Source organism: Mustela erminea, chromosome 10 (assembly GCF_009829155.1).
Source record: "Mustela erminea isolate mMusErm1 chromosome 10, mMusErm1.Pri, whole genome shotgun sequence".
NCBI classification, from domain to species: Eukaryota; Metazoa; Chordata; class Mammalia; order Carnivora; family Mustelidae; genus Mustela; species Mustela erminea.
Genome location: NC_045623.1, coordinates 76497333 through 76568773, shown reverse-complemented (window position 1 = coordinate 76568773; position 71441 = coordinate 76497333). Strand labels below are relative to the sequence as shown.

At 43.2% G+C, this 71441-nt stretch overlaps 3 protein-coding genes and 1 long non-coding RNA gene across 4 annotated transcripts; 2 read left to right on the top strand and 2 right to left on the bottom strand.

The window, feature by feature from the left end:
• Positions 1–23639: 23639 nt before the first annotated feature.
• On the bottom strand, positions 23640–30688 carry LOC116567858 (L-amino-acid oxidase-like). Its single transcript, XM_032303200.1, has 7 exons — positions 30631–30688; positions 28765–28979; positions 28219–28331; positions 26927–27128; positions 26343–26411; positions 25984–26120; positions 23640–25460 (listed from the first exon to the last, which is right to left on the bottom strand). The coding sequence occupies exons 1-7, from the start codon at positions 30644–30646 to the stop codon at positions 24635–24637; spliced, it is 1578 nt and encodes a 525-aa protein (XP_032159091.1). The 5' UTR covers positions 30647–30688; the 3' UTR covers positions 23640–24634.
• A 12357-nt stretch (positions 30689–43045) lies between these two features.
• Positions 43046–61901, top strand: LOC116567862. Its single transcript, XR_004276389.1, has 3 exons — positions 43046–43389; positions 45660–45772; positions 61789–61901. It is a non-coding gene; the product is annotated as an uncharacterized LOC116567862 (long non-coding RNA).
• Positions 49698–50645, top strand: LOC116567859 (olfactory receptor 2A12-like). The gene has a single exon (XM_032303202.1). The coding sequence runs from the start codon at positions 49698–49700 to the stop codon at positions 50643–50645; it is 948 nt and encodes a 315-aa protein (XP_032159093.1).
• LOC116567860 (olfactory receptor 2A12-like) lies at positions 57269–58216 on the bottom strand. The gene has a single exon (XM_032303203.1). It carries the CDS (start codon positions 58214–58216, stop codon positions 57269–57271), a length of 948 nt encoding a protein of 315 aa, XP_032159094.1.
• Positions 61902–71441: the final 9540 nt, after the last annotated feature.

Sequence of the window (71441 nt, the reverse complement as noted above, 5' to 3'; positions counted from 1 at the left end):
TTTTACAAAGTGCAGAGAACCTCTGTTACTCTACATCCTCTGCAACACTCCTTCTTAGACTTAAAAAGGTCATTTGTCCGTTGTAGCTAGTCTAGAGAGTGTGTTTTTTTTTTTTTTTTTAAGATTTTATTTATTTATTTAACAGAGAGAGACACAGTGAGAGAGGAAACACAAGCAGGGGGAGTGGGAGAGGGAGAAGCAGGCTTCCTGCTGAGCAGGGAGTCCAGTGCAGGGCTCGATCCCAGGACCCTGGGATCATGACTTGAGCTGAAGGCAGATGCCTACCGACTTAGCCACCCAGGCACTCAGAGAGTGTGGTTTTGATTTGCATTTGTGTGATGACTGCTGGGGTTAAGGATGTTTTTATGTCTATTAGAAAATTGTGTTTCTAACTTTATGATAAATTTGTTCACGTTTTTTGCTCGTGTTCCTATTGGGTTTCCCCGCCCCCATCATTTGTATGAGTTCTTTATATATTTTATCTTTTAAAGATTTTTTATTTATTTGTCAGAAAGAGGGAGAGGAAGCATAAGCGGTAGGAGCAGCACAGGTAGAAGCAGAAGCAGGCTCCCGCTGAGCAAGGAGCCCATGTGGTACTCCATCCACATCGACGAGGATGAATGGACTAAAGGCAGATGCTTAGCCAACCGAGCCATCCAGGCATCCTCAATTATTTATATATTTTAAATGCAGATCCTTTGATGTATGTATTTCAAGTTATTGTCTCTCCTCTGACTTACATTTTACTTTTTTGAAGCTATCTTTTGATAAATAGAAGTTCTTATGTTCAAGGCTGTCGAATTTATCAACAGTTAATCCTTTTTGTTTTCTGCTTTTGAAATCTTACCTTACCCCAGTGAAATGCAGATGTTCTCTTATGCTCCCTTCTAAAAGCTTTATTTTTTGTCTGAAATTGATCCGTTGTGTAGTATGTGTAGTAGGAAGCAAGTTATTTCCCTCACACATACTTACTCATGTCAGTTGCATTTATTGCAAACACCATCCTTCCTCTACTTCTCTATGGTTATAAATCAAGCATCTTTCTAGGTTTTCTATTTTGTTCCATTTGTCTTTTTGCCTGTTTCAGTGCCAGTCCCACACAGTCTTAATTACTGTAGCTTTAGATAAAGTTATAATATCCCAATATCCCATGATATCCCAAGATGAGCAAGTTGGCTCCTCTTGTTCCTTTTCAAGGATGTGTTACTGGCTATTCCTGGCCCCTAGCAATTCCACAAACATTTTAGCATCAGCTTGTAAAATTACTTACATACACATGCATTCACATGCACACACACTTGGAATTTGGATTTGGTAGCCATTAACTACAAATTTATTGGGGAGAAATGCTATCTTCACAAAACTAAGTATTTCAGTCTATGATTATTTTCATATCCATTTCTTTGGATCTTTTAAAATTTCTCTCAAAAACAACTTACTTTTTCCTGTGTAAGGGTCTTACACAATTTTTGTAAGATTTATCCATAGGTATTTGAAATTCAATTGTAAATTATATCTTAAAAAAATTCCATCTTAAAATTTTTGCTGGTATAAAGATATAATTTGTTTTTGTATATTGACCCATTTTCAGTGACTTTGTTAATGCTAATAATTTTTAGACTTTTATTTCCTCTTGGTGTTTGTAGACAATGGTATAATGTCAACATGAACAGCGATATTATCTGTGAATGCTAACAGTTTTCTTTGCTACTTACCAATTCTTATAGCTTACATCTATTTTTCTTCTTCTTTTTTAAAAAAAGATTTTATGTATTTATCTGACACAGAGAGAGAGGTATCACTAGTAGGTAGAGAGGCAAGCAGAGAGAGAGGGGAAAGCAGGCTCCTTGCTGAGCAGAGAGCTCGATGTGGGGCTCGATTCCAGGACCCTGAGACCAAGACCTGAGCCGAAGGCAGAGGCTTAACCCATTGAGTCACTCAGGTGCCCCTATATCTATTTTTCTTATCTTAATGCACTAGCTAGGACAACTAGGAGAATGTAAAGAGAAGTGGTAATTGTGAGCATCTTTGCCTTATCCCTAATTATAGGGGGGTTATATCTAATATTTCACCATGAAGTTTGATGTTTGCTATAGGTTTTTAGGGGATGCCCTTTGGCTTGAGGAAGTTTCCTTCAAATCTTATTTGTTAAGAGATTTTTTAAAAATACATGGGAAATGGATTGCTAATATATCAGTGCTCTTTACATCTTTGTTCATAAGTGACATTGATCCATAGTTTTTCTTTCTTCAACTTTCTCTTACTGGTTTTGGTAGCAAAGTAAAATGACCGTCTAAAATGAATTTGAGAGCATTCCCTTAAAAAAAACTTTTTTTTTGAATACTTTGTATAAAGTTAGGATCATATGTCAGTTGAACATTTGGCAGAAGTTAGCTTTAAAATTTTAGGGCTTTTTTTTTTTAAAGGAAACAAGTTATTATAAACTATTCATTCTATGTATTTAAAGGTTACACATCAATGCCGGTTTTAAACATTCTCTTCATTTGGTTTTTGTGAATTATGTTCTTTTTAAAAAATATTTTATTTTTGAGTAATCTCTACACCCAATGTGGGGCTCAAACCCACAACCCTGAAATCAAGAGTTGCACGCTCTACCAATTGAGCCCCTTGGTAAAGGTGCCCCTTGGTTAAGTATATTCTCTTTCTTGCTGCCTGCCTGCCTTATTTCCTTCCTTCTTTCCTTCCTTCCTATCTACTTTCCTTCCTCTCTTTCTTTCTTAGAATATTTTATTTATTTATTTATTTATTTGAGAAAGAGAGAGAGAGAGAGAGAACATGAGCAGGGGAGAGGCAGAGGGAGACGTAGTAGACTCTCCGCTGAGCAGGGAGCCTGATGCAGGGCTGGATCCCAGGACCAGGAGATCATGACCTGACCTGAAGATAGATGCTTAGCTGACTGAGCCACCTAGGTGGCCCAGTAAATTACATCCTTATGAAATTGCCCATTTCTTCAAAATTAAAATCTTTTTTTATTGTGTTATGTTAGTCACCATACAGTACATCGTTTGTTTTTGATGTACTGTTCCATGATTCATTGTTTGTGTAAGACACCCAGTCCTCCATACAATCCATGCCTTCTTTAATACCCATCAACAAGCTCACCCATCCTCCCACCCCATCCCTTCTAAGACTCTCCATTTCTTTCCTGGAGTCCATAGTCTCCTATGGTTCGTCTCCCACTCCAATTTCTCCTCCTTCATTGTTCCCTTCTCCTAATGTCCTCCATGCTGTTCCTTATATTTCACAAATAAGTGAAACCATATAATAATTGACTTTCTCTGTTTGACTTATTTCACTTAGCATAATCTCCTCCAGTCCCATCCAAGTTGATGCAAAAGTTGGGTATTCATCCTTTCTGATGGCTGAGTAATATTCCATTGTGTATATGGACCACATCTTCTTTATCCATTCATCTGCTGAAGGGCATCTTGGCTCTTTCTACATTTTGGCTTTTGTGGACATTGATGTTATGAACATTGGGGTGCATATGGCCCTTCTTTTCACTACATCTGTATCTTTGGGGTAGATACCCAGTAGTGCAATTGCTGGGTCATAGAGTAGCTCTATTTTTAATTTTTTGAGGAACCTCTGCACTGTTTTCCAAAGTGGTCGCAGCAGTTTGCATTCCACCAACAGTGTAAGAGGTTTCCCCTTTCTCCACATCTTCTCCAACATTAGTTGTTTCTTGCCTTGTCAAATTTCAAATTTTGCCATTCTAATTGGTGTAAGGTGGTATCTTGGTGTGGTTTTGATTTGAACACATTAATGAAACTAGAAGCTGGTTCTTTGAAAGAATTAATAAGTTTGATAAACCACTGGCCAGACTTATCCAAAAGAAAAGAGAAACGACCCAAATTAATAAAATTACGAATGAAGGAGGGAGTGGAGATCAAAACTAATGCCAAGGAAAAAGAAACAATCATCAGAAATTATTATTGACAGCTAGATGCCAGTAAGTTTAGCAACCTAGAAGAAATGGATGCATTCCTGGAAACCTATAAACCTCTAAGACTGAAACAGGAAGAACTTGACAACCTGAATAAGCCAATAACTAGTAATGAGATTGAAGATTGTGATCACAAACCTCCCAAGAAACAGGAGTCCAGGGCCTGATGGATTCCCTGGGGGAATTCTACAAAAACATTTAAAGAAGAAATAATACCTATTCTCCTGAAGCTGTTTCAAAAAATAGAAACAGAAGGAAAACTTCTAGACTCTTTCTATGAAGCCAGCATTACCTTGATCCCCAAACCAGGCAAAGACCTCATCAAAAAGGAGATTTCAGACCAATATCCCTCAAGAATATGGGTGCCAAAATTCCCAACAAGATCCTAGCTAATAGGATCCAACAGTACATTAAAAGGATTATCCATCATGACCAGGTGGGATTTATCCCTGGGATGCAAGGGTGGTTCAACATTTGCAAATCAATCAATGTGATGGAACACACAAATAAGAGAAGAGACAAGAGCCACATGGTCCTCTCAATTGATGCAGAAAAAGCATTTGATAAAATATAGCATCCTTCCCTGATAAAAACTCTTCAGAGTATAGGGATAGAGGGAACATTCTTCCACTTCATAAAATCCATCCGTGAAAACCCCACAGCAAATATCATTCTCAGTGGGAAAAGCTGAGAGCCTTCCCACTGAAATCAGGAACGTGACAAGGATACCCACTCTCACCACAGTTGTTCAAAATAGTCCTAGAAGTCCTAGCAACAGCAATCAGACAGCAAAAAGAAGTAAAAGGCATTCATATTGGGAAAGAAGAAGTCAAACTCTCTCTTTTCACAGATGACATGATACTGTATGTGGAAAACCCAAAAGTCCTCTCCCCCAAATTACTATAACTCATACAGCAATTCAGTAATGTGGCGGGATACAAAATCAATGCACAGAAATCACTTGCTTTCTTTTACACTAGCAATGAAGCTATAGAAAGAGAAATTAGAGAATCAATTCCATTTACAATAGCACTGAAACCATAAGATACCTTTGAATAATCCTAACCAAAGAGGTAAAAGATCTATGCTCTAGGAACTAATAAGCACTCATGAAAGAAATTGAAGAAAACACAAAAAGTTGGAAAAACATTTTATGCTCATGGATCAGAAGAATAACCATCGTTAAAATGACTATGCTGCCCAAAGCAATTTATTCTTTAACACCATCCCAATCAAAATAACAACAGCATTTTTCAAAATGCTGAAACAAACAAACCTAAAATTTGTATGGAACCAGAAAAGACCCCAAGTCGCCAAGGAAATGTTGGAACAAACAAACAAACAAAGCTAGGGGCATCATTTTGCCTGATTTCAAGCTATATTTTCAAAACTGTGATTACCAAGACAGTATGGTATTGGGACAAAAAGAGACGCATAGGCCAATGGAACAGAATAGAGAGCCCAAATATGGGCTCTCAATTCTATGGTCAACTAATCTTCAACAAAGAAGGAAAAAATATCCAGTGGAAGAAAGACAATCTCTTCAATAAATGGTGCTGGGAAAATTGAACAGCTATATACAGAAGAATGAAACTCAACCATACTCTTACACCATACTCAAAGAAAAACTCTACGTGGATGAAAGACCTCAATGGTAAGACAGGAATCCATCAAACTTTAGAGGAGAACATAGGCGGTACCCTCTTTGACCTGGGCCACAGCAACTTTTTCCAAAACTCCTATCTAAAGGCAAGGGAAACAAAAGTGAAAACAAACTTTTGGGAGTTCATCAAGATAAAAAAAACTTCTGCACAGCAAAGGAAATAGTCAACAAAACAAAGGGGAAAACCACAGAATGGGAGAAGATATTTGCAAATGACACTACAGATAAAGGGCTGGTATCCAAGATCTATAAAGAACTTCTCAAACTCAACACCCAAAAAACAGATAATCAAGTCAAAAAAAGGGGCAGAAGACATGAGCAGACACTTCTCCAAAGAAGACATACAAATGGCTAACAGAGACATGGAAAAATGTTCATTCATCATTAGCCATCAAGAGATCAAACCAAATTTTATTTTTATTTTATTTATTTTTAAAAAAGATTTTAGTTATTTATTTGAGAAAGAGAGAGACACAGTGAGAGAGGGAACACAAGCAGGGAGTGGAAGAGGGAGAAGCAGGCTTCTCTAGGAGCAGGGAGCCTGATGCAGGGCTCGATCCCAGGACCCTGGGATCCTGATCTGAGCGGAAGGCAGACCCTTAATAACTGAGCCACCCAGGTGCCCACCAAATTATTTTTTAAATAAATGTGTCCTTTTGATCAGTTATTCATTTTAAAATTTATTGGTCTAAAGTTATTTATAGTATTCTCTTACGATTAAGAAAAACTGCTATTGTCTATAGTTATTACCCTTTTAAAAATTCTATTATTACTTTTCCTTTTCATTGTGATACAGTTTACATAGCACTGAAATTATCTGTTTCCTGAAGTTTTGGTAAAATTATGTGAAAACATCAGGGTTTGGTGCTCTTTGAGGGAGGGTTGGCCTTTTTATAGCTTTCTTTATGTTAATTACTGTGATTGTTCTATTTAAACTTTCCTATCTCTCCTGAGGCCAGTTTTGTTAATTTTCATTTTCTGAGAAAATAATCTATTCAAGTATCAAATTTACTTCCATATCACTGGGAAAAGTAGTCTAGGTATGATTCTTTTAGTTACTCCATGCTAGTGATATCCCATTTTTATTTTTTTGTGTTATGCATTTGTGCTTCCTCCTATTTTTTCTTCAATAGGTTAGCTAATAACTTACATTTGTTGTTTCAGAAAGCTCTTGCATGTATTAATATTCGTGTCTTACTTTGTAATTAGTATATTTATTAATTAGATATTCATGGCCCTGGATTTATTAAATTCTTTGTTCTGTTTTCCTTACGTTTAGTCTATTGGTTGTTTGCCCTAATGTTTTAAGTTGGAGGCTATCTATTGTTTACAGAATGGTTGCCAGAGCTCTAGCCATCTCACTGAATTGTAGACAAGAAGAAGGGAAAGAGCAAGGGACCAAAGGGGAGACCTTTCCCTCAGCGTCATCTTCCTTTAAGGAGCTTTTCTAGGTGCTTTATCCAATGACTTGGTTTATATTTCATTGGCCACGCTTATCTTCAAAAGAGGCTGGGAAATGTGGGATTTTAGCTGGGCACATTACCATTAAACAGTACAGGGATCTGGGGCGCCTGGCTGGCTTAGTCAGGGAAACGTGTGACTCTTGATACTGGGGTTGTAGTTTTGAGCCCTACAGTGGGTGTAAAGATTACTTAAAAATAAAATCTTTAAACAGTGTAGGGATCTATTATTAATGAAGGGATAATTGATATGGGTAGGTAATCTGTCACATAGTTTTATATCTTTGAAGTTCAATTAACTCTACTAAGTCTTTATCTTGGTATGGACTGTACAGTGTTACTTCTTTTATAGACACATGGTGTATTTCTTTCTCAAATCACTTTCCTCTTGACTTATAGGTTATTCTTGTCTGGGAATTTGGTTCTACCTTAAAACTTTTAACACTAAGAGGGGCGCCTGAGTGGCTTAGTCAGCTAAGCATCTGACTCTTGATTTTGGCTCAGGTCATGATCTCAGTCATGAGATTGAGCCCAGCATGGAGCCTGCTTAAGATTCTCTCTCTCCCTCTTCCTCTGGCCTCCTCTGCTACCAAAAAACAAAACAAAACAAAAACAAAACAAAAACAAACCAAAAAACCCCCCCAAAAAACAACAAAAAAATCCCCTTTGGTCATAACTATTATTGTCTTATCAATGTTGGTGTTTGTTTAGATTTACCACATGCTTACAATATTATTTGCTCACTATTCCTTTTCTCCATGCAGATGTTCACTTTGGACTCATTTTATTCTTCCTGAGGTATACCTTTCAAAAGTTCTTTCAGTGAGGTTCTGTTCATTGGAAATCCTGTCCAGTTTTTGTTGTGTAGAAATGCCTTAATTTAAAAATTTTAAAGAAGATTTTGTTTATCTATCATCTATCTATCTGTGTAGAGCATGAATTGGGGAGGAGAAGAGGGAGAGAGAGAATCTTAAGCAGACTGCACAGAGTGCAAGTCTGACATGGGGCTCGATCTCACCACTCTGAGATCATGACCTGAGCCAAAATCAAGAACTAGGCACCTAACTGACTGAGCCACCTAGGCACCCCAGAAATGTTTTTATTTCACCTTTATTATTGAAAGATAGTTTTGCTGGGTCTAGAACTCTAGGCTGACTTTTACTTTCTCTAATCACTTTGCAGGTAATACTCTCAGTGTATTGTGATCTTATTGTTGCTATTGAGAATTCAGCTATCAATTTAATTGGCAGTCCTTTGTGGGTGATCTTTCTTTTCTGGATGCTTTTTACATGTTTGGGGTTTGTGTGTGTGTGTGTGTGTTCAGCAGTTTGACCATGATGTATTGAGGAGTGCACTTCTTTTTACTTAGCCACTTAGCCAGCTTGGGAATTTGCAAGACTTCCTGTGTCTCTTGTTTTAGGTGTTTCATAGTAATTATTTCTTCGAGTATTGCCTTTTCTCATTCTGGTCTTTCCTGCTATATACCAAATTAGTTTTATACTGGATATTCTCCCTCTGTCCTATGTGGCTGTTATATTATTTTTCATAGTTTTTATCTTTTTGTCATCTTTTAGCTTTTTCCTTTAGTTTGCTGGTTATCTTTCCAGATGAATCTATTTAATCTATTCTTTGTCTGTCTTTCTCTCTCTCTCTCTTTCTTTTTTTTTAAATTAATTAATTTATTTTTTATTTTTATTCATTTATTTATTTTCAGCATAACAGTATCATTATTTTTTTCACCACACCCAGTGTTCCATGCAATCTGTGCCCTCTATAATACCCACCACCTGGTACCCCGACCTCCCACCCCCCCGCCACTTCAAACCCCTCAGATTGTTTTTCAGAGTCCATAGTCTCTCATGATTCACCTCCCCTTCCAATTTACCCCAACCTCCTTCTCTCTAACTCCCCATGCTTTTTTTTATGCTCCACAAATAAGTGAAACCATATGATAATTGACTCTCTGCTTGACTTATTTCACTCAGCATAACCTCTTCTAGTCCCGTCCATGTTGATACAAAAGTTGGGTATTTGTCCTTTCTGATGGAGGCATAATACTCCATAGTGTATATGGACCACATCTTCCTTATCCATTCATCCGTTGAAGGGCATCTTGATTCTTTCCACAGTTTGGCGACCGTGGCCATTGCTGCTATAAACATTGGGGTACAGATGGCCCTTCTTTTCACTCCATCTTTATCTTTAGGGTAAATACCCAGGATTGCAGTGGCAGGGTCATAGGGAAGTTCTATTTTTAATTTCTTGAGGAATCTCCACACTGTTCTCCAAAGAGGCTGCACCAACTTGCATTCCCACCAACAGTGTAAGAGGGTTCCCCTTTCGCCACATCTTCTCCAACACATGTTGTTTCCTGTCTTGCTAATTTTGGCCATTCTAACTGGTGTAAGGTGATATCTCTCTCTCTTTCTTTTAAGATTTATATTTATGTATTTGACAGAGAGAAAGAGAGAGAGAGACAGAGAGACCAAGAGAGGGAATACAAGCAGGAGGAGTGGGAGACAGAGAAGCAGGCTTCCCATGGAGCAGGAGACTGATGCCGGGCTCAATGCCAGGACCCTGGGATCATGACCCTAGCTGAAGGCAGACATTTGACGACTAAGCCACTCAGGCAGCCCTATTCCTTGTCTTTCTAATTGCATTTATGGTTCTTCCCTCTGAAGTTCTTAGTTATTTTAAAAATCAGACCATCTAATTTTTTAATTCATTTTTAAATTTTTTAATAAACATATAATGTATTTTTATCCCCAGAGGTACAGGTCTGTGAATCGCCAGGTTTACACTCTTCACAGCACTTATCATAGTACATACCCTCCCCAATGTCCATAACCCCCCCCCCTCCTTAACCCCCTCCCCCCAGCAACCCTCAGTTTGTTTTGTGAGATTAAGAGTCACTTATGGTTTGTCTCCTTCCCAATCCGATCTTGTTTCATTTATTCTTTTCCTACCCACCAACCCCCCCCTCACGTTGCATCTCCACTTTCTCATATCAGGGAGATCATATGATAGTTGTTTTTCTCCGATTAACTTATTTCACTAAGCATAATACCCTCTAGTTCCATCCACGTCATGGCAAATGGCAAGATTTCATTTCTTTTGATGGCTGCATAGTATTCCTTTGTATATATATACACCACATCTTCTTTATCCATTCATCTGTTGATGGACATCTAGGTTCCTTCCATAGTTTGGCTATTGTGGACATTGGTGCTATAAACATTTGGGTTCACGTGCCCCTTCGGATCACTACGTTTGTATCTTTAGGGTAAATACCCAGTAGTGCAATTGCTGGGTCATAGGGTAGCTCTATTTTCAACTTTTTGAGGAACCTCCATGCTGTTTTCCAGAGTGCATTCCCAGCTTGCATTCCCACCAACAGTGTAGGAGGGTTCCCCTTTCTCCACATTCTCGCCAGCATCTGTCATTTCCTGACTTGTTAATTTTAGCCATTCTGACTGGTGTGAAGTGGTATCTCATTGTAGTTTTGATTTGTATTTCTCTGATGCTGAGTGATGTGAAGCACTTTTTCATGTGTCTGTTGGCCGTCTGGATGTCTTCTTTGCAGAAATATCTGGTCATGTCCTCTGCCCATTTCTTGATTGGATTATTTGTTCTTTGGGTGTTGAGTTTGCTAAGCTGTTTATAGATTTTGGATACTAGCCCTTTATCTGATATGTTGTTTGCAAATATCTTCTCCCATTCTGTCAGTTGTCTTTTGGTTTTGTTAACTCTTTCCTTTGCTGTGCAAAAGCTTTTGATCTTGATGAAATCCCAATAGTTCATTTTTGCCCTTGCTTCCCTTGCCTTTGGCGATGTTCCCAGGAAGAAGTTGCTGTGGCTGAGGTGAAAGAGGTTGCTGACTGTGTTCTCCTCAAGGATTTTGATGGATTCCTTTCTCACATTGAGGTCCTTCATCCATTTTGAGTCTATTTTTGTGTGTGGTGTAAGGAAATGGTCCAATTTCATTTTCTGCATGAGGCTGTCCAATTTTTCCAACACCATTTGTTGAAGAAATTGTCTTTTTTCCATTGGACATTCTTTCCTGCTTTGTCAAAGATTAGTTGACCATAGAGTTGAGGATCTATTTCTGGGCTCTCTATTTTGTTCCATTGATCTATGTGTCTGTTTTTGTGCCAGTACCATACTGTCTTGATGATTACAGCTTTGTAATAAGGCTTGAAGTCTGGAATTGTGATACCACCAACTTTGGCTTTCTTTTTCAATATTCCTTTGGCTATTCGAGGTCTTTTCTGGTTCCATATAAATTCTAGGATTATTTGTTCCATTTCTTTGAAAAAAATGGATGGGATTTTGATAGGGATTGCATTAAATGTGTAGATTGCTTTAGGTAACATAGAAATTTTCACAATATTTATTCTTCCAATCCAGGAGCATGGAACATTTTTCCATTTCCTTGTGTCTTCCTCGGTTTCTTTCACAAGTATTTTATAGTTTTCTGAGTATAGATTCTTTGCCTCTTTGGTTAGGTTTATTCCTAGGTATCTTATGGTTTTGGGTGCAACTGTAAATTGGATTGACTCCTTAATTTCTCTTTCTTCTGTCTTGTTGTTGGTGTAGAGAAATGCAACTGATTTCTGTGCATTGATTTTATATCCTGACACTTCACTGAATTCCTGTACAAGTTCTAGCAGTTTTGGAGTGTAGCCTTTTGGGTTTTCCACATATAGTATCAAATCATCTGCAAAGAGTGATAGTTTGACTTCTTCTTTGCTTATTTGGATGCCTTTAATTTCTTTTTGTTGTCTGATTGCTGAGGCTAGGACTTCTAGTACTATGTTGAATAGCAGTGGTGATAATGGACATCCCCGCCGTGTTCCTGACCTTAGCGGAAAAGCTTTCAGTTTATCTCCATTGAGAATGGTATTTGCGGTGGGTTTTTCATAGATGGCTTGATAATATTGAGGTATGTGCCCTCTATCCCTACACTTTGAAGAGTTTTGATCAGGAAGGGATGCTGTACTTTGTCAAATGCTTTTCAGCATCTACTGAGAGTATCATATGATTCTTGTTCTTTATTTTATTAATGTATTGTATCACATTGATTGACTTGAGGATGTTGAACCAACCTTGCATCCCTGGAATAAATCCCACTTGGTCGTGGTGAATAATCCTTTTAATGTACTGTTGGATCCTATTGGCTAGTATTTTGGTGAGAATTTTCACATCTGTGTTCATCAAGGATATTGGTCTGTAATTCTCTTTTTTTGATGGGATCCTTATCTGGTTTTGGGATCAAGGTGATGCTGGCCTCATAAAATGAGTTTGGAAGTTTTCCTTCCATTTCTTTTTTTTTTTTTTTAAAGATTTTATTTATTTATTTGACAGAGAGAGATCACAAGTAGACGGAGAGGCAGGCAGAGAGATAGAGGGAAGCAGGCTCCCTGCTGAGCAGAGAGCCCGATGCGGGACTCGATCCCAGGACCCTGAGATCATGACCTGAGCCAAAGGCAGTGGCTTAACCCACTGAGCCACCCAGGCGCCCTTTCCTTCCATTTCTATTTTTTGTAACAGTTTCAGGAGAATAGGTATTAATTCTTCTTTAAATGTTTGGTAGAATTCCCCTGGGAAGCCATCTGGCCCTGGGCTTTTGTTTGTTTGGAGATTTTTAATCACTGTTTCAATCTCCTTATTGGTTATAAGTCCGTTCAGGTTTTCTATTTGTTCTTGGTTCAGTTGTGGTAGTTTATTTGTCTCTAGGAATGCATCCATTTCTTCCAGATTGTCAAATTTGTTGGCATAGTTGTTCATAATATGTTCTTGTAGTTGTTTGTATTTCTTTGGTGTTGGTTGTGATCTCTCCTCTTTCATTCATGATTTTATTTATTTGGGTTCTTTCTCTTTTCTTTTTGATAAGTCTGGCCAGGAGTTTATTAATCTTATTAATTCTTTCAGATAACCAGCTCCTAGTTTCGTTGATTTGTTCTATTGTTTTTTTGGTTTCTATTTCATTGATTTCTGCTCTGATCTTTATGATTTCTCTTCTCCTGCTGGGTTTAGGCTTTCTTTGTTGTTCTTTCTCTAGCTCCTTTAGGTGGAGGGTTAGGTTGTGTATTTGAGACCTTTCTTATTTCTTGAGAAAGGCTTGTACTGCTATATATTTTCCTCTCAGGACTGCCTTTGCTGTGGCCCACAGATTTTGAACCATTGTGTTTTCATTATCATTTGTTTCCATGAATTTTTTCAATTCTTCTTTAATATCTTGGTTGACCCATTCATTCTTTAGAAGGATGCTGTTTAGTCTCCATGTATTGGGTTCTTTACAAATTTCCTCTTGTGATTGAGTTCTAGCTTCAGAGCATTGTGGTCTGAAAATATGGAGGGAATGATCCCAATCTTTTGATACTGGTTGAGACCTGATTTATGACTCAGGATCTGATCTATTCTGGAGAATACTCCATGCGCACTAAAGAAGAATGTGTATTCTGTTGCTTTGGGTTGAAATGTTCTGAATATATCTGTGATGTCCTTATGGTCCAGTGTGTCATTTAGGACCTTTATTTCCTTGTTGATCTTTTGCTTGGATGATCTGTCCATTTCCGTGAGGGGAATAATTGTATAATTGTATAATTGTATAATTGTATAATTGTATTATTGTATTATTATTATTGTATTATTGTATTATTATTGTATTATTATATTAATGTAATAATAATAATAATTGTAATAATACAATAGTTGTATTATTGTCAATGTGTTTCTTTGGTTTTGTTATTAATTGGTTTATATAGTTGGCTGCTCCCGTGTTAGGAGCATAGATATTTAAAATTGTTAGATCTTGTTGTAGAGACCCTTTGAGTATGATAAAGTGTCCTTCCTCATCTCTTGTTATAGTCTTTAGCTTAAAGTCTAATTGATCTGATATAAGGATTGCCACCCCAGCCTTCTTCTGATGTCCATTAGCATGGTAAATTGTTCTCCACCCCCTCACTTTAAATCTGGAGGTGTCTTCGGGTCTAAAGTGAGTTTATTGTGGGCAGCATATTGATGGGTTTTGTTTTTTTATCCATTCTGATACCCTGTGTCTTTTGATTGGGGCATTTAGCCCATTAACATTCAGGGTAACTATTGAGAGTTATGAATTTAGTGCCATTGTATTTCCTGTAAGTGATTGTTACTGTATATTGTCTCTGTTCCTTTCTGATCTACTACTTTTAGGGCCTCTCTTTGCTTAGAGGACCCCTTTCAGTATTTCCTGTAGAGCTGGTTTGGTGTTTGCAAATTCTTTGTTTTGTTTGTCCTGGAAGCCTTTTAATCTCTCCTTCTATTTTCAATGATAGTCTAGCTGGGTATAGTATTCTTGGCTGCGTGTTTTTCTCGTTTAGTGCTCTGAAAATATCATGCCAGTTCTTTCTGGCCTGCCAGGTCTCTGTGGATAAGTCTGCTGCCAATCTAATATTTTTATCATTGTATGTTACAGACTTCTTTTCCGGGCTGCTTTCAGGATTTTCTCATTGTCGTTAAGACTTGTAAATTTTACTATTAGGTGATGGGGTGTGGACCTATTCTTATTGATTTTGAGGGGGGTTCCCTGCACCTCCTAGATTTTGATGCTTGTTCCCTTTGCCATATTAGGGAAATTCTCTACAATAATTCTCTCCAATATACCTTCTGCTCCCCTCTCTCTTTCTTCTTCTTCTGGAATCCCAATTATTCTAATGTTGTTCCGTCTTATGGTGTCACTTATCTCTCGAATTCTCCCTTTGTGGTCCAGGATTTGTTTGTCTCTCTTTTGCTCAGCTTCTTTATTCTCTGTCATTTGGTCTTCTATATCACTAATTCTTTCTTCTGCCTCATTTGTCCTAGCAGTAAGAGCCTCCATTTTTGATTGCACCTCATTAATAGCTTTTTTTATTTCAACTTGGTTAGATTTTAGTTCTTTTATTTCTCCAGAAAGGGCTTTTATCTCTCCAGAGAGGGTTTCTCTAATATCTTCCATGCCTTTTTTGAGCCCGGCCAGAACCTTGAGAATCGTCATTCTGAACTCTAGATCTGATATATTACCAATGTCAGTATTGATTAGGTCCCTAGCTTTCAGTACTGCCTCTTGTTCTTTATTTGGTGGTGAGTTTTTTCACCTTGTCATTTTGTCCAGATAAGAATATATTAAGGAGCAAATAAAATACTAAAAGGGTGGCAAAGACCCCAGGAAAATGTGCTTTAACCAAATCAGAAGAGACCCCAAATCATGGGGGGGGGGGAGAAAGGGGATAAAAAGAAGTTCAGAAAAAAAATTTAAAAAAGAAAACAAATTAAAAAAATATAAAAAAGAAAAAATATATATATTAGACTGGTGACTAGAACAGGGTCACCCACTTAATATGGGGAGTATTTTGGTCTCTTAGAAGAAACTACCTCCCAAAATTTTAAAGAATGAAAAATTCATATAAGGGCAAACACAGTGAAGGGATGGAATATGCCTATAAAGATGAAAAAATTTTTTTTTAATTTCTAAAAAAGGAGTTGATAAAGTAAGTTGGTTGGGAGAATAAAGAAAAAGAAAGAGGAGAGATTTTGCTCAGGCTGGAGAATAGAACAAGCCCAGAGCTAGATTTAGGGTATATTTTGACTATTAGAAGAAGTTGTACCCCAAATTTTTTAGAAGAAAAAACCCTATGTGTATACAAAAAATAAAATTAGATACAATGAAGGATAAAATATGACTATAATAATGAAGTTTCAAAAAAGATTATTATTATTATTTTTTAATGAAAGGTATTGTTAACATAACTAGTTAAAAAATGTTAAAAGAGGAAAGGGTAAAAGTTAAAAAAAATTAGACGAAGAAAAAACAATTAAAAATTTTAAATTAACTGTAAGACTAAAGAATCATGGGGAGAAAGCCATGAATTTCATGCTTTGCTTTCTCCTCCTCTGGATTCTGCTGTTCTCCTTGGTAAGTGGACTTGGTCTTGGCTGGATTTCTTGTTGATCTTCTGGGGGAGGGGGCTGTTGTAGTGATTCTCAAGTGTCTTTGCCCCAAGAATTGCACTGCCCTTACCAGGGGCCAGGCTAAGTAATCCACTTGGGTTTGCTTTCGAGAGCTTTTGTTCCCTGAACACTTTCCGTAGAGTTCCGGAGGACGGGAATGAAAATGGAGGTCTCCTAATCTCCGGCCTGGAGGAGCCGAGAGCTTGGGGCTCCACTCCTGAGTGCTCCCTCAGAGAAAAGCGCTCAATCCCTCCTGTCTCCCTGGCCTCTGGCTGCTCTGGCTGTGCGCCAAGTTCACCCAGCCTGTGACCAGTTCCAGGTAACCCCAAGTTGAGAGCTCACTCCTTGGCTCTGTCTCTGTAGCCGGCTTCCCCGCTCTAATACCTGTGAGCTCTGTGACACTCAGACACCCCTGGTCCTTCTGTGACCCCGCAGGACCTGGGGCCACACAGGCCCCGTGTGGGCTTCACCCCAGTTTAGCCTCTGGAGCGATGTCCTTCAGTGGAGCAGACTTTTAAAAGTCCTGATTTAGTGCTCCATTGCTCTGCTGCTTGCCGGGAGCCGGCCCCTCCTCCTGCGGTCTATCTTCCCGTCGCTTTGGATTCACTTCTCCGTGGTCCTACCTTTTTGAAAGTGGTCAATTTTTTGTTTCTAGAATTGTTGCTCTTCTTCTCTTCAGTCTCCTTTTAGATTTGTAGGAGTTTGCAATGGATTGATAAGCTATCTAGCTGATCTCCTGCTACCTGATGTAGTCTCAGCCTGCTACTTCTCTGCCATCTTGACTCCTCCCACCAGACCATCTAATTTTTTATATTCTCTTTCCCTTGATCATGTTTTTAATTCCTCTGGGCTTTTCAGTTTTCCTATTTTAAAAATAGGGGTTGGGCTCCATGTATTTTAAGGACACTTTCAATCCATAAACACTCCCTGTCTTCCTCTTGGGGTGGAGTGTAACATGCTGGTGGTGATCAACTTTTAGGTCAGAGCTCTTCTGTTGAAATACCCTTCTCTTTTGGGTATTTCAGGATGTCAAGTTTGGTCTAGAAGTCCTACTCTGGTGCCACCTCCCGTTAGGGACCCAGCATTTCCATTGCACTGGCTAAGCCTGAAAATCTTCAGTCCCATCTGCTTGCTAAGTGCAGAACAGCCTTGGAGGCAGTGGCTGACTCACTTCTCCACTTCCATACCCATGGGGCATCAAGATAGGGACCATTTCTTTTTTCTTTTTTCTTTAAAAAAAATTTTTTTTTAAAAGATTTTATTTATTTGACAGAGAGAGAGAAATCACAAGTAGGAAGAGAGGCAGGCACCAAAGAGAGGGGAGGAAGCAGGCTCCCTGCAGAGCAGAGAGTCCAACATGGGGCTTGATCCCAGCACCCTGGGATCATAACCTGAGCCGAAGGCAGAGGCTTTAACCCACTGAGCCACCCAGGCACCCGAATGGGGACCATTTCTAATGAAAGCAATTTTCCAATCTTTGCAGGTACACAGATGAACATACTTCCTAAAGTCAATTTGTACCTCCTTCCAGTATCACCAGAGAGCTTGTTTCCTTCTTCTCCAGTCTTGGAGAGATGGTCAAGGCCATACCCCTTGTACTGAAGAAAAACCCTTCAGACAGCTAGAGGATCAAGGGAGAAGCAGCATTCTGATTCTTTTGAGTTAAATGGTTTCAAAGACAGTACTAAGTCTGGCTCTGGTTTGTACTGGCTCACGTTTTATTACAGGGGATCTGGGCAACCTTTTGATTTAATTTACCTATCAGACTAAAACTTTAAGTTTGTGTGGACATACAGGGCACCAAAGAGAAATGTCTATTTATTCAATTTAGAACAAAATAACTTTTCTTTTTTTTAAACAGTTTTTTTTGGAGATACAATCCACATACCATACATTCACCCATTTAGGTATATAGTTCAATGGTTTCTAGTATAGTCATCTATTCAACCTCACTATCGTCAGTTTTCATTTTCATTACCTTAAGAAAACCTATACATTTTAGTTATTAATTCCCTCCCATCCTCCCTCCCAATCAAGCAACCACTGATTTGCTTTCCATCTCATAAATTTCCTTCTTTGGGCATTACATATACATGGAATCATAATATGTGGTCTTTTGTTACTGGCTTCGTTCACTTAGCATAATGCTTTAGTGGTTCATGTTCTAGTTGTCAGTATTTCATTCTTTTTGTATGACTGAATAATATTCCATTGTATAACTGCTAAACATTTATCCATTTGTCAGTTGATGGACATTTGAGAGGTTTCTATCTTTTGGTTATTTATTTATTTATTTATTTTTAAGATTTTGTTTTTATTTATTTGACAGACAGGGATCACAAGTAGACAGGCAGGCAGGCAGAGGGAGAGAGGAGGAAGCAGGCTCCCTGCTAAGCAGTGAGCCCGATGCAGGGCTCAATCCCAGGACTGTGGGATCATGACCCAAGCTGAAGGCAGAGGCTTTAACCCACTGAGCCACCCAGGCACCCCTATTTATTTATTTTTAAAAAATTTTAAATGTTTATTAGAGAGAGAGAGAGAGAGAGAGATCGATCCAGCACAAGTGGAGGTGGGGGCAGAAGGAGAAAGAGAATCCTAAGCAGGCTCCATGCTGGGCTTGGAGCCTGACATGGGGCTCGACTTGCAGCCCTGAGATCATGACCTGAGCCAAAATAAAGAGTTAGATGTCCAACCGACAGAACCACCCAGGCAATCCTACTTTTGGCTAGTATGAATATAATGCTGCTGTGAACATTCAAGTACAAGTTTTTATGTGCATGCATATTTTCATTTCTTACCCTCAGAATAGAATTTTGAGTTGTATGGAAACTATGTTTGGTCATTTGAGGAACTTCTAGAAAAATAACTTTTCTAGCTCTTAATTCCTTCATTTGTAAAATGGAGATGATAATGGTGTCTACTTCATAGAGGGTTTTTTGGTTTTGTTTTGTTTGTTTTTGAGTGGGGATTCAGTTAGAAAATGAATGTATGGTTCTAGCTCAGTACCTGCAAGTGGAGACTGAGTAGTGAAGGCTATTGTTACTATCATCTGGTCTGAACTCTTCCACTTGCATACTGGGTCCATCTCACTCTTGGGGCTTGACTTCCTTGTCTGTCAGAGGACGACTAACATTGAGTGATGAATACAAAATGGCTTGGAAAAGGAAGTTGTAGAGGGGCTGAGTTGTTGCTCCTGGCAGGGTTCAGTTCCTCTTCCTTCTCTGCCCCTCCTGCTTCACCCTTTTTCCTGGGGCTGATTAGTGGGTTCTTGGCATCCAAGGGGCCCAGCTCCAAGTTCCAGCCCTCCTTCTTCATCAGAGTTCTGAAACCTGATCCTTGATGTCCTTATAGGTTCTAAGAAGATGTCTGTGGCCAGAAAGAGAAGATGTCATTCCCAAGTGAGGTTTTGTTCAAGGTGCTCCATGCTCCCAAGTGAGCTTCAGCCTGGAATGATCAGAAGTTAGACCTCCAAATAGATTGTGTGGCTGGTGCATTTTGGGGAGGTATGGGGCGTGCTTTCACCTCTTAATAGTTATTGAGTCATTCTCAACTGCTCAAACCTTCTGTTAAGGTTTATGTTACATATACTGTTAAATGTGCTCACACTTCTATAGTGTTCTCAGATTTTGATACATGAGATAAAAAAGCAGCTTACTGCAATTTGAAGCAGAGATCTGTAGAGAGGCTGTTGATTTTATGAGCTGTAACATCATCCTTTTTTCCCTTTTCAAGAAAGCATGTAGGAAAGAAAATAAGGGAGTGTCACATTCTAGGAATAATGTATCACCCAGAGAGGTGGTCCATTCTACCCACACTCTTCTAGGCCTTCATGGAGCTCCTGCCACCTTGCCTTCTTCAGCGTCTGTTGGTTTGGATTTTGCCCTATCTCCTTCAGGCCAGTCATTCCTCTCTCTGCTAGACCAGCAACGTTGTGCTGTGGAAGGAGCTAGACTTCTGAGTCAGGCAGCCCTGGCTGCAAATCCTCTCTGAGCCAGGCACGGTCAAACCTTCAGCAAGTCCCTCAGCCCTGCTAAACCTCAGTGTCCTCATCTTTAAATTGGGAATAACTCCTCTCTCAGAGCATTAAAGTGCAAGGACTTATTGCATGTGCTCTGTACACAGACCTTCCAGGTGACTTTCAAGCACAGTCTCTAATCCCTTCACCCGTGATGTGGTGGGTGCTGTCCTTGTTGACTGGTTGAGGCTTAGAGTATGCAATGGCTAATGTAGTAGCGGTGTTCTGTGCCCCATCATCAGTTTGGGCCTTACCTTGACTTCTGTCTTATGGTTGCCAGCGTCATCACTTATTCCCTATGCCTGGGGAACCCAGCACAGTAAGGTTTGAGGGAAGGCAGTGCCTCCCCTCCCACCACAAAAGACAGAGTGGTATTGGCTGCTTGTTCTCCCTGATCCCCAGGCGGGGAGTGAGCACCGCCCTCAACTCAGCCAATTGGATGCTCCCATCTGGTACTTTCAGTCTGAGGAAAATGACACAAAGAAGCAGTGGACAGTTGAGAACTCATTCTGACAGCAACAGGTCAAGTTCCTCTTCAACTCAAGTCACTCAGACTTGGTTTCTATTGTTTGTCATCAAGAACTCTGAGTAGCAGCTGTGTGTCCCCAAAGGTAGTCCTCTGGTATTTCTGAACATTTTCGTTTTCTGCCTAATGCTCCCATCCAAATCCTGGGAGTCATGTGTCTCTGCTTTGTGCCAGTCTCAATCTGTCAGTGTTGGCTAGAAATGCCAGGAGGCACTCACCTGGCCCTGGAGAGGTTCCCGCAGACATTTCCCCTTCCCTTTCCAAACCAGTGTTGTGACTGGATTGACCCTTGTGGTTCTTATGATTATAAGGCACCTTTCAGTAACAAGCACCAGGAAACGTTGAAAAAATAAAGATTTATTTCTTATAAGACCTGGGAATTACACAGCACACCTGGGTCCACATAAGAAAGTTGCAGATAGAGGGCACACATGGGCCTGGAGTTCTGTTTTTATTGAGGTTGAGAGTGGGAAAACTAGGTTTTATAGGCATACTCTTTTTTGGTGAATTTAAAACAGAAAAGCAGGAATTTAAAGCTTAGGAAGATGAAAGACACATGGCCCAAATGGTCAGTTACCAAAGTCAATGGAGATCTCTGAAACAAAGGAGGTAGTCTGGTTCTTTATCTAGCGTGGCTATCTGCAGCATCTTTTAGCCCAACCCTGGGGTCTGGAGGAGTTGCCATTTGTAGTGTACATCTGTTGTTTTTATCTGCCCTGAATACTCTTCTTAAGAGATGGTCCTTTGGGGGCGCCTGGGTGGCTCAGTGGGTTAAGCTGCTGCCTTCGGCTCAGGTCATGATCTCAGGGTCCTGGGATCGAGTCCCGCATCGGGCTCTCTGCTCAACGGGGAGCCTGCTTCCTCCTCTCTCTCTCTGCCTGCCTCTCTGCCTACTTGTAATCTCTCTCTGTCAAATAAATAAATAAAATCTTTAAAAAAAAAAAAAAAGAGATGGTCCTTTCTCTCCCCTTCCACTGGTGGCTGGGGCTGCCAGTCACAAGACAAACTTTCTACGCCAAGGAGTGGGCTCCTGATCCAGCTGGTGGACAGGGTAATGTGAAAATACTTTTAAAAAATGCATTGGAAGGCTATCAGACACTTGAAAAAATGTTCATCATCACTAGCCATCAGGGAAATTCAAATTAAAACCACATTGAGATACCACCTTACACCAGTTAGAATGGCCAAAATTAGCAAGACAGGAAACAACATGTGATTGAGAGGATGTGGAGAAAGGGGAACCCTCTTACACTGTTGGTGGGAATGCAAGTTGGTACAGCCACTTTGGAAAACAGTGTGAAGATTCCTTAAGAAATTAAAAATAGAGCTTCCCTAGGACCCTGGAATTGCACTGCTGGGTATTTACCCCAAAGATACAGATGTAGTGAAAAGAAGGGCCATCTGTACCCCAACGTTTATAGCAGCAATGGCCACAGTCGCCAAACTGTGGAAAGAACCAAGACGCCCTTCAGCGGACAAATGGATAAGGAAGATGTGGTCCATATATACTATGGAGTATTATGCCTCAATCGGAAAGGATGAATACCCAAATTTTGTATCAACATGGACGGGACTGGAAGAGATTATGCTGAGTGAAATAAGTCAAGCAGAGAGAGTCAATTTTCATATGGTTTCACTTATTTGTGGAGCATAACAAATAACATGGAGGACATGGGGAGGTGGAGAAGAGAAGGGAGTTGAGGGTAATTGGAAGGGGAGATGAACCATGAGAGACTATGGACTCTGAAAAACAATCTGAGGGTTTTGAAGGGGCGGGGGGTGGGAGGATGGGGGAGCCAGGTGGTGGGTATTACAGAGGGCACATATTGCATGGAGCACTGGGTGTGGTGCATAAACAACGAATTCTGTTACACTGAAAATAAATAAATTAAAAAAATGCATTGGGAGAGAAGAGCCCTTTCTTTCCCCTTGGATGACCACCTATGAAGATACAACCTTGGAGTTGCTTCTGACCTCCAAATGGATTCAGAACATTTTGTTGCCAGAACAAGGAAGGAGGCTGTATTAGTTTGCTAGGGCTGCCATAACAAATTACTACACAATCTGATGGCTTAAAACAGCAAAAATTTATTTTCTCATGGTACTCAAAGAAGTTCAAAATCAAGGTGTCACCCGGGTCAGTTCCTTCTAGTAGTTCTGAGGATGAATCTCTTCCATGCCTCTCTACTGGCATTTGGAGGTAGCTGGCAATCGTTTGCATTCCTTGTCTTGTAGACGCATCACTTCCACCTGCCTCCATCCTCACATGGCAGTCTTCCTTCTGTGTGTGTCTCTGTCCAAACTTCCCTCTTCTCAGGATACCATTATTGGATTAGGGTCCACCCTACTACAGTACAGACCTCATCTTAACTTGATTAAATCTGCTAAGACCCCATTTCCAAATAAGATCACATTCACAGGTTTGGGGGGGTGGAAATGAATTTTGGGGAGAACATTATTTAACTCAATACGGAAACTAAGTTAGCTAAGGGTCAAGAAGCGGAAAGAGAGAGAACCTTAATGACAACGAATTAACTCCTAAACCCAGTCGGCCTGGATGAAGTGAGCTTTACCCTGGACTTTCCAGATAGGTGAGCTAAAACATTTCATTTCTGAGTTTGGTTTCCAGCACCTGTAACTGAAAAGGCCCTGACTAATATAGGGGTGGGTAAAAAACCGGAATAAAGCCAGCTGGGATTTTAACAATGCAGTAAAAAAAATGTGAGTCTTGTTTCTTTATTCCCTTCCTTCCACGCAATGCACCAGTCTCAAGACATAAAATTACCTGCATCATGTTGGTCTTCAGAGTCTTCCAGGGCCACCCTGGTAGAAATATTCTCCAAGGAAAGGGAGTATCCTTCTACTTACTTCTTCCTTTTGCATGATTGGGCCCAGATACCCAAGAAATTGGGATAAAAAATGAGCTGTGTTTGGGAGCTGATCATTGGAGGTATGGGGTCCCAGGTAGGGTTGGAGGTTGGATTCAACGGCATAACTTTGCTTATTCTTTGTATCTGGCATTCAGCACATTGCCCGATACATGGTAGATGCAAAATGAATATTTATTGAGAGGGTGAGGGAAAGAGCATATACGTAGTGTTTTAGGGGGAAATTTACCAAAGCATACGTGATATGATCCCAGCACTTGGGGCTCTCAGGGTAGATGGGCAGATAATATGCCCTCTCACAAAGTAATTGTGTAACAGCATAAGAAGACCCACAGTCCAAATATTTAGGACTCTAAGGAGGAAGGGTGGAGGTTTAAGAGAGAGAAAGATCCCTGGGGTTTGGGTGTGGCTGTTAAGAGAGGATTTGGGGCGGGGGAATAAGTTAGCTGGGTCTGGAAGGACAGGACTCTTCTGTTAAAGAAGAGCAGAGGGGAGTATGGAGAATGAATTTTGTCTCCTCCCAGGGAGATGTGTAGGCTGGACAGGCAGAGGTGGGGAGGGGTGTCTGGTTGGTGATGGGGAGGTAAGAGTGGAGAAGAAAAGTCTCCAGGAGGGCCAGGAGGTGTCTCTGGGAAGCCAAGATCCTGCTCTTGCAAACTCACAAAAGAACAGACAAGAGCCCTTAACTCTCCCATCCATCTAGACTCCATGTTGGGCCAAGATGTGAGGCCCACAGCTCAGGCACCCAATAATGGGGTTTACGTGCACTATGGGTTTAACATTGCTGTGGTTTGGGGTTTGTTCCTTTAGAAGCTTCTAGTTGTAAATGACAGAAATTTGGGTTTATTGGAGCGTTTCTCTTTTGCTTGTAATCCAAGCTAACAGCTGATGCTAGCGTCTACCATCCTTGATTTGTTCCTTATGCTCCATATACGCTGACTCCGTTGCTTCCCTCCTCAAGGCCGGGCATGGGAGAGAAACAGGAAAGGGTGTGACTCTTTGTGGACTTGCCAGCTGATTCTTTGGCATTTGGGGATTCTTGCTTGTGGATCAGGGGGATGAATGGTGACCTCTCTCCTGGGTCTCTGCCTCCAGCTCCTACCTCCAGCACTTTTCCTGCCAGGTTCCCTTGGGGATTTCTTTCTGGCTTAGACCTGGTTCTGGGTGTTAGGGAAGGTCTTCTGCTCTCCCATGGCCTCCTTATCTACAGCGGCCTGGATATTCCTGGCTGCCCGCAGGCCGGACTTGATGGCAGTGTCTATCCAGCCATGAGGCATGCAGGTGTGCTCGCCTGCAAAGTGGATGCGGCCCTCGGGCTTGAAGAGCTCCTGTGAATAGTCAGTAAATTGGTAGGGTGTGAACTCAGCAAAGGCGCCCAAGGTGAGGGGTTCCAGAGACCAGCGTTTGGCCGCAGAAGAGGGGCATATACGCTGCAGCTCATCCTTGGGTATCTGGTGCACAGCCGCCAGGTCCTCCAGGACCACATCCACTATCTGCTCATGTGTTAGGGAGGTGAAGAAGAGGGAGTCGTCATCCAAGGTGTAGGAGGCCAGCAGGATGCTCTTGCCATTGGGGAAGCTGTGGCTGGGATAGTAGATGTAGCGCGAGGGCCGGTCGGTGACAGAGTACCCACCTCGGATGCCATCCCTCTCCCAGAAGGGCTCCTCACAGGACAGGATCACCTTGGTGGCACTGGTGTAATGCACCAAGCGGAGTGCTTCCCTCTTATCTTGGGAGAGTGGTGGCTTAAAGGTGATGAGGCGTGTAGCCTTGGCTGAGGCCGTAAGGATGACAAAGTCCGCAGTGAGGTGGTTCAGCACTGAACCAGGCTTGCCCACCCGGTAGGAAACCCGGACCTTGGACCCATCCCTCACTACCGTCTCCACGCTGGAGCCCAGGCGGATGGTTCCAGTCTTCAGGGTAGCACCGAGGGCTTTGGGGAGCTGGTCGAAGCCACCGGTAATCTCAGAAAAGCTGCAGGGGTGAGGGGGAGGGCAGATGGTGAGTGTAGGGGCCCTGGGCCTAGAAGGAAACTAGCTTCCTGAAGCCATGTTGGATGCTTCATATATGTCTCCTTAACTAGTCTCTGGGAGAGAGGGATCATTGTTTAATTTTATACTTTGGGAAACTGATACCTGATGGAGAGGGACTTTCCCAGAATGGCATACATAGCCTAGACCCATAGCCCATGGATTCAGCTACCATGCAGTCCTGGATCCCAGGAGGAGCCCCACAAACCTGGGTGTGGATTCTGGCTCCAGCTTTCACCCATTATGTGAACTTGAGTAAATTATAGAACTCCTCTGAGCCTCAGCATCCTCGCCTGTAAAATGGGTCTGAATAATAGTACCAATCTTCCAGGTGATTCAATGGGACAGTTTTTGGAAAGTGTCATTGTGACTGGCACATAGTGTCTATTCAGGAACCGTAGTTCCATTTCTTTGCTCTGAGGGTTAGAGGAAGGGCAGATTCCAGCCCTGGTCCCAGTTGGCCTTACTTGTTATTTTGGGAGAAGATGACGCTACTCCGCAGGGACTCTAGGAGGGACTTATAGTATCCAGAATCCTCATTCATCACAGTTCCGATCATCTTTACTGCTCCTTCACTCAGTTCTCCTTCCTTCACCAAGTAAGCCTGTGGGGAGGTGGAAGGTTCAGATGGGGGGCCCAGCATGTAGGAAGGGGCTTCAGCAGGGGTCTAGGGCAGGCGAGGGGCAGCACTGGACTCCAGGAAGGTGAAGTCTTTGGTGGTGGGACGAAAAGGTTCTAGTCATCAGGAGACAACCCCAGGGGGCTAGGCTGGGCACAGACCCCGACCCCCTCCACCCCTCTCTTGGGATTTATGTGCATCATGTACCTTGGTAGAGTAAGAATCATAAAAGGACAGCAGTTGACTGCAGTTGAAATTTTCAAAATTTTCTTTGACCTGTGAAAGGGGAGAAAAGGGAAGCAGCTCAGATTGAAGCCATAGAGCCAGTGGTAGGACTCTGGCATTCTCTGGATGTCCTTTTAAAGTGGGGGGGACACAGAGATAGGGGATGGAAAGACCAGGGAAAGGATGCTTCCAAGATCTCCTAAATGTTCTTTTTTCCTACCAAGTCTCCCCTTCATTGAAGGACGTTTGGAGACTAAAATTTAAGGGGGAGACATTCACTGTAATTCAAGAAGATTGATTCATTACCAAGGATTGGGTTATCTGGTGATTCCCTTTCCTTCTATTGTCACCATCAAACAGTGAGCCATTGGACCAAGAGGGATGGGGAAAAGATGGCATGGGGCACTAGGACAGAGTGGCAGCATTCTTAGGGGACGTTAGAGGAGAAACCCATCACAAGAGGGCTAGATGGGACCAGGTCACTGGGTCTGTCCACTAACTTGCCAGGTGATCTTGGGCCAGAATTTGTTCTTTCCCAACCCTAGTAGGAGTGAGGCAGAAGGTACCTTGGCAATGGACTGGTGGAAGAGCTTTGTAGGGCTTTTGCCCTCCTCTGTTGGGCTCAAGGAATAGCCCAGGATCTCTGGATGGTCCTGGACCTCCTTGCTACGATGGCGTCGTCCGTTGATGAGGTACCAGGTGTTGCCATCATACTGTATGAACTTGTTCAGCTTCAGGCCAAGCTTCTTGATGTAGGTGCGAATCAGCCTGAAGCAGAAACAGGGATGACATAGCACCTCTACCAGTGACACCTCATTCCTGCTGTCCTCACTATAGAAGCCATTTCCAGGGAAACCAGTTCCTTCATGTGCCAGGGGAGCTCAGTCTATTTCCTCAACTCTAACCCTGCTTCCTCCTTTTGTGGTATTCATTCTCTTCCTTCTGTTTTTGCCCCAAGGAAAATTGCAAGGACAGAGTTTACCCATTCCCCAAGGAATGCCCTGTAGGTAATCCCCAAGTACGGGATTTTAAGTAGAGACCAAGGCCTTTGGTCTCAGACAGTATTTGAAATCTCATCTTCCATTTTTAAGGAAGTTGAGGCCAAATCTAGTTTGGGTTAGTTCCTTCTGTTTTTGTTTTTGGTGGCATTTGGAGGCAAGTCTTGGGTTCAGTTTACACTTAAGGCAAAAAAGTAGTCCTGTCCCATGTAGTCAGGTACATGGGACACTAGGCAAAGGACCTCTTTTGTCTTTGAAACTTCAGAACCAGGGGCTGGATTCTGTTCCAGGAGCCAGTTAGAGCGTTAGGGGTCGAGCATATGTTTTTGGGCCAGTTGCCTCCTTGATTTTGAAGAGGAGCTCTGTCACTTTCTCCTAGGAGAACCTTGGGTGAGTCATTTAATACCTCTGAGCCTAGTTTCTTGATTTGTAACTGGGGAAGATAAGAGGATCAGATGAAATAATGCACCTGTGGCATTCAGCAGGGCACTTGGCACATAGAGGTGCTCGAAAAATGCAGCTGATGGGATTATTAACTATTATTAGTTTGTAGGCTAATGGGGTATAATTGTCAATGTAAGAAGCTGTCCATATTTGAAGTACCGAATTTGATGAATTAATGGTAACTATTATTATTAGTTTGGGACCTACCACTTTCTGGGCTCTGAGACTCAGTCTTCCCTGTCAAATGGGAGACCGGTGTTTGTCCCAACTTGTATGATTGAACCACAGGAGACAGCGGATCTGAGAAGCTCTGACATGGTGGCCCAGGGTCCCTCCCCTCCCCTCCCTCACCTCCCCCCTTTCCACCACCTAATTTCTCTTTCTTACCTTTTGCCCATTCCTTCCCTGGGACTTACCTGTGGGACTCTGGGATTCGCATGGGCCCCAGTTCATGGTACCAGCCCTCCTCCTTGTTCCTGATTGTGCTAACTCGACCCCCGACGCGGTTGCTGGTTTCCAGGATGGTTACCTGGGTCCAAAGAACATGCTGTTTTCCCCAGCATCATGCTTTCCCTTCTCTCACCTTGTACACCCATTTCCTTCTCGCCATAGGCTCTAGTCCGGAATTCCCAGCAGTGGGTTCCCTGAATGTGCAGGATAACCAGAAGGAGGCTGACAAGGTCCTGAGTAATGTAAGTGGGGCAGAATGCTCTGTGGGAGTGGGGGACTGAGTGCCTCTTAAACTTTTCTTGTTAGTGTAACTCTTCTCCACTTTTGTTCCCATGAGAACATAAGTGAAGTTAGGGTCAGAGGAACGTAACTAAGGGCTAAGAGACCAAGCCAGTTAGGAGCAGCCATCTAAGAATTGGCTGTATTTTCTTTTCTTTTCTTTTTTTTTTTTTTTCCCCACCCAAGAAAGCAAACCGGAGGCAAAGGATTGAAGCCCTCCAAGATCTGCTCACCTGGTGGCCAGCATCCTGTAGGGCCTTGGCCGCCACTAGGCCTGACATGCCAGCTCCCACTACTACCACGCGCTTGGGCAATGGGGAGGCGTGGAGCCCCTTCTGTGCTGTGACGAGGATGGACTCATATTCGGGGTCCTGAAAGCACTTGAAAAGGTCCTCCAAGAAGCCAAGGCAGCTGGAAGTAGCCATCAGGAGCCCCAGGATCAGGATTCCTGTGGTAGAGAAGGGAATTGAGGGCTGCCTTTCTGGGACTCAGGCTCTGTGTCCTGCCCTACCCAGGATGAGTTTGGCTGTGTGAATGAGGGGGGTGGTGAGGTCAGGCAGTATCTATCAAATGTGTGGTTGTAAACATGTCTATTTCTGGTTGTGTCTGTGTGGTGGCAATTGTGTTGTGTGGGGTATGGATGTATGGGTGAGCCGTGCTGGTGTTAGCTGTATGACAGTAGACGTGAATGCTGTGTTCATGTATGTGCACGTGATTAGAAACTCATGAGTGTGTACAGGGTCATCTCTGACTGTGAATATGCCCGCTTCTGCTGGTGAGTGTGTGTGTGAGCCTGTCTGTGATGTAAGTTGCAGTAATTGTGAATTTGTGATTGTTGCCCTCTAAGACTGTGCATCATCTGTGATTTCGTGGAAGAAGGCATGTCTGTGGAGTGATGCGGGCCCCTGAGCAGATGTGTGGATGAATCTGTATGGGACAGTGAGGTGGGTGTGTGTGGCCTGGGTCTGAAGAGTGCGCGTGACATGTGTGCATTTGCTGGAGTTTGAGAGGGAATGTGGTTTCTGGTGTTCTTGTGTGTGATTCTGTGAGTATGTTTGAGTGTGAGGCTGGGTGGCAGAGCCAGAGGGTGTCTGTGTTCTTTGAGAATGTGTGTGTTTGTGAGAGGATGGGTGTGTGGAAGCTGGAGTATGTGAGGCAAGATTTTCTTTGGGGGGAATTGTGGCCAGTTTCTCAGTGGCATCACCAGTGCCCCATGGGATCTTGGCAGGCCCACTGCTCTTCTCCAGCCTCATGGTATTTTTTCAAATCGCTCCAGCTTTCCTACTGTGCAGCCAAGACAGGAAACCATAGTTAATATGTAACGTGCAACAAGTCCAGAGTGACGTGGTTTTTGTCTCCACAATTAACCACTCTGGTGCACAGAGAATTCATTCACCTGGGAGTCTGCAACAAGAGCCTGCGTGGTTTCCTGAGTGTCACTTGCTCTGAAGGGTAACAGCCAGGAGTTGTGATGCACTGTACCCCCTTGCACTAGTCCTAGGATTTTTGGGTGGGTGAGAACCCCCTTAGTCCAGCCTTTGTCCATGCTGGACACAGGAGGCACACAGAAGGAAAGAGATCTTCAGGGGCCTCCCCTGAAGAGGGGCAGGAGACCCAGCGGGCTCCCCGTACAGGCCCTTCCAAATCCCAGGAGAGCCTTCTGCTGGGGTGACTCCTCGGAAAAGAAGAGAGGGTGACCACACACCATGGCAGAGATTCCCCAACCCTCACCCACTCTCCCCACCTTCCAGGCTTACCTCAACCTCCCAAATCTATTCTAACCTGACAAACTCTCCCATCTCCTTGCACTACCACCATTCCTGTCTCAGGCCCCATTCTCCTTCTCCTTGAATGGGCCCAACCCCCAGACTCATCATCCAGACCTGTACCCATTCTCTTGACTCACTTTCAACGCGTGGACCTATGTGCAACCTCTGATCTAGCCCTGTCCTGTCTCAGTCCATATGGCTCCATGCCCAGACTCCTGCTCTGGCCCATCTCCACTCCCTCCCTCCATCTAGTTCCTTGCCTTGTTTCAGCATCCAACATTCAACCCTCAGGTGCCTCACTCTCAGACTTTGAGGGGGCACCACACTTACCCCTCATCTTGGTCATGGCCGTGCAGCTCCTACTGAGTCTGGGGCAGCTCTCCCTCTCCTTATGAAGAGCTAGCTCCACTCCAGGAGTGGCTGGCCACGTCCCACCAGCCTGCCCCCAGGGCTGGGCCAAGCAGAGAAGCCCTGCCCTCACGGTGAAAAGACCAGGATGACTCAGTCCCATACCTGGCCTCATCTTCCTCCTGGACTGTCTTCCTTCTGAGGGAAAACCCCTTCTCCCAGATCAGTCCCCAGCCCCTGGGTACCAGTGGGGAGGTGGGGTTGTGGGAGCCATGGGCCATCCCAAACCTGCTGGAACAATCTTCCAGGAAATGAGTGGGGATTGAGGCTAATGTGTCTGGGCTTCTTTGGAAGGCCAGTGTCCGGGATCCTCGCCCAGGTCAGAGCACCTGACTGCTCCTACCAGAGAAGTGTCTGGTCCTACTATTGTCCCACCGTGAGCCTTCTGTTCCACTGTACATCTGTCCAAGGTCGGGATTCTGGCCAGGAGCTCCCATGGAGGACGATGCCCTTCCTGCCCTTCTCAGGGTCTCCCCCAGCAGGCTGGGCAGACATCTCTGGCTGAGGAGTGTTTCGCTTTTTCCCCCTCTTCCTCTAGATTTTCTGGGGTTTCCATAGACACAGGCAGGCTTCTCTGGCACTGGAATTCCTTCTCCTGGGGAATCAGGCCAGCTGGCTGTGGCACCAAGACTAGCTCTTTGTTCTTTCTGTATACAGTGCGAGTGGAGACAGTCTGGCTGGTGAGAGAAGTGGACAGGAAACACGCACCAATCTAGCAGCATGGGGCTGGGGAGGAGGGCAGGTAGGAGCACTCAGTATCAGGGATACAGGATTCAGATCCTGGGAGCCACCGGTGGCGTAGGGGAAAGGACAGAAGCAATGACGTCCAACAGAGCTGGTTTCAAATCCTGTTTTAGTATATCAGTGCTGTGTGTCTTAAGGTATAAGGCTTATATCTGTCTGAGCCTGGGTTTCTTTATCTATAAAATGATGCTATAACATTTTCTTTATAGGGTGCCTCAGGATCAAACAAGATAATGTTTGCAAAGAGCCTGGTGTAGCACCTTACACTCTATAGGCATTTAAACTGGTTTCCTTTTTCTTTTGTGGAGGTAGGGTCTGATTTGATACCAGATCACACACAATGATAATATCTTTCTTTTTTTTTAAAGATTTTATTTATTCATTTGACACACACAGATCACAAGTAGGCAGAGAGGCAGGCAGAGAGAGAGGAAGGGAAGCAGGCTCCCTGCTGAGCACAGAGCCCGATGTGGGGCTTGATCCCAGGAACCTGAGGTCATGACCTGAGCCGAAGACAGAGGCCTTAACACACTGAGCCACCCAGGTGCCCTCATAATATCTTTCAAATGGAGGTTATTCCTTTACCACAAGGTGGCTGGAAAAACCAAAGAAAATAACACATGGAGGTTACAGTATGAAAGCTGGGTTTTAGGCACAGGTCAAGGACTCTCCCTGCTTCTGTTTATTTTTTATAATAACTTTATTGAGATATAATTCACATACCTTACATTTCTTCCATTGAAAGTGAGTAATTCAATCGTTTTTAGTGTCTTTACAGAGTTGTGCTACTATCACCGTGATCAATCTTTTTTCAAGATTTTATTTATTTATTTATTTATTAGAGAGAGAGAGAGAGAGAGAGAGCGCTCAAGTAGGCAGAATAGCAGGGAGAGGGAGAAGCAGGCTCCCCACCATGATCAATTTTAAAACATTTTCAAGATTCCAAAAAGAACGGTGGTACCTATTAACCATCACTGCCCATTCTCCTTGTCCTCCCAGACCTAGGCAACTACTATTCTGCTTTCTCTCTTGATGGATTTGCCTGTTCTGGACATTTTCTATGAATGGCATCATACAATATGAAGTCATCTGTGACTGGTTCCTTTTGTTTGTATAATGTATTCAAGATTTACCTATGTTGTAACATGCATCAGTACTTCATTCCTTTTTATGACCAAATAATATTCCATTTATGACTGAATAATATTTCATTTACACCATAAAGTCGATCCATGTTTCAGTTGATGGCCATTTGGGTTTTTCCCCCTTTTTGGCTGCTATAAACAATGCCGCTCTAAAATTCTTTTATAAGATTTTATGTGGGCATAGAGTTTCATTTCTCTTAAGTATATATATTTGGAATGGAATCGCTGGGTTACATGTTAACTCTATGTTTAACCTTTTGATGGATTGCCAGACTGGTTTACAAAGAGGCTGCACCATTTTGTTTTCCCACTAGTAGCAAATGAGAGCTCCAGTTTCTCCCCATCTTTGACAACACCTGTTACTATCTGCTTTTGATTATAGCCATCCTAGTGGGTGTGGAGTGATATCTCATTGTATTTTTGATTTGTATTCCCTTCATGATTAATGATGTTAAACATCTTTTCATGTGCATAATGAACATTTGTCTATTTTCTTTGGAGAAATGTGTATTCAGATCTTTTGCCCATTTTTATATCTGATTTTTTGTCTCTCTATTATGGGGCAGCTCTTTATATACTCCAGATACAAGTCTCTTACCAGATATGGTCACATGTATTTGTAAATGTTTTCTCCCATTCTATAGGTTTTCACTTTCTTTCTTTCTTTTTTTTGGAAAAGAGTTTTATCTATTTATTTGAGAGAGAGAGCAAGAGTGTGGACACAAGTGGGGGAAAAGGGACAAGAAGAATCCCCACTGAGTATACAGCCCAACATGGGGCTCGATCCTAGGGCCCTGAGATCATGACTGGAGCTGAAGTTGGATGCTTAATCAACTGACCCACCTAGGTGCCCCAGGTTTTCACTTTCTTGATGATGTTTTTTTGAAGCATGGAACTTTAAAATTTTGATGAGACTCACATTATCTGTTTTTCCTTTTATTGCTTGTGCTTTTAATATCATATATAAAATCCTATTGCCAAATCCAGGGTTATGAAGATTTACCCTTATATTTTCTCCTAATGGCTTTTTATTTTTCAACTTTTAAATTAAAAAAAGATTTCATTTATTTGTTTGAGAGACTGAGTGAGAGAGTACAGGAGCAGGTCAGAGGGATAGGGAGAAACAGAGTCCCCCAGCTCCAGGCTTGATCCTACGACTCTGGGCTCATGATCCAAGCTGAAGGCAGATGCTTAACCAACTGAGCCACCCAGGCACCCCTCTTAATGTTTTTGTTTTTGTTTTTTTTAAAACTCTTATATTTTGGTCATCAGTCCATTTTGAGTTGTTTTTGTATATGGGGTGAGGTAGGGGTCCAAGTTCATTCTTTTGCATGAGACTATCAGTTGTCCCAGCCCATTTGTTAGAAAGACTTGTCTTTCCCCTATTGAATGATTTTGGCATTCTTGTCGAAAAGCAGTTGAGCATGGACATGTGGTTTTATTTCTGGACTCTCCTACTGTCTTAATGAACATTCTATAGTAAGTTTTTAAATTGGGAAGTGAGTCTTCCTACCTTATTTTTCTTTTTGAAAATTGTTTTGGTTATTCCAAGTCCCTTGAATTTCCATATGGATGTTAGAATCAGCTTGTCAAATTCTATGAAGAAGTCACCTGGGATTCTGATGGGGATTGCATTGAATTTATAGATCAATTTGAGAAGTATTGCCATTTTAACAATATTATTTTTCAATCCATAAACGCAAGGTGTTTTTCCATTTATTTAGATAGTATTTACTTATTCCAACAATGTTTTACAGTTTTCAGAGTATGATTTTTGTACTTTTTTTTAAAAAGATTTTATTTATTTATTTGACAGAGAGAGATCACAAGTAGGCAGAGAGGCAGGCAGAGAGAGAGGAAGGGAAGCAGGCCCCTTGCTGAGCAGAGAGCCCAATGCGGGACACGATCCCAGGACCCCGAGATCATGACCTGAGCTGAAAGCAGCAGCTTAACCCACTGAGCCACCCAGGTGCCCTGTACTTTTGTTTTTAAAGAACTTTTTCTTATGAGGTGCGGTTCATACAACATAAAAGTAATTATTCTAAAGTGTACAATTCAGGAGCACATTAACTGTGTATTCATAACACATTCATGGTATTGTACAACTGACACTTCTATCAAAAGTTCCAGGCATTTTCATCATCCCAAAGGACGACTTTGTACCCATTAAGCAGCCACTCCCCATTCCTCCATCCCTGCATTTCCTGACCACCAGCAGTTTTCTTTCTTTGTGGATTTATCTATTTTGTATATTTCATATAAATGGAATCATACTATATGTGACTTTTTGTGTTTGTCTTCTTTTACTTAACATAATGTTTTGGAGATTCGTCCATATATAGCATGTATCTGTACGTACTTCCTTACTTTTAATAGCTGCACAATATTCTGTTGTATATGTATACCATATTGTGTTGATCCATTCTTCGTTTGATGGACATTTAGGATGTTTCCATTATTTCACTATTGTGGATAGCGCTGCTATGTACATTTGTTTAACAATTATTTGAGCACTTATTTTCAGTTATTTTGGCTATTCTAGCAGTTCCCCAGGGCTGCCATAACAGATTGGCACCTGAGAAACTTACTCTCTCACATTTATAGAAGCTTCAAGTTCTCAGTTACAGCTGTTGCTTGGGTGGTGCTCTTTGGGCACTTCCCTTAGTGCTCTAGGGAAAGATTCTTTCTTGCCTCCCCCAGTTTTTGGTGACTCTAGGTGTTCTTATTTTGGGGCTGCCTACCACCCATCTCTGCCTTCACATGGTCTTCCTCTTTCATGTCTAAGTGTCTCAAATCTCCCTCTGCCTTCTCTTATAAGGACATCACTGGATTTAGGTCCCATCCTAAACCAGGATGATTTCCTCTCAAAAATCTTTAACTTAATTGCATCTGAACAGACCATTTTCCCAAATAAGGTCACATTTACAGGTTCCAAAGGTTAAGACTTGAACATAGCTTTTGAGGGGCCACTCTTTAGCTCACTACAGTCTACGTTTTGCCTCCCCAAATTCATGTCTGCCTCACGTGCCAAACATATTTGGCCTCAAGTCCCTCAAAGTTTTGATACATGACAATATCATCTTAATCCAAGATCTCATCTAAATATTGTCAGCTCAAAGTCCCAAATGTGGTTTTCTGAATCATCTAGATCTGGTATGGGGAAGACTCTGGGTATGATCCATTGTAGGACAAAATTCCTTTCCATGGTGGACATGGCAACCTGAAAAACCAGTTATATGCTTTCAAATACAATGGTGGAAAGGCAAAGAGTAAACATCCTGTTCAAAGAAGTAGAATGTGGAAGAAATAAAGGTGTCACAGGTGTCAAGCACGTTTGAGATCCAGTACAGAAAATTCCATTACGTTTCAAGGCTGGAGAAGAATGCTTTATGGCTTGATGCTCTGCTCTCCTGCCTTACCGCTCCACCCTCTGGGCCTGTAGCTCTGCCTTCTGCTTCTGCTTTCCTCTCTACCTCTGCCCTTGGAGTTGTTCTTTCTTTTCCTGAAGAGTAGCAAATGTTTGAAGACAGCAAAGAGTTCAGCAGAGAGAGGAGAGAACAAGTTCCACAACTGAGCCAGGTGCACACCATCTTTAAGATGTAGACTCTGGGGGCTGCCTGGGTGGCTCAGTGGGTTAAGCCTTTGCCTTCAGCTTGGGTCGTGGTCTCAGGGTCCTGGGGTCGAGTCCCGCATCGGGCTTTCTGCTGGGCAGGGATCCTGCTTCCTCCTCTCTCTCTCTCTATCCCTCTGTGCCTACTTGTGATCTCTCTCTGTCAAATAAATAAAATCTTAAAAAAAAAAAAAAAAGAAGTAGACTCTGCAAAGGAGATTGAGAAGGGGGACTGGAGAGGTAGGAGGAATACAGGAAGTGAGCGGTCCATGTCCAGGAATCCACAAGAAGAAAGTGTTTCAAGGAAGGAGTGATCAGTTGTATAAGTACTGTCAATGGGAATGATGACCGAGAATTGTTTTAAAAACAGGAGAAGAGAGTTGGGGAGATCGGAGGGGGAGACGAACCATGAGAGACTGTGGACTCTGAGAAACAAACTGAGGGTTTTGGAGGGGAGGAGGATGGGGGAACATCCGCCTGGTGGTGGATGTTAAGGAGGGCACGTATTGCATGGAGCACTGGGTGTGGTGCATAAACAATGAATCTTGGAACACTGAAAAAATAAAATAACATAAAAATAAAAACAGGGGGCTGATTACAGTGGATTCAAAAGAGAAAGACAGGAGGAATTTGGGATAGTGAGTAGATCAGCTTTTTTGAGGACATTTGCTGTCAAGGACAGCAGAAAAATAGGTAGGTAGTTGCAGGATGAAGTGGAGTCAGGAGAGGTTTTTTTTGGTTTGCTTTTGTTTTTGTTTTGTTTTGAATAAACCCAATTGCAAAGATAGTATAAAGGGTTCTCATATACCCCATACCATGTTTCCCCTGTTGTCAGCATCTTATGTTATTATGGTACGTTTGTTGCAATTAATGAACCAACATCAATGTATCACTATTAACTGGTCTATATTTAGATTTCCTTATTTTTACTGTCCTCCCCAAAATGTCCTTTCTCTTTTCCAAGATCACCCAGGATGCCACCACTTTTAGTTGTCCTGTCTCTTCAGGCTCCTCCAAATCATAACTTACAGAACACAGCTGGGTGTAGGGCAGCATGCTGTAATTAAATATTTCAGCGCCAAAATGTATAAATGTTCAAACCAGCTTAGGTCAGATCAGTCTGTTCCAGGTTTTGCCTCTAAATAAGTTATGAAAGAAATTGGTTTTCAGAGTTTTGTCGTTATTTTTAGAATTGAGGAGGAGGGACTTTAGACTTCGCTCTTTGTGATTTTTGTACTAATATTCATTTTTGGGGTTAGTCAATGAGTTTCTCTTCTTGTGTTACCCTTACTTACTTTTGGTGTCAAGGGTAAATTCAATTCATAAAATGCATTGGGTAACTCTCTCTCTCTCCACGCTTTGAAACAGAGTGATAGGGATTTGGTTAAACTTCCCCACTTGATGACTGTCTTGGGGGAGCAGCATTAAGGGCATAGAATACAATCTGAAGATGGGTTAAATTGGTGATGAGATTAAGAAGCCTTTAGTTTTGAGTGAAGCCCAAGACAAGATAAGGTTCTGTAGCAAGTCCAGACTTCCATGCAAGCTGCTCTGCCAGCTGCTCTGCCATTTGAACCATATGGTCCAGCAGATCTCGTGGAGCTCAAAGTCAGCAGCAGATAGAGATGTTGTTTGGGGCCTTTGACAGGCCACTAAAGGTGAATCACAACACAGACTCTGAGGATTTTGGAGTAAAGCTTTGATACTCTCTGAGGATAACTACTCTTTTTTAGAAAACAGCTTTTGGCTTGCTATTGGGCTCTCATAGAGACTGAAGGCTTGACCATGAACCACCAAATGAGCATGTCATCTAAACTTCCACTGTGAACTTGGTCTTGTTGCCTGACTTCCCAAGTCCAATATTGTCATGCACAGTAATACCACACCATCAAATAGAAGTGAAATGTGTGAAACTGGACTCCAGCAATCCCTGAAGGTACAAGTAATTTGCACGAGAAAGTGGCCCAAATGCCTGTGGTCTTGTGGTTGTCCCCTGCGATTAACTGATGAGGAAGAGAAAACTCAGGCCCAGTTTACAGATGGGTCTGCATGATAAACAGGCACCATCTGGAAGTTGACAGCTGTACTACTTTCTGGGTACTTTCTTGCCTTTACACCCCTGAAGGCCCACGGTGTAAAGAAATCCTCCTAGGCGGTAGAATATCAAGCTGGGCACTTGGTTGTTCATTTCATCTGGAAGGAAAAATGGCCAGAGGTAAGAATCTATATTAATTAGTGGACTGTAGCCAGTGGGTTGGCTGGATGGCTGGGGACTTGGACTTGGAAGAAAACTGGAGAGACCAGGTCTGAGGGTAGTCCTCTTCCAGCTAACAAAGAATGTGATGATGTTTGTATTCCATATGAATGCTCACCAAAGGGTGTCCCCAGCAGAAGATTTTATTTATTTATTTATTTATTTTTAAAGATTTTATTTATTTATTTGTCACAGAGAGAGAGAGAGAGAGCAAGAGCGAGCACAGGCAGAGTGGCAGGCAGAGTCAGAGGGAGAAGCAGGCTCCCTGCGGAGCAAGGAGCCCGATCTGGGACTCGATCCCAGGACGCTGGGATCATGACCTGAGCCGAAGGCAGCTGCTAGACCAACTGAGCCACCCAGGCGTCCCTATTTATTTATTTATAAAGATTTTACTTATTTATTTTACACAGAGAGACACAGAGAGAACACAAGCAGGGGAGAGGCAGAGAGAGAAGCAGGTTCCCTGCTGAGCAGAGAGCCCTATGATGCAGAGATCCCAGGACCCTGGGATCATGACCTGAGCCAAAGGCAGACACTTAACTGACTGAGCCACCTAGGTGTCCCAGAACTAGATTTTAATAATCAAGTGGATAGAACAATCTGTTCTATCTATAAGTCAGCCTCTTTCCCCAGCCACCACAATCACTGCTCAATGGGTTCATGAACAAAGTGGCCGTGGTAGCAAGGAGGAAGGATAGGCATGGGCTTAGTGACTTGGACTTTGACTCACCAAGGCTGACCTGGGTGCATGTCTTCCCTCCTTTCTTTCTAGGGAGTTGGTTGTTAAACGTTTAACGCTATACCACTTCTTAGTACCTACACTGTCAGTTAGTGGCTCTCAGACATTGTTCATGTTACAAATCTCCATGACTCAATTTCCTCATCTGCAAAATGATGAAGATTACACCATCTATTTCATAAGGATGTTTTGAATATTAAATGAGTTACTGTAAATAAAGGATTTAGAAGAGTGCCAGTCACTCAGGAAGCAATACCTCATAAGGGCTGGCTGTGACTACTATCATTACCATCATTAGTATCACTGTGTTTGCTGTTACTATTATTCTATCCCTGTAGCTTGTCTGGGTGGCTGTCATTGACTCACACAAGATTCACAGCCTTGGGGGGATATAGACACCCAGGAGTGAAGATGCTGAGAGGATGCATGAGGTCCCTGCGAGTGACTCATTATTGCTGGTCAGTTGGACAGCTCGTTCCTCCAATTTCCCAGAGAGCAGAGCAGGGGAGGAAGCTTGGAGATGATGGAATGGACCCACGGCCAAGAGGCAGGAGGTCTGGGTTCTAGTCTCCTCCACTAAGTCATATAGGCCCATGACTTTCCTTCTCCGGGCTTAATTTTCCTGGCTGTGGAAGAGGAGTGGGGAGCTGACCTTGAAGGCCTCTTCTGACCTCAGCAGCGAAGTGACCAAAACCACTATCAATGCCTACTTGAGGACCTGGCCTGTGACAGTGCCCAGCAAGTGTCTGTCACCATTGTTCTCATCATCTGTAAAATGAGGACCATAATACCTTCCTCACAGGAGTGCTTAGAGGACCTGGTGTTAAAAAACACATGTGAGGGCACCTGGTTGGCTCACTGGGTTGAGGCCTCTGCTTTGAGCTCAGGTCATGATCCCAGAGTCCTGGGATCGAGCCCCACATCGAGCTGCCTGCTTCCCCTCTTCTGTCTCTGGCTGCCTCTCCGGCTATTTGTGATCTCCATCTGTCAAATAAATAAATAAAATCTTAAAAAGAAAAAACACGTGTGGAAGTGCTCTGTAAACTGTAAAGTGCTATGAGCCTGTCCCAAAGCACCAATAAGATAATCTTGATCATTAGAATCATCACCACCTCCTACTATCTGTTCAGCCCCTCTCCTAGACACAAACCCAGAAAAATTTCTGCGGCACCTGTCTTAGCAAATGAGGGCCAATTCCCACAGGGTCCCTCCCAGAGGCGTTCTCCTCCTGGGGCCAATTAGACAGCGCAGGTGGTTAGCACTGTGGGCCTCAGCCCTCCCCTTCTCAAGAGCCCACCCTCTGCTCCTTGAGGCCTGCGGGCCCCTGGGTCCAGAATCAAGCATCTGGAGTACAATCTTCTCTCATACCAACCCCTGGATGACCTCACCCCCACTAGCAACAGCAACCAGCTCTGGGGACAGCAGGCAGGACTTCAGTTAGAGGTCCTGTATAGCCATCAGCCCAGATTGGAGCACTGAAGCATGTGATATTGTGGACACAGCATCAGCCCGGGAGGCAGGCACCAGGGTTCCGGTGCTGGCTGTTCCATTGTTTAGCTGTGTGGTTTTGGCCAAATCCCTTGGCTCTTTCTGGCCATGTTTCATGTTCTGGGAAACAGAGGGTAGACTATGCTTGGCAGTCTTTAAGTAATTCCATCATGGAAAACTCAAGGTGTCCCGAGTTTCATCCTGTTTATGACCCTAGATTGCTTCTGACCTGGGGCAAGTCAGTGTACCTGCCTGGGCCTCAGTTTTTCTCCTCCATTTAGTGAGAAGGTGGGCACCGGCATGGATATCTCTTCACATCTGAGGTGAGGGTACAAGACAAGTACTTCAGGGCCTTGGATCCGAGCAAGGGGTGCTTATCGTTTGCATCATGGTTCTGAGAAAGAGAATTGAATGAAGCATGTGTTTATCATCCTGAGTTCTGCACCCAAACTCGGTCCTCCCCTGAATCTGTGAGCTCATCAGGAGGGGCTGGGAGAAGTGGGGGGATGTGGTTGGGGTACAGGGGAAGACTACCCCAGGGCAATCCCCTGAGAGTGTAGCTGAGGCTGAGGAAGAGCTGAGGGTTGGAGAGAGGTTTGGGATCACAGTTCCCTTCACCCCACCCTTCCCAAGGAAACAAAGCAAATTCCATGCTCCTAGCTCCAGAGATGCCACGCAGGAGGGAATGTGTCCCCTCCCTGCCAGGTGTGACTCGAGGCAGTCGGAGTGTGAGGGGAGATCAGGAAGTAGATACAGGGATGAGATTAACCTTTACTGGGTGCTTCTTCTATGCTAAATCCTGGGCTCCAACACACACACACACACACACACACACACACACACACACCCCATCTCTCATCATCTGTTGATTTGCATCGTAACAAAGCGGGAAAGGGAGAGGGAGAGGGAAGTGTTCCCTATTTTAGAGATGTGTAAACTGAGCTTGTCTCATCTGAGGAAGCCTGGACGCTGCCCCAGTGTTCCTCTGCTTCTCAGCCATGTGATCTTTGGCAAGTTTCCTACTGTTTCTTCACCTATCACATCCCTGTCCCCTGAGGCTGAAGTGGTGCCCATGCAAACTAAGCTTAGGGGGATTTTGTCCTTTGCTTCCACTGGGGCCTGGGAGGCGCCAAATGGCAGAGCCAGCCTGCTACATGGTCTGCATCAGAAGGCCTCGACCATGGGTCTGAGGAGGCTGACAAAGGTCCAGACAGAAGGGAAGGAAGGGCCAGGGGCTATGCCAGACTGTCTGGGAGCCTCTGTCGGGGGTGGGGGGGGGTAGGGAGAGGACTGGAGCTGGTGGGCTGTGCCTCTCCTGGATGAAGCTGCTCCTCCAGGGCTCTCCTAATTCCTACCAATGCCTCCAGCATTAGATTATCCTGAGATATCTAGATTCTTAGGACTCAGGACTAGAAGCAGTGGTGTGCTGGTAAATGTGTAATAATCATTCCTGGAAGGGAGAGAGGGGTTCTGATTTGTATCGTTTGCAGATTTCTATGGTATTAATAACCCATCATGGCCAATTTCAAGCTAAAAACATGATGTCACTGCACCCAGAGGTGGCAGGAGGTGCACAGAATTATCTCATTATGGAGTATTTCCATCATACAGATCCAGTACACGCAAACAACTTCTAGAACATGGAGAACACTAAAATGTAGAATAATTAAGTATGAAGAGTTTTGAGCACTTTTTGAACTTTTTTTTCATTTTGTAAGCTAATTTTTGCTCCAAATTACTGAGCTATAATTGACATATGACACTGCATAAGTCTCAGGTATACAAATGTGATGATTTGATGCAGGTATATATTGTAAAATGCTTACCGCTATAAAGTTAGTTAACGCATCCTCACCTCATGTAATTACCATTTTGTTGTTGTCTTGAGAACGTTATAGCTGTACTCTCATAGCAATTTCCAAGCGTACAATACAGTAGTGCTAACTGTAGTCAGTCACACTCTGTGCATTAGGTCCCCGGAACTTGATCATAACTGAAAGTTTGTACCTCTTAACCAGCCTCTCCAACCCCACCCCGCCGGGTCTGGCAACCATTCTTGTTTCTGAGCTTGATGTTTTTAATGTTCCACAAATAAGTGAGATCATACAGTATTTGTCTTTGCCTGATTTATTATACTTAGCATAATAACCTCAAGGTCCATTGCCATTTGTGTTGGTGTCATTTACTTATCCTTGTTTACATAGATTGACTTTAATAATGGCTTTGTTTAGTAACCATCTGATGACATTTCTGAACATTCAAATGGGCTCTGTGGCCTGTGGCTGGTGGGGGAGGTGATCAGAGCCCAAACTCCTCATTCTGAATAGACGGGGAACGGAGGCCCAGACAGAAGGCAGGTGCGAGAACTCATAGTCATGGAAGCATGGCCAGGACTCCTGCCTGGGCTTTCAACACATTATCATATTTAATTCTCCCAGGCACTGTAGAAGGTTGGGAATATTAAGAAATTAATATCATTTTACAGAGGAGAAAGCTGAGGCAGGCTAACAGCAAATTTAAGAGAACAGGCACAAGAAGGTGATAGATCCTGCTTTGAGTTCTGGTTCTGTACTCAGAAGATGTGAGCCCTTGGGCAAGTTCCTTACTCGGCCGGACCTCAACTTCCTTATAGGCAATATGGGTCTGCTCCATTTCCTTTCCAGATACTGTTTGCCAGGACTGGCTCAAGATCTGGCATAGGGTAGGTGCTTCATGGTCAACTCTTTAATTATCATCAGAGAGGCTCAGTAAGTTGTCCGAGGTATTTGACTGGTGGGAGATTGGGGGAGGATTGTGATTTGTCCCAGGTGGTTCAGTAAGCAATAGAGATGTGACTCAAACATGGTCTAATTGATAAGTTGGGGGAACAAGGGTTTGGGAAGTAAGAGGCAAATGAGAAGGAGGCCTTCCTAAAGTTCTTAACATTTCTTCAAGTTGACTAGGTCCAACCCCTTCTCCTCTGGCTGAGCATATCCTCCAAAAGGCTGGAAAAGGAAAGTCAGGTTACTACCCTCCCCCGACCCCCACCCCAACGTGGGTGTTGTTTGCTTTAGCTGTGTCCCCAAAGGCCTCTTTCTTGTAACGTTCTTGTTAACTATGTTCAGAGACATTTGCCATCCTCACCAGGGACAGGGATGGTGGCAGCAAGAGACAGAGGGATGGCCCTTCTTCAGGTCTCCTAGGAAAGCCTGGTGAGGAGCAGGTCCATAAAGCCTCAGCAGCTTGGTCCACTGAGAGGAGCCTGAGATAGCCAAAACTCCCTTTTCCTGTGCCCCAGGACCAGGCAGGCAAGGCCTTCAGGAACCAGAGTTGCCGGGCCAGGTGCAGACAGCTGCACAATGGAGAGAAGGCAGGGGGTTCAGCCTCCAACCTCTCCGAAGTCTCATGTTTTTCTGGAGACTAGGCTGTCTGGAATCCTGATACACTGGACTCAACTGCCCAGGTGTGCTCCTGTTAAGTCTTTTCCTCAAGTTCAAGTGACAGCCTCTCTATGACTTGTTTCTGTGGCTAGCTGAGGGGTGGGATGGTCACTGGGTTTGGGGCTGTGGTCAGGATCCAGGCATGTATAGGGCCTAGGAATCAGAAGTAACCCAGTCCCCTAGTCCCTGGGTCTTCTCTGGACCTCCCCACCAACACCCCCCGGCCCCGATTCCTTATTTCCTAGTGTTCTTACCTCACCACTTCACACTTCAATCCCTGCCATTCCTTCCTTCTTCCTAGACCCCCTTCTTTCTTTCACTCATTTATTTAATAAATATTTATTCATAGTTGCCCTGTGTTAAGCCACTTTCCAAGGGCTAGAAACAGAGAAATGAATCATATAATTTCCTGAGCTCAAGGATCTCCCAGTCTAGCTGAGAGCTATATCCATGAAAGGACAATGATGATAGTTATCTTGGGAGAAGCCTGCAACAATGACAGGGGTCGCCATGATGACTAGGACCCCCCTCCGTGCTCTCTCAAGTCTGGCTTGGGTATTGTCTATTAAGACAGAGACTACTGGGCTGACAGAATCTCAGAAGTTTGTTGTTGTTGTTGTTGTTTTAAACTGAATGATGTCCCCCATCCCATGGAAATCAACTACTACTCTGAGAGAGGCTTTTAGGAAGATTTGCTAAATTCCAGAATGGCAATACTTTCCCATGGATTCTTTTTTTTTTTTTTTTTAAGATTTTATTTGTTTATTTGACAGAGAGAGATCACAAGTAGGCAGAGAGACAGGCAGAAAGAGAGAGAGAGAGAGAGAGAGGAAGGGAAGCAGGCTCCCTGCTGAGCAGAGAGCCCGACGTGGGACTCAATCCCAGGACCCTGAGATCATGATCTGAGCTGAAGGCAGAGACTTTAACCCACTGAGCCACCCAGGTGCCCCCTCTTCCATGGATTCTGTCTGCTTCTAGTGCAATCCTGTGTCTCCTCATACCCATATGATGGGAGCAGATGGAGGGAGCTTTATGATGAGAGAGAGCTTGTGGCTGCCACTTTAGCCCTTTGCCTTTGGAGGATTCCGATCCAGTCTTGTCCAGTGGCTGTCTGAACCTCAGAGGCCATGATTCCATTGAGCAGCTCCTGACAAATCTCAAGATCAAACTGATGCATTGATGGGGAAGTTTGCTTTCTTCACCCTTCCCACGTACAGCCTGTTTGCTGGAAGCCAGTGAAGTTAATAATTAAGAGTTGGCTCTGAAACCACATTGCCTCCACTCCAACCCCAGTTCCACCACACAGACCCCGTTATTTGGACTGAATCACTTCTCTCTGTGTGCCTTTATTTTTCCCTCTGTAAAATGGAGGTCATCGTACTTACCTCAAGGGGCTGTTGTGAAGATGAGGTAGTGTAACAATGCGTGGCACATAGAAATTAGTTAAATATTATCTATTAGTTAATTAGTTAAATATTGTCTATTATTATTATTGTTGTTGTTGTTGAAAAGAAGGTTATAAATTCACCCATATATCCATACTTTATTACAGGTATTCCAACTCAATTGGTGGGAATTAAGTTAACAGGAGGAGGATTTCCCAAGATATTAGATCTCCAGCTGCATATCAGAACCCTCTAGGATTGCTGGGATTATAACTTGCCGGTAAGCACAGGCATCCTGGGAGAAATAGAGGCAGCATCTAGTTGAGGTTTAGGAGTGGGAGATGGCGGTGTAGGTCAGCGGCGGCTTCCTGGTGGGATGATACCTAAGCTGAAACCTGATGTAGGAATAAGGGCTGGCCCACAACGGAGTGCATGTGGGTGGAGGGATGCAGCAGGTGGTACTCTTCCATGCTGAAGACGTCGGCAAAGGTGTGAAGGTGTGACAGAGGTAGACACATACAGGAAATTGGGCACACCTGTATGGAGACTAGGCTTGTATGGAAGGAGATGCACAGGGAGAGGGTTGGGTTCCTGAGACTGAAGAAGTCAGGGGTGGGGGGCAGATCTTTCAGGAAAGGCTCTGTGAATCTGTCTAAAGTGAGGGGTCATGGGGAACACTTAAAACATTTTTAATGGGGGAAAAACAGTGCTTCTTATTGTATTTATTTTGAAATTGATTTTTAGCCAATTTCATGGTAATCAGAGAATATACTCTAAATGACTTCCATCCTTTGGATTTTGGGATCTTAAATTTCTTTTCTTTGTCTGTTTTAAAAGATTTTATTCATTTATTTGACAGAGAGAGAGAGAGAGCACGCGCACACGAATGAGCACAAGCAGGGGGAAGGGCAGGCAAAAGCAGAGGGAAAAGCAGGCTCTTGCCAAGCAAGGAGCCCAGTGTGGGGTTCAATCCCAGGACCCTGGGATCATGATCTGAGCCAAAGGCAGACACTTAACTGACTGAGCCACCCAGATGCCCCCAGGTGTTACATTTCTGATGCAACATATGGTCAATTTTGATAAATGTTTCATGAAGTGACATGTTTTTTTGACTAGTCTCTGCATGGTATATTTTTTTTCTGTTCTTTCTTCCTAGTGCACTGGTGTCCTTAAAATGTGTTCCTCTCCTCCATCCCACCTTTATTGAGCTATAATTGACATAACATTGTGTAAGTTTAAGGTGTGCATTGATTCGATACATTGAAATATTGGAGAATGATTAAGGTGCTTTTCTTGTAAGCAATATGTAGGGTTTTTTAAAACTCAGTTTGAAAATATGACTTTTATTAAAATATTTAGTCCTTTTGCATTTAAAGTAATTGTTTAAGTACTTAAGTTCATATTTACCATCTTTCTATTTATTTTCTATTTGGCCTACCTCTTTTCTGTTTGATTTTTTCCCCTCTCTTTAAAGAACATTATTTTGGATTAGTAACATTTTTTTGTCCATTTTCTACTACTTTAGGTTGTTAGTAATGCATTATTTATTCTTTTTTTTTTTAAAAAGATTTTATTTATTTATTTGGCAGACAGAGATCACAAGTAGGCAGAGAGGCAGGCGGGGGGGGGGGCAGCAGGCTCCCTGCTGAGCAGAGAGCCCGATGTGGGACTCGATCCCATGACCCTGAGATCATGACCTGAGCTGAAGGCAGAGGCTTTAACCCACTGAGCCACCCAGGTGCCCCGCATTATTTATTCTTTTAATGATCTCCTTAGAGATACAACCTAAATCTTGCATATTAAAGCCTAAGGCAAATAATTAATTTTACCATTTTTCCAGTTACACTGCATACTTAGAAAACTCTGACTTTATTTCCCCCTCAATTTCTTGTGTTATTGTTATCATGAACTTTGCCCTTCATTTTTTTAAATTCCACAAGAGTTTATTATTGTTTTATGTTCATTTTAAATTTATATTTACCCACATATTTATCCTTTCCTTGAAGGACTTGCCCTTCTTTTTTGCATTTTCATGTTTCTATCACTTTCTTTTTGTCTGAAGAACTCCCTTCACATAATCTTACTTTTTGTTTGTCTGAAAAAGTTATTTCACATTTAAATTTTTTTTTAATTTTTAGAAGACTTTTGGGAATAATTTCAAATTTATAGAAAGGCTGAAAGAATACTACAAAAAGATCCTGTACGCCCCACACCCAGATTTATTAATTTTTAATAATTTGTCATGTTAATGTTATAATTTCCAGATGACTTGAGAGTAATTTCCAGACATCCCATTCCTTTACCCTTTAATACTTTTGTAAATAGTTCCTGAGAATAAAGGAATATTCTCTTATGTAGTAGTTGTCTAATTCAGGAAATTTAATGACACATATATCTAATCTAATTCATATTTCAGTTTTATCAGTTGTCACAGTAATGTTATTTATGCCATTCGTCCCTTCCCAAATTACATATTGCATTAATTGTTATGCTTTGTTTTTCAGTATCCTTCCCCCTATATTGATTCTCGGCTTGCCTTTCTTTCTTCCTTTCTCCTTTCCTTTCTTTTCTTTCTTCTTTTTTTTTAAAGAGAGAGAGTGCAAGAGAGCGTGTGTGGGGCGGGAGGATGAGTGAGGAGAGAGGCAGAGGGAGAGAGAGAGAGAGTCTTAATCAGGCTCCCTGCTCAGTGCTGAGGGGGACTTGGGGCTTGATCCCATGACCCTGCCATCATGACCTGAGCCTAAGAGCCTCAACGGCCTGAGCCGTGGAGGCACCCCGATTCACCCAGCCTCTTTTTGTCTTTCGTGATGAAGATTTTTTGAAGATTAAAAGCTAGTTATTTTTATGGAGTATCCCTCAATTTAGGTTTCTTTGATGTTTCCTCATAATTAGATTCAGATTTTGCGTTTGGGGCTGAACTAATAAATAAATGCTATATTGTTAGGATTTCCCATACGGAGACACAGTGTGTCTATCTGCTCCTTATTGGTGATGTTAACTGTAATCGCTCAGTTAAGATATTGCCCAGTTTCTCCACTGAGAGCTACTATTTCTTCCTTAGGTAGTTAATAATACTTTATAGATAGAGAGCCTGTAACGATTCCCATTCCATTCCTTATCAAATTCACTTGACATAGAGTTAACGTCCATACCAGTTAGGGTGCTGTCAGAAAACAGAACACATCCGTCGTGTGAACAGGGAAAATCCAATATAAAGAATCATTAACTGGTAAAATGTGGGTAACTATTAAAAAGGATGAAAGAGATCCAGAAATAGCAAGTAGGGGAAAAAAGCAGCTACTATCTCATGGCTGAACGAAAGGACACACGGAGGGGGAACTGAGGATTTAGAACCTCTTTCTCTTTCACCCCTGCTCCTGACCCCCCCCTCCCCCCGCCAAAGACGGATTTCATACTTTTTCAAAGAGGGTGTGGCTACCACAGGGATACCTGTCAGCTGCTGGTGGCCAGGTTTGCATAGGAGTGGCCACTGGATGGGAAGAGTGTGGCCTGAGTGTGTGACTATAGTTGGTCCATTGAGGTCAGTTGAGGTGAGTGCTACTGGCCCTTCCACCAGTCCACTGGCTCTCAAGCTGAGTGAAGGACTGAAGTCCCAACCTCAGTGCCTTCCCGTGGTTAGCACATCACAGTGCCCCTCTAGCGCCCTCTATTGACGAAGCCTCATATTGACTGCCAGCCAAGGAGAAAGGTTTGCGGAATGAGGAGAGGCTTGTAGCGGCACTTCCAGACAAAGGATCTCTAAGGCAAAGGGGAACTTCACCTCTAAAGGTTTGAGGGCTGGAGCTGATGTGCTGTACATCGATTGTTACTAGATGTGGGCAACCAATTTGTCCGTTGAGGGGTGGGGAGTAAGACTGGGGTGATTGCATATGAGCACTTGGCATTCTGTATTCTTAAGGCATTGTATCAGATGCTTTATATATATAATATATAATCCATACACACACACACACACACACACACACACACATATATATATCCTCTACTCCTCATAAAGCCCCTGAGAGATGAGTATTACGAGCGACATTTTACAGATGAGGAGACCAAGGCTCAGAGATGTTAAGTAATTTGCTCAAGACAGTAGAGTCATGGGGGTCAGAATTAAAATCCCTGCCTCTAGGCCCGACATTCTTGCTGGATTCAGATGATGTTTAAACGAGTGTGATTCCCTTATAGGCCCCACCATGTGGACGCCTCCAGGGCAGAACCAAAGCTGGGTTTCTGAGTTTATTCTTCTTGGCTTCTCCAGTGACCCCACATCCAACAGAGTCCTCTTCATTGCCTTCCTTCTCCTTTACGTGAGCTCAGTCCTGGGCAATGCGCTCATCATCAGCCTGATCTGCCTGGACATGCAGCTCCACACACCCATGTACTTCTTCCTCTGCATCCTCTCCCTGCTAGATATGGGCTATGTCAGCACCACCATCCCCCAGATGTTGGTGCATCTCCTCGCTCACTCTCAGACCATCTCCTTCGCTGGCTGTTGGCTGCAGATGTATGTGTTTGGTGCCCTGAGCCTAACTGAGTGTATTTTCTTTGTAGTCATGGCTTATGACCGGTATGTGGCCATCTGCCACCCACTGCATTATACTGTCATCCTCAGTTGGGACCTCTGTACACAGCTGACAGCTGGGACCTGGGCCTGTGGTTTCTTCTTCTCTCTGATCCATACTTTCCTCACCATGAGACTGCCATACTGTGGGCCCAACATGATCAACCACTACTTCTGTGAAGGCCCCTCAGTACGAAGCTTGGCTTGCATGGATACCCACTTCATTGAGATGGTGGACCTGATCATCAGTATCTTCATGGTTCTTGTCCCACTGTCCCTCATTTTGGCCTCCTACATCCGTATTGGCCAGATCATTCTCAAGATCAAATCTACTCAGGGCCGCTGCAAGGCTTTCTCTACCTGTGCTTCCCACCTGACCGTGGTCACACTCTTTTATGCTCCAGCCATATACATCTACATGAAGCCCAACTCCAGCTATTCTCCTGAGCGAGACAAGAAGATCTCACTCTTTTACAATGTCTTCCCTGCCTTCCTCAACCCTGTGGTCTACAGTCTGAGGAACAAGGACATTAAAGGGGCTTTTTTCAAAGTGATGAGGTGGGGTAGGGTGGCCTGGTAAATTAGGAGACAGGAGAGGCCTGAAGTAAAGTGTCCGGTGATAAGGAAAAGGACAGCATTTATGTCTGCAAACAGTACTGCGCATTGGAACAAATATAGCACCTAGTCAGTGGGACAAATGTGGTGCATGAAACCAACAGGGCCATCTTGCTGAACTTGCTACATTGTGGTACAGTGACAAAGAACTCCCTAATCTTCCTGGCTCGCAACAGCAGAAGCTCATTTATGGCTCATTTTCCATGTCAGTTGTAGGTGGACTTTGGCCTTCTGCCATTGTATTCTTGGATCCAATCTGAAAGGGGAGGCTCTATCTGGAATATCCCATTCTTGTAACAAAGAGAAAGACATATGATGGCTCTTAAAGCTCCTGCTCAGAAGTGAAATACATCTCTTTGCTGATATCCTACTGGTCAAAGCAAATCATATGGTCAAACCCAATAGCAAAAGGGCAGGAAGTATTTTCTTCCCACAGAAAAGTAATACATGTCATGTGGCAGCAGTATGGATATATAGTGAAAGCAGCAATAATAGGGGTGGTAATTAATATAATCTACTATAATGACATAGGAATAGGATACATGTAACCAACATGAAACATGGTAATTGTAAATGACATGGTACATGGACACAGTAGAGGGCCAAGATGATGTAGATGATCAAAGTGGTACATGCAAACAGTGAATATATGTAGCCAACATTGAAAATTAAGCCACTGGTATATGGAACCAAGGTAGCCTGATACCTGACTTGGTGCACAGAACCAATGTGGCTCATGGAGTCAATGGTATACTTTGCGTTGTGTTGCAGAAGGACACAGAATCTGACATTAAGAGACCTGGGTTCTAGTTCCAACCTTGTAACTTGTTTTATGACTCTAGACAATTCATTTTCTTTCTCTGAATCTCACTTTACTCATCTATAAAATGATCATCTTAAATGTAATGGTATCCAAGACCTTTGTATCTCTAAAATTCTATGCCACAGAAGGTGGAGTAAATGAAACTTGAATGCGGTAAACTTGTGAATCCTCTCTGAACCACAAAACGGGTTAAGGAGAACCTAGAAGAATAAAAGTTGCTGCATGTGTGTTGTCTTTTGTAAACTACAGTGGGAAGCACACACAGCAGTGACTCTCATTCTTTCAAGGGATTTAAATGACATATGAAGCTAAGAATCCTGGCATGGGGACTCAGAGTTAGCATGAACATGCAGCTTCTTTTCAGGCCTCAGTGGTGGCCCAAAGGCCTCAGGGATGAGTTGATTCAGTTCCAGTATTTCTTGAGCATCCATTTTGGCCAAGTATCAAGGCTTGGGGAAACCAAAACAGATATGTGGAGAGATTTACAGTCATGAAATTACAATGCCAAACCCAATGCCACAGTGACTCTGAAGGACTGATGACCTCATAGGAATGAGGGTACCAGACACAGAGGACCAGACCACCTCTCATCCCACTCCTATTCCCACTGCATACCCCAGCACTTTGTAAGTTCTCCAGAACTTGGAGTCAGGGAGAGGGAGATAGAAATCCCAAGAAAATGAGTATTATTTTTCTCATACTGGAGTGATAGCTCAAAATGGAAACTAAGCTCAGTTATTGAGAAATGAAGTTATAGTTGTCTCAGGACATAAGTAGGTTCTGCAATAGAGAAAAATGGAGGCAAATCTACTTACTGAAAGCTGACAGGTTAAGGCCCTGGTAAGGTTTAAGGTTTAGCTGATACCTGTGGATGAGAGGAGTCACTCTTGCAAAGAGCCAGGAAAATGGCATTTCAGGCAAGCGGATACTAGATACAAAGGCCTCAGGTCAGGAAAGGACTTTGCATTTTCCGAAGAGTTGGAAGAAGTCTCCTATGGTCACCATAAAATGAGCAGGAGAGGTAGAGATGACATTGAGAAGTAGGAAAGAGATAGTCCTAATGAGCCCTATAGAAAGTGTTTACTTTATGCTCAGTGCAGTGGGAATGTTTGGATTCTTACTGAGGAGCAGTGCCGTTTTAGGAGTGATGAACTCCATTGTGGGTGTGGCTTGAGATGACCAGAAAGGAAGTGGGAGAAGAGGTCATTGGGTTGAGAATGTCTGGGAACTCACAGGTGAGGAATGAGAACCAAGAACTTCTCTCTTAGAGAGCGTCAGGGGGTGTGGTGTCCCCAGGGAGAATTCCAGGTTGAGGATACGGTGGGCGCAGTGGCTGAATATGAGGTCAAGATGGCAAAGAGAGACAAAACTGGGGAAAGGGAGAAGTGGGGACTTGGGTAAAAGGAAGGGGGGGGGATATAGAGTCTGAGAATAATGAATGACTAGAGAGCTCAGGGTTTGGGGGTGGTAGAGATTTTGTCTCTGGTACTTAGGTGCAGATTTGGGTGCTAGTATTGTCCAAAAACATTTACTCAGTGATGAAACAGCGCTGGGCTAGGCAGGGCATTTGGGTGGGTGGGTACAGCTGCACCAATGGGCTCCAGTATCTGGCATGACAAAGAGCCAGGCAGCAGTTCCAGAGGGCTTCAGGCAGAAAGTGAAGGGTCTCGTGGGTTTTTGAAGTGTTTCCTTCCCCCATCTGGGGACAGGGCAGGAAGCTATGGGGTTGGTGGAGGGAACTTGGTAGCTGATGAGAGCTTCCTGCTTCAAGCCTTGTGGGGAAGTGGGCTACCTCGATAATGGGGGAGAAGTCTTCTTGGCTGTCGGAGTTCCTTCCAGAAGGTGGGATGTCCACCTGGTGGCTCTTTTACAACTAGACAGTCAGGGATCAGGGTAGTGGAGAGGTGAGTCTAGTGGCTAAAGTGTGATGAGGTTTTATTAGTTTTTCTACAAGGACAGATTGCTACAGTTTGTAATTCAGGGTGATAATGGATTTTATCTTAACAATGATGAACAACCTGTATTTTTAAGCATCAGGGGTGAGGGATGGGGTGGAAAAGAGGTGGTGATGCATTATTTTCAGAAGAATGGCTTGGGATACCTGATGAGGGGTTGGATTGAAGAACACTTACTGAGGGAGGTCTCTGCATGATTTGTGAAGGGGCTTGTCATGGATGGCGGCAGTGAATGGGGAGATGCTGAAAGATGTGACAAAGGAAGAAGGAAGGATACGTGATGCCTTGGTGTGTTGGTGAAATAGAGAAATCAAGAAAGCTAGCAAGGTTTTATTTAAGCCAGCTTTACCTCCATTTTTGCTTCCCTATAGTTCACGGATGGGAGCCAGTTGATTGCCCATTGTCATTCCCAGATCCCTGGCACTGCAGAAAGAAGTCACAGTCCCTGTCCTCTTGGAATTTGGTCTACAAACCAGCACAGTTCATAGGAGGCAGATGTATATTCAGGGATGGAGTTAGAAATTATTATTGTTAGGGATGCCTGGGTGGATCAGTTGGTTAAGCATCTGCCTTCGGATAGGGTCGTGGTCCTGGGGTCCTGGGATGGAACCCTGCATTGGGCTCCCTGCTCAGTGGGAAGTCTGCTTCTCCCTCTGCCTGCTGCTCCCCCTGCTTGTGTTTCCTCTTTCACTCACTCTCTTTGTCAAATAAATAAATAAAATCTTTAGGAAAAGAAATTATTGTTAAATAAATTCTCTGTTAATTTGGGTCTCAATGAATTAGGTTTTCTTTGTTTTTGTTTTTTTGTTTTCTGTTTTTTGCTTTGGTTTTTACTCCCTTCCCAGTCAAATTTCCTTGAATTTTCCCTAGAGGCAACACTCTTGCATTAACTTTTTTCCTAAACACCTGGAATACTGCGCACCTTGAAGTCTAAATTTCCTGTATTCTCCCTGTCCTCCAGAACTCCCCCGGTTCTCTCTAAACCTTAATACCACAACACTGTTCTCCGGCCTAATCGAATCCCTTTGTCCTTCCATTTCTTCCTATTTTGTACCACTATTATCTTGATGTAGCCTGGAAAGCATAACTAACTCCTGTAATATCTCTACTATCCATTCTTTGCCCATGTAATCTGGGGGCTTGGTGTGTCCTGTCAGTCCTTCTGTGTGGGATCTGCTTGCTCTCTCCCAATGCCCAGCATCTCTCCTCGAGCCTCCTTCCTTACTGCTTTTTGAAATATGTTCAGTAAATGTCCTATAACCAGCAGTGAAATGTGAGCCCAAATATTATCCTTCCAAATACAAGTTCTAGTAATAACTGCCATTAATGCCACAATTATTACTACTTGATTTGCTGAGTTCAAAACACCTTCAGTGATATCTGGTTGGGTTGAATCTGTATAACTTTTTTTTTTTTTTAAGATTTTATTTATTTATTTATTTATTTGTCAGACAGAGATCACAAGTAGGCAGAGAGGCAGGTGGGGGTTGGGAAGCAGGCTCCCTGCTGAGCAGAGAGCCCGATGCAGGGCTCGATCCCAGGACCCTGAGATCATGACCTGAGCTGAAGGCAGAGGCTTAACCCACTGAGCCACCCAGGCGCCTCTCTGTATAACTTTTGTTGGAACCATTTTGGTTTTATTGAGGACTATCAGTTAATGGCAGTTCCATAATTCTGAGGTTAAAGAGGCCTGATATTAATCACAACGTGGCTTAATAGTCTCAAATTTCCTTTGTGTTCAAAGCGAGAATCTAACAGTACTTTTCCATGGCATCATTACACTGAATAACCTGTCACTTTTATCCATTAGGTGATTTAGATTTCAAATTCAAAGCCAAATTTGGAACAGGAAAAGCTGGGATAGTTTTGTGGACTATGGGAATTTGGAATCATGACAAGGATAAAATGAATGCCAGGAAGTCCTGCTTCTTTCCTTTTTTTTTTTTTTTTTTTTCCCCTGGTCGTAGAAAGATTGAAGGCAAAACTTGGAGATTTTGTGAAGGTCAGTAGGGGCTCCTCATGAGAGCTTACCTTTCTAATCCAGGCTTCACTGAAGTGTTGCTTTACTTTCTTGCTTCTGGAGTATTGCCTGCCTCTTTTGATAGGTACTGGCTGGTCAGTTCAATTGCTGAGATTCTGTGGAGCAACTTTTCTGTGCCTCCTCCAAGGGGCTGGACAGTCTATGGGACCACAGCTATAGATAGGCAAAGAGTTCTGACACTGGTAAAACAAGCCAGCACCATTATGATCATTATATCCTGCCATTCCCGTCAGTATCCTCTTGAATCGAGTATTCTTGTAACACCATTATTACTCAATTTAGATTTGAAGAAATGTTTATTTAAAAAGCTCTACCCAGGGGCAACTGGGTGGCTCAGTGGGTTAAAGGCTCTGCCTTTGGCTCAGGTCACCGATCCCAGGGTGCTGGAATCAAGCACCGCATGGGGCTCTCTGCTCAGCAGGGAGCCTGCTTCCTCCTCTCTCTCTGCCTGCCTCTCTGCCTACTTGTGATCTCTGTCTATCAAATAAATAAATAAATAAATCTTAAAAAAAAAAAAAAAGTAAAAAGCTCTACCGGAGCGCCTGGGTGGCTCAGTGCGTTAAAGCCTCTGCCTTTCGCTCTGGTCATGATCCAGGAGTCCTGGGATTGAGCCCTGCATTGGGCTCTCTGCTCAGCGGGGAGCCTGCTCCCCGCTCTCTCTCTCTGCCTGCTCCTTTGCCTACCTGTGATCTCTCTCTCTGTCAAATAAATAAATAAAATCTTTCAAAAAATTAAAAAGCTCTAATGTGAGGATATCAGTAAAGGTATCTTTTGAGGAGTGCTGGCTGTTTGTAATCAGGTTCTCTTCATTTGGTATCTTGAAAGGGTGTCATAATTTTTCTGTAGTTTTTCCAATTCAGAGTTCATGAGCTTCTTGGTGACAGACCCAGACTTACTAATTCCACACCAGAATGAAATATAAACAAATGCCAACCTCTTCATTTATAATGTTAGCTATCCTTTCCAGAGAGCCAAGTGGCCCCTCTTTTGAAGCTGAAATGGTCTTGATCAGTTGCTTGGTAATTGTGGTATTAGGAAAGGGAAGTAGAGCATAACAAGAATGGCAATGTTTATATAAAGCGTGCAATGCATCAAGCACTATTTTGAGAACCTTACTTGCATTAACTTCTCACAGCAATCTTACAAGGTGAGGGTTTGCTGCAAAGTATGCACTCTGACCTAGTGTGAAATGGTTTGGGTGATGTTTTATCTGTATACAAGGGGGCCCCTCAAAATATCTCTTCACCACAACAGGGACTCTCCGTGTACCTTGGACCCATACTCCCATGGGAAGTGCTGTATGAACAATGACCGATTTCTGAACCCTATTTCTAAGACCACTTTTCCTTTCTCCTGAGACTGTGTTTCTTTGATCTCTTCATGCTCCTGATTGAGATAAAATAAAGTCACTAATATGGGTCCCGTCAGTCTTCTTGTCCTGGCCATCTTGAGTTGATTTAATAGGCTCAATCCTTAGGAACTCTGCCATTTGATTAGCAAATGTTAATGATGCTTTGTTTGTTCCAGATCCTGGGCTAAGCCCTGGGAAAGAGAAATGAATCACACATAAGTCCTGATTGGCACTTTGTCTACAGTAAAGTTGGGTTTCTTAATGTTTGAAGGTAGCTCAACAAGTCACAGCCAGGCACCTTCCTTATGTATTATCTTCCTTCAGTCAGTGATTCTTGCCTATCCAGTGGGTAATGCAATGGAATGGGGTGGCACTTGTGGTTTCAGTTCTGGCTATGGCCTCCTGTGCTCTGGTGGCCTCACTCAGAGGCCCTGCCCCAGCCTGTTAACTTGAGGAAAGCCCTCTTCACGTCTTTGTTTCTAAGGCTATAGATGATGGGATTGAGAAAGGCAGAGATAACATTGTAGAACAGAGCCAGTTTCTTGTCCCTCTCTGGGGAGGCATTGGCCCCAGGATTCATGTACATAAACATGGCAGGTCCACAGAACATGGTGACCACAGTGATGTGGGAGGCACAGGTGGAGAAGGCCTTGAGTCGACCCTGGGTTGAGCGGATCTTCAAGATGGTGGCAAAGATGCAGACATAAGAGGCCAGAATGAAGGAAAGGGGTACCAGGAGAAGGATGAAGCCCAGGATGAAATCCACTTGGTCATTGAGGGATGTGTCTGCACAGGCCAGCTTCAAAACAGCAGGGACCTCACAGAAGAAGTGATTGATCTCATTGGGGCCACAGTAGGGCAGACGCATCGTGAAGACAGTGTAGATTAGGGAACAGCTGATTCCCCACAATCCACAAAAGACCACCATTGCCCCACACAGCCATGGGGTCATGATAATCTTGTACCTGAGTGGATAACAGATGGCTACATATCTGTCATAGGCCATGACAGAGAACAGCCAGCCCTCAGTGATGCCCAGCACCAGAAAGATGTACATCTGGGCCACACACCCAACATAGGAGATAGTTTTCTTCTGGCAGATCAGATGTACCAACATCTGGGGCACAGTAGTGGTGACATAGCTCATGTCCAACATGGAGAGGACACTGAGGAAGAAGTACATGGGTGTGTGGAGGTGGGAGTCCATGTGGATCAAGGTGACAATGAGCCCATTGCCCACAAGTGTAGAGAGATAGAGAAAGAAGAAGATGTTGAAGAGGATTACATTAATGTAGGGATCCCTGGAGAAGCCCAGAAGGATGAATTCAGACACGAAGCTGTGGTTGTCCCAGGGGAAGTTCTGCATTCTCCTTCAGCTGCAGGAAGAGAAAGAGAACTACTAGTAACCCAGCATAGGGTGCACATTCAGGTACCATGACAATCACTTGCTGACAAATTCAGTGATTACTTGCGTACTACTTGGAAGTAATATGAAGTCAGAGACTGAGGTCTAGCCAGAACGAGGCTAACTTTGGGGAGGGTAAAGGGAAGGAAATCTTCTTGGTATTCTCTATTTCTCAGGCCCAAATCTTTTTTTTTTTAAGACTGCCAGAGACTCATTTTATTATATCAGCCCCAGTAAGGCCACCTGCTTTCTTGTCATTCAGGAGCTACCATCACATAGTACATTGGGATTCTTCTCCCCTAGTCCTGGCTATAGAGGGGGGTGATGATCTGGAGTTCTCCCATCCATCTTCTCAAAAACCAAACACTCAGAACACTTTTCTTTGGTCCTCTAACCTTCCCATGATTACAGATATATAAAGGGGGTGAGTCAGAAATATGGGAGGATATATGAATCCAAAAATGTTAAAAGTTTTTAGAAAATTTTACCCATGTCTGTGTTTCTTAAATCTTTTGTCTCTGGAAGCTTCTTCACATGTGATTTTATTTGAGTTGAAGTTGTTCACCACTCTGCCTTCTCCTGGCTTTACCAACGAATTAAGGGAGGAATCTGCCTGATTGACCCTAAAACTATAAGAGAGGTAGAATAATAACCAGGTTTTTGTTGATGTTGTTTATTTGTTTGTTTGCTTAAAGGCAGCTTCAGTATCTCTGAATCCTTGCAACCTGGTGGGAAGCCCCTCCCAACCTATCCGTTGGAGTTCTTTCTTTCTTGCAGTTGAGGTTTATGCTTGGAATAGAGACACATTTAAAGGCTGTGCATGGATTCAGTTTATATCTTAAAAGATAGAGCTGTTTCCTTGATTGTGGTGCATAGAAGGTGGTGTGTTCTAGTGGAGCATGGGATTTGGAGTCAGAAGACTTGACTTCAAGTCTTGATACTTCAACTATGACTCTGTTCAAGTAATTTAATCTTGCTGAACCCATTTCCTTCTTTGTAAGTTCTGTGTAATACCTACCAGGAAGAGATCTTGTGAGAAGGAGTACATAATAGGTGTGAAGCCTCTAGCACTATGACTAGGACAGAGCAGGAGCTTAGTAATGTAAGTTCCCATCAAATTCCCTTCCTTATGGTGTCATTCATCAAATGGTCAATAAACACTAATTGAGCAACTCTTATGTACCAGGTTCCATTCTAGGAGGCAAAGAGAAGAGGACAAACAAATTATATTCTTAATTCTCAGGGAGCTTACAATCTGGTTGGAGAAATAGAGGAATAGAGACATAAACCATATTCCAATGTGTTAAGCACTATGATGGAAATATGTGCTAGCAGTCAAACCTCTTTGCTAAGCATTAGGAATACAATAATAAAACTCTCTGACCTCAAAGACCATGCATAGAAAGGAGACTGGTAAGCAATGAATGGCAGTCAAATGATAATTGCTAATAGAAGTAAGTACAGGGCATCACCGGAGCCCATTACAGAAGCAGCTAGGTAGTCTTTGGGAGTTAGACTTCTCCAAGAAGAGGACACATGATGTGAATCTTAAAAGATGAGCAAGAATTAACTAAGTAAAGAACTGAAGGAAGAGTTTTTAAAAAGATGGAGTAATAGTTGTAAAGGACCATAACTAAGGGAGAGCTTTGTGAAAACACGGAGCACAAACCATAAACACGGATGCAGTCAGGCATCCACAGAGCACAAGCCCTGCACAAGGTAAGAGGAAAAAGACTGATGGGTATTAAGGAGGATTGCATGGAGTACTGGGTGTTATATGCAAACAATGAATCGTGGACCACTACATCAAAAACTAATGATGTGCTGTATGGTGACTACCATAACATAATAAAAAAATCAAGGGTATTATATACCTTGATAAGGAGCATGGAGTTGATCATTTAGGTCATGGCAAGTTGCAGATGAGTTTTAAGCAGAGAAGTAATTCACTGAGGCTTAGGTTTTAGAGATATCACTTCTTGGGTGGAAGTTAGAAGAAGACATTGGAGGAAGACCACTTGAGGGTTATGGGGAAAAGGCAGAAGCAATGGAACATTCTAGACAATGAAGAAGAGAAGAGAGATTAGAGAGAAGTATAGGAAGTAGAAGCAACAGAACTTGGTATCTGAGAGGTTCGGAAGGTGAGTAAGAGGGAGGAGACAAAGACGAACTTGACGTTTCAGGCTTGGGAACCATTTCAAGACAAAACTTGGGTAGAGGTGGAGAAGGAGGAGATGGCATGGGGCAGAAAGTAACTGGCAGGTAATGATTAACTCTGTTACAGACATAGAGCTTGAAACATAGGGTAGCCTTGGGAATCTCCCCATCAGACAATAGGACAGATAACCTTAAAACTCAGGATGGAGATTTAAGTGGAAGATCAAAATTTGGGAGGTAAATAAAGTCAAAATGGATAAGAACCCTCCTGGACACTTCAGATAAACCGCAAGGGATCAAAAGCTGCAACCTGGGATGTAAGCGTCCCTCAGAATAATATACTGCTTAAAATATAATAATGAGGAGTTGTGCTGGTCATGCAAGCATGCTTAAAGATGACCTTGAGAAAAACATGTACTAGCAGTGGGCCTCTGGTGGAGAGGATGATATCCGTCCTTGAAGCCCAGCAACTGGGGGTGCCTAGCTCGCTCAGTGTGGAACACTGCCTGCTTCCCTTTCTTGTTGTCTCCGCTGCCTCAGAGAAAGCCTGCTGTTAAGATAATTCCTTTAAGTGTGCTTGGGCTACTACAAATTCCATGCACACCGTATTCTTTTTCTTGTTTACCTGTAAGATCTATGATGAATGTATAACCTTCTTCTCCTTTGTTGGTTGCTATCTTGTATCTAATAAAGAGGGGACTGAGGAGTTGTTCAGGGCGACAGTCCTTTCAGCTGTCATCCCCTGCTCCCTTTCTCTTACAGCTGACTTGTTTGTGCCTCATTCTTCCCCTGAGCACTGGAAGTGGCCCTGGGGCACAGATCCCGGAGAGGTCAGCAGTGGAAGAGCCAGGGTTTGAGCAAGAGCAAGCCGCAAACTGAGGGAGCTGGCATCTCCCAAAGGGCACACGGTGCCAGACACTACAGAGAGGGCAGGAGGAGTAAAACTTTAAAAATATAATAATGTGGAAATTATTCTTGGCTTGTAAGTGGGAAATGTTGGTGGAGCGATGTAGGTGGAAATCAGACACCAGTAGGTTTGAGAAGTGAACTAGGTGGTGAAGTGGAGTAAGGAGGAGGTATCTAAGGTTGGGACATAAGATGGGAGGAGTGTTTTGCTTATGTTGCTGTTTTTTAAGAGAGAGGGGAGTTCGGAATATATGTACACTGCAGGGGAAGCTGAAAGAGAGAGAGGGACAAGTGACATTGCAAGGCCTCTGAGGCAGTGGGCAGCTGCAGGACGAAGGGCACAAGTCATGAGAGGCAGCTTTAGGAAGAGTACAAATGGAAGGGAAGGAGGTAAGAATGAGTTGCATACAGATCAGAAAATTCAAGAGCATCTTCCCCTGGACCAATCAGTCTCATGACTTCTTTCACAGCCTCTTACATAGATGGTGAGGAAGACAACCTAATCCAGTGGTTGAATCTCAAGTGGATAGAACAAGAAGCTGATGTCAAGAAAAGAAATGTTGGGGGTGCCTGTGTGGCTCAGTGGGTTAAGCCTCTGCCTTCGGCTCAGGTCATGATCCCAGGGTCCTGGGATCGAGCCCCGTATTGGGCTCTCTGTTCAGCGGGGAGCCTGCTTTTCCCCTCTCTCTGCCTGCCTCTCTGCCTACTTGTGATCTCTGTCTGTCAAATAAATAAATAAAATCTTTAAAAAAAGAAAAAGAAAAGAAAAGAAATGTTGTAGCACAAAGTTAAAATCCTTTGTTCCTTCCTTAGGTTGAAAAAGCCAACCATAACAGCATAGGTGGGGTAGCAGTTCATTGGGCAATAACTGAGGACTGAAAGTGGATCAGTGTAAGGACACTTTCTAATAAGTCAATGTTACGGGCACATGGGTGGCTCAGCGGGTTAAAGCCTCTGCATTTGGCTCAGGTCATGATCCCAGGGTCCTGGGATTGAGCCCTGCATCGGGCTCTCTGCTCAGCAAGAGCCTGCTTCCTCCTCTCTCTCTGCCAACTTGTGATCTCTGTCAAATAAATAAATAAAATCTTAAAAAAAAAAAAAATAAAAAGTCAATGTGAGTGACAACATTGAGAAAGGATGCTGACAGATAACAAAAGGTATTTTGGAACCATATCTGCAGTAGCCAGACTTCCTATGGGGGCAGGTTTCTCATTTCTGGGGCCACATTTTTTTTTAAAGATTTTAATTATTTATTTGACAGACAGAGATCACAAGTAGGCAGAGAAGCAGGCAGAGAGAGACGGGGGAGGAAGCAGGATCCCTGCCGAGCAGAGATCCCGATGCCGGGCTCGATCCCAAGACTCTGGGCTCATGACCTGAGCCGAAGGCAGAGGCTCTAACCCACTGAGCCACCCAGGCACCCCTCTGGGGCCACATTTTAAAGGGAGTGTGGCTATGTTGAAACAGGTTATAAAGAAAGGTCTGGAAGCCACATCATATGAGGGAGAGTTGAAGCAATTGGGGATGTTTGCCACGTGGAATGAAAGGTGAAAGGCATTCTGGAAGCCAAGGGCTGACTCTCTGAAAAGCTTTCACATGGAAGACTTATCTCAGACTTGTTCTGGGTGGTCTCAAGAGTACAGTTCGGAGTTACATTAGGGAGGCAAGATTCAATGTAATGTAACCAACTTACATTAGTCAGGGCAGTCCACTGATAGAATCAGTTGGCCTGGAAGGCTGTGAACTTGCTGACGCCATGATAGGATCAAACAAAATGTCAAAATGCTAATGAATCATTGAACATTATGTCAAACACTAATGAGGTACTATATGTTGGCCAATTGAATTTTTAAAAAAGTACACAGTTATATTACCGAAGAAAAATGTCAAAATGCATTGTGACCGATCTGCTGATGGGGCAGGAGTTTCTTTGGTCTACTCTATCTGGAAGAGTTAAGGACTTTGCCATCCCTCTGTGCTCTCTTTCCAGCTCCATCTGGACGTGATGTCTGATGCCTGGACAATTGCAGTAGGCTCTCGGTAGGCATCCCATCCCCGGTCCTTGCTACACACACAGTGACCAGAATATGGTACAGAATTGAGGAAAAGAGGAGTGTAGCGGGAGAGGGGATAGAAGGACCAGGAATAGATGAATGGCCTCCAAGTCCACTGTGAGGCTTCTCGGCAGCTACCCCAGGGTCTGGCCTGGAGCTGACCAGAGAGGAATGATAGGATATTAATATCCTGTTTGGAAGCATTCATCTCCCTCCCCTTCCCAGTTAAGAGCATTGCAAGTCTTCCTAGTTCTAACATCTCCCTCCGGCTCCTCTCCTCTATAACTTGTCATCCCCACTTTCATCTCTCCTACCAAGGCCTTGTCCTAGATTCTCCATGGAGAGCCAACTGTGTTAGCTCCACAGCAGCAAGCCTGCACTTCCTTCCACCTCTCTCCCCCTCAACTGAGGAGCACACCCAAAAGACAAGGAGAGAGAGAGAGAAGGACAAAGAGACAGACGGGTCACTGTACAGAGAGAAATCAATGTCACAGGAAGACAAAGGTCAGGAAGTTGAGCAGTTGCCTAGGAGGACCTGAAGTGGATAGAAAGGAAGGAGTCAGGCATCCAGTGAGACAGGCGGGGACAGGCATGGGTACCCAGGGAAGGGACTGCATGGCTTGGGCCCCTGCCTCTGCCCCTTCTCTCCTTACCTGACACTGGGCTCAGTGTGGGATGAGTTGCGAGCCTGCTAGGTCCCTCTCTTGTATTCTGCTCCTGATCCTCAGGGAAGACAAATCAAGTAGCTTCCTAATGAGCCTCTGTGTTGTGGGATTCTCCAGGGCCCATCACAGCGCTCCCAATCCCTGACCACACTTCATCTCCCCAGACTGGCGCTCAATGCCTACAATGCCCAGGTCTCCAAGCCTCCTAGCTCAGTACCTCTCTGCTCTCCACAGGCTTCCTCCTACTCTGCCTTCAAGTCCAAGGGGACAGAGGGGTGGGTGTCAGTTACCCTAAGTGCATGGATTGAGAAGTGCAAGACATAAGGGTTAGGCAGGCAGGCTAGGGAAGTCTTCCATGGACCATAAAGAATCCACAGAGGTTTTAGGAAAAGGAGGATGGCAAGGAAGGGCTCTGTTCTGCTCTCAGTCCCCGGGGCCCTGATGCACTCTCTCCATCGTGCCCTGCTGGGTACTGGCCTGTATTGTGCTCTGACATCCTGTGCCCCCCAAAGACTGTGGCTCCCTGCAGGGTAGAGAATATACCCCCAACAATTGTGAGCTCTTACACAGAACCTGGCTCAGGATGAACAATTGATAAATATTGCACATGGGAGCAAAGTCCTGACCAGTTGGAAGGTCTGAACTCAAATCCTGGTTCTGCCACTTACTGATAATATAGTATTGGACAAGATATCAGCCTCCCTGTACCTCAGTTTTTGGACCAGTAAAATGAGGCAATAACAGTATAGGGTAGCTGTGGGGATTAAATATGACTAGTAGGAGGATGGACAGTGGTAAAATATGCATATTGTTTATGCTTGACATGACTCCCTCGTGTATGTCAGATGGTTGATGTGCTTGACCTACAAACATGTATTTCCACGAGACTCTGAGTGATCAGGCCCTACAACATCTCCTTCTCAATCTGCTTTTTGTTTGGAGCAGGACACATAGAAGGTACCTCATAATTGTGGACAGAATCTGTCCCAAGCATGGTTGGGGGAGACAACCCCTTGGGTGACTTAAGGTGAGAAGTCTGAAGTAGCCTTCTTTGATTTGAAATCACTGTCACTGGAGTCCAACACTAGTGCTACTTGGAGATGGCAAATGGAGTTGTCTTATGTTCAAACTCTGGTTGGTGGCAACTGCCTAGAACACCAATCAGGACAGATGCTGAGCCACCTCAGGCTCACTGAGAAAGACTGCCATGATTGATCAGTAACAGCTGCTATGAGCACTGGAGGGAGGTTAGTGGAACATGTTGTAGATATTAGTATGGTGTTTCAAAAGCCCCCTTCAAGTTTTTATCATTCTTTTTATTAGTATGTGCGATTCAATTCAGCAAAGTGAGTATCCTGTCCAACACTGCCTGTGCCCATCCAGGGGAAAACCTCAGCTGACTTTCATCCTCCTATCTGCAAACTCCCTCTATGTTTTTGTTGAAGAGAAAGAAAAAAGAACGCATTAGTTATGTTGAACAGAGCAGGGAAAGGGGGTAACACCTTGCAGCCCATTTTCCTGCCAGTTGCCACCCATTTCTTTGCTCCCCTCTGGAGGAAGTGGTATGCAGTTCCTCTCCCTACTTCATGTCCTACATTCTTGCCCCAAAACACTGTAGTCAGGTTTCACCATCATCATGTCACTGTGCCTGTTGGTTTGGCAGTGGTGGCCAAGAGGCAATCTCAGCTTCTAATTAAACAGAATGAAGGTTTTCTTCCCTAATGAAAGGATTCCCCCTTTGAGCACTAGAACCTCCAAACACACGAAACCTGAAGTTGCAGAGAGGAAGCAGAAATTTCTCCAGAGTTTTAATTCATGCATTCGAGAGAGGGACCACTCCCATCACACCTGGATCCGTATGTCCCTTCAGAGGAAGATGGTACCATATAGTGATTGCTGGATTAAATCACAAACTGCGTTCTTTACAACAACACTAGAAACTTACAGGGTGTTTTCTCCCATGTGACATGATAACGGAACCTTCAGTAGTAACTCTTTCATCCCATTAGACCCAGATGTTTCTGGGTGTTTGGGCACAATGAGAGACCATTGAGTTTTGTGAGTGTAAGGTCATTGTCATATACATATATATACACACAGGCATATATAAAAATATTTTTTGAGATAAAGTGTGTCTCTTGTTCAGAGATGATGCTGCAAGGGATACTATGGCGATGGAGAACACTGTGCTCACTATGATAACATATGCTGTAATAACTGGTAACATATGCTCACTGTGCATGTGTATGTAGCACACGTTTGTGTTCGTGTTCTGGGTCGTGGAGAGGCACATCCACATGACCTTCTCTAGATCCCACATCATTAATCCTCCAATCTTCTCCTTTCCAAGTTTCTCCCATCCCATTAGCAACTGCCCATGAAATAGTGTATAGCCACACCGAGGGGCCTCTCTTATTCCCTGTAAAGCAGATAGGCAGATATACACTTAATATGTGATTCCATTTCTACAAGTTTCTTTTTCTTTTAAGAGTTTATGTATTTATCTGGCAGAGAGGGAGAGCTCAAGCAGGGAGAATGGCAGGCAAAGGGAGAGGAAGAAACACACTGCCAGTGAGCAAGGAGCCCGATGCGGGGCTCGATCATGTTGGGTCCATGGTCAAAGGAAGGAGACTGATACAAAGCGAAGGTCAAGCCTTTGCTTTATTTCGCGCCAAGCATCGAGAATCAAACCCACCGTTCGGGGCCTTCTCTTGCAAAGAGACGACCTCTCCCTGCTTTACAGACTAACTTTTATAGAGCAAAGTCCATGTGGTTGAGCCTGGCCACACACAGGTGTCCAATTGAATTACAGTTCACCCTATAGTAGCTATTTGAACTAGCCTATCGCTCTGGTCAGTATTGGCGCCTAAAAGGCGCCCAAAAGGCGCCCAAAAGGCAGGGCCCACGTTCTTTGGTTGTCAGGGAGATAGTATGTACACTTTACTAATTTGGTATTTCCACCTGGCCTGACTCGTCCTTGCATTCTGGGCTCTGTTATCTCTCCCTGACCTGACACGTCCTGGTATTTGGGGTGTTTTATCAGGGGCTGGTTGGCCATATTTTACCCTTTTCCCAGACCCGTTTCTAAGTGAGTTCCTCTGGGGGGCAGGGTCAATCTAAGTTCACTGCATAAACAACAAAATGGCTGTTCTACCGAGGTGGGGCTGCTTGGTCTAAGTAGATTCCAGTGATGAAGTTCTAGAATATAAGTGAGGTTCCGTGGGATGGAATCCGGAGCCGATGACCAAGAAAGAATTCTTGAGACATCTTTGGTGCAGAGTGGTGGTTTATTAAAGCACAGGGACAGGACTCATGGGCAGCAAGAGCTGCTGCCCCAGGATTGTGAGGGGTGGCAGGTTATATACTATGGGGTTGGGGAGGTAAGGAAAAAGAGAGGTTTCAAAAGAACTTTCATATGCTAAAGATACGGGAGGCCTTGAGGCCTTGCCATTGTCAAGGTTTTTCCCTCTAACAACATATTAACATTAAGATAGTTGGGAGATTCCTAAAGAATGCCACATCTGTCCCACCCAGGAGTGGGGGTGCAGGAAGGTTGCATGGTGTCAGCTTTTGCTTCGTTCTCAGCCAGCCTTCTTCTTCTTTTTTTTTTTAAATTAAATTAATTTATTTATTTTCAGAAAAACAGTATTCATTATTTTTTCACCACACCCAGTGCTCCATGCAATCCGTGCCCTCTATACTGATCCCTCATCACCACACCCTGGGATCAGGACCTGAGCCTAAGGCAGATGCTTAATCAGCTGAGCCACCCAGACATCCCCATTTCTGTAAGATTCTTGAAATGACAAATTAAAGTGATAGAAAACAAGTCAATAGGTAACAGGGTGAGAATTTTGGGGAGAGATGACTACAAAGGGGGTAACATGAGTGTCTATGGAAATGGAACAGTCTGTGATAAAATATCATAGAACTCATACTGGTTTGCTAGGACAGCCATAACAAAATCCCTCAGACTAAAAGAATTAAACAAAGGAAATTCATTTTCTCACAATTGGAGGCTGAAAGTTCAAGGCCAAGTTGTTGGCAGGGTTGGTCTCTTCTAAGGCCTCTCTCCTTCGCTTGCAGACATCTGCCTTCTTGCCAAGTCCCCACAGGGTTTTTTTCTCTGTGTGCAAACATCCCTGGTGTCTCTCCGTGTGTCCTGATTTCCTCTTTTTATAAGGACCCCAGTCAGATTGGATTAGGGCCCACCATATGACATCATTCAACTTTAACTACCTCTTAAAGGCTCTATTTCCAACTGTAGTTATATTGCAGATTAGGGCTTTGACATGTGAATTTGGTGAGGGACGGGGGAGACACAATTCAGTTTGGAACAAAACTTCCACAAAAGCTAAATGCATATTAAAAAAACTGGTGGAATCTGAATAATGTCTTTGGTTTAGCATCTTGGCTCTTTCCATAGTTTAGCGACTGTGGCCATGGCTTCTATGAACACTGGGGTACAGATGGCCTTTCTTTTCATTACATCAGAATCTTTGGGGTAAATACCCAGTAGTGCAATTGCAGGGTCATAGGGAGGCTCTATTTTTAATTTCTTAAGGAATCTCCATACTGTTTTCCAAAGTGGCTGTACCAACTTGCATTCCCACCAACAGTGTAAGAGAGTTCCCCTTTCTCCACATCCTTTCCAATATTTGTTGTTTCTTGTCTTGTTAATTTTGGCCTTTCTAAGTGGTGTAAGGTGGTATCTCATTGTGGTTTTAATTTGAATATCCGTGATGGCTAATGATGATGAACATTTTCATGTGTCTGTTAGCCATTTGTATGTCTTCTTTGGAGAATTATCTGCTCATGTCTTCTGCCCATTTTTTGATATGATTATCTGTTTTTTTTTTTAATTTTTAAAATTTTATTTATTTATTTGACAGACAGAGATCACAAGTAGGCAGAGAAGCAGGCAGAGAGAGAGAGAGAGGAGAAAGCAGTCTCCCTGCTGAGCAGAGAGCCCGATGTGGGGCTTGATCCCAGGACCCTGAGATCATGACCTGAGCCAAAGGCAGAGGCTTCAACCCACTGAGCCACTCAGGTGCCCCTGATGATCTGTTTTTTGGGTGTTGAGTTTGAGGAGTTCTTTATAGATCTTGGATGTCAGCCCTTTGTCTGTAGTGCCATTTGCAAATATCTTCACCTATTCTGTGGGTTGCCTCTTTGTTTTGTTGACTGTTTCTTTGCCGGGCAGAAGCTTTTTATCTTGATGAATCTACCTGATTTCAAGCTTTACTACAAAGCTGTGATCACCAAGACAGCACGGTACTGGCATAAAAACAGACACATAGACCAGTGGAACAGAGTAGAAAGCCCAGATTGGACCCTCAACTCTATGGTCAACTAATCTTCGACAAAACAGGAAAAAATATACAGTGGAAAAAAGACAGTCTCTTCAATAAATGGTGCTGGGAAAACTGGACAGCTATATCTTGATGAATCTAATACCTTTACCTTTTTAAAAATTTATAATCAATTAATTAACATACAGTGTTATTAGTTATTAGGATTATTAGTTTCAGAGGTTTTCAGAGATAGAGTTTAATGATTCATCAGTTGCATACAACACCTAGTTCTCATTACATCCAGTGCCCTCCTTAATGACCATCACCCAGTTACCCCATCCCCCCACTTACCTTCCATCCAGCATCCCTCAGTTTGTTTCTTTTGAAGAAAAAAAAAAATATTTATTTATTTATTTATTTCAGAGGGAGAGAGTTTGCAAGCACAAGCGGGGGGGATGGGCAGAGGGAGAGGAAGAAACAAACCCCCCGAAGAGAAGGGATCCTGATGCAGGACTCAATCCCAGGACCCTGAGGTCATAACCTGAGCTGAAGGCAGATGCCTAACCACCTAAGGCACCCAGACACTGTTTTCTATGTTTTCTATGTTAAGAGTCTCTTACATAACACAATAAAAAAAAATTTTTTTAATCAGCTTATTGAAAAAGAAAAAAAGAGTCTCTTATGGTTTTTCTCTCTCTCTCTGCTTTTGTTTTATTTTATTTTTCCTTCCTTTCCCTTATGTTCCTTTACCTTTTTTTTTTAAATTTTATTTTATTTATTTGACAGAGAGAGACATTACAAGTAGGCAGAGAGGCAGGCAGAGAGGGAGATGCAGGCTCCCCGCTGAGCAGAGAGCCCGATGTGGGGCTTGATCCCAGGGCCCTGAGATCATGATCTGAGCCAAAGGCAGAGGCTTAATCCACCCAGGTGCCCCTGTTTCTTTACCTTTTTATATAAATTTTCAGATCTACTTGTTCATATCAACAAAAAATTTCTGCTGGGATGTTGATAAGAATTGCATTAAACTGTAGACTAATTTGAGGGAAAATTGGCATCTTTGTTATGTTAAATTTACAATCCAGGAGCATGAAATGTCTCTCCATATATTTACTTCTTTGATTTTTTTTTTCATCAGTGTTTTACAGTTCAACACAGATACTGTACATATTTTGGTAATTTATACCTAAGTATTTAATTTTTATGATGCCATTATAAATAACATCGTGTAATTTTAGTTTCCAATTGTTCATTGCTAGTATATAGAAATGTAATTTATTCTTGCCTGTTAATCTTGTATTCTGTGATATGGCTAAACCCATTAACTAGTTCTAAGAGTTTTTATGTAGAATCCTTGCCTTTTTTCACATGGACAGCTAGGTTATCTGCAAATAGAGACAGTTTTACTTCTTCCTTTCTTATCTTCTCTTTTCTTGCCTTATTGCACTGGCTAGGACTTCCAGTACCACTTTGAATAGGAGTGGTGAAAACAAACTTCCTTGTTTTGGTACTGGTTTTAGGGAGAAAGCACTTGGTCTTTCACCACTGTTTATGAGGCTAACTGGAGGTTTTTACCAAAAAATGGTCACAGAGAATAAATTTCCTTTTACTCCCAATTTGCTGAGATTTCTCTTTTTTGTCTTTTTTTCTTTTTTTTTTCAAATTATGAATGAGAGCAAGGACATTCCAAGCCACACGCATTTGAGCCTTATGAAAATATATTTGAATGATATGTTTGCAATTCTTGGTGTCAAAGGGACTGGAGGCTAAGATAAGGGTTGGACTCCTTTAGATCTCTCCCAGCCAAGTATTCTATATGGGACAAGGAGGATGAAGAATTTTTTTTCTGGGCTGAAAGTAGTTAGGAAGCTTCCTGAAGAAGGGACCTGCATGAGTCCCTTATGGATGAACACGTAGATAGTAAGCAAATGCGGGACAGAGCTCTTTGGGTGGAACAGCCTATGCGAAGACCTGAGCAGTCAGGACTGGCCAGAGGAGAGGGATCATGCCAGGAGGTGGGAACATTGAATGGGCCTGCTATGTATTTCTACTGCTTTGAGAACTTGAAGAAGGAAGCCCTATTAGCTCCAGAAGATGATCCTCAGTTGCCACC

Coding starts and splice junctions, on each gene's coding strand:
- LOC116567858 (XM_032303200.1), bottom strand. Junction 27,129..28,218: donor CGAATCCCAGAGTCCCACAG/GTAAGTCCCAGG, acceptor TTTCTGCTTCAG/GCTGATTCGCACCTACATCA. Junction 25,461..25,983: donor ATCTTCTCCCAAAATAACAA/GTAAGGCCAACT, acceptor TCACCCCTGCAG/CTTTTCTGAGATTACCGGTG.
- LOC116567859 (XM_032303202.1), top strand. CDS start 49,698: ATGTGGACGCCTCCAGGGCAGAACCAAAGCTGGGTTTCTGAGTTTATT.
- LOC116567860 (XM_032303203.1), bottom strand. CDS start 58,216: ATGCAGAACTTCCCCTGGGACAACCACAGCTTCGTGTCTGAATTCATC.